Genomic DNA, 72,089 nt, shown 5'->3' on the forward strand with positions numbered 1-72,089 from the left:
CGAAGCAAGCGAGCGAAAATTTGAGCATATGTTTATTGTAAAAGTGTTATTTATCAACAAAATATACGAGATCAGATATTTAAAAAATTTAAATTCGCGCAGCTCGCTGCTCGATATGGGTAATTCTTAAATTTTCGGGGAAAGAAAGGCTGCAACCCCATCCCGCATTAACTGCAGGTGTTATGGGATAAAATTTGAATCCTTGTGGAGTAAGTATAGAACGAGCTCGTGCTATAACCATGATTGCAATGAAAACTTCCATTTATTTTTAATTCCTGAACAATTAAACTCCTGTGGTATTATGTTTCATGACCGTCAGATTATATTAAACACTTTATATATATATTCATGAATTACTTTATCACTCTCGTTCGCTTAAAAACTACCAACGTGCTGAGTTATTTCCTACAACCATGATTGCAATGAAAACGTCTATGTATTTGGAAATCCAGAACAAATAAACTCCTGTGGTACTATATTGTGTTTCATGACTGTCATACTATATTAAAGACTTTCTTTATATCTTTACATATTTATATCCATGAATGACTTTATCACTCACGCACGCTTACAAAATACCAACATGATCATACCACTCCGAATTCTATATGAACACAATATAAGTATAAGTTTCCTTTTTTACAAACCACTATAAGAAGCAAATCCGTCGATTGGGTTGTTATTGTTGGGGATGAATTATCTTAGTTAAAAACGCTTCACATAGGATACACAGCCTGGATATTATCACAGGCTACTGCGCAAGTACTATTCTGACTGAGGCCCTATATTCAAACAATCATGTGAGAGCACACAATTATGTTTGTAGAAATGAAAAGAAAAATACAGGATCTATTAAGCTTACCACAGTACACTTTCACTTCGAAGTATCTGTGTGTAAATATTACGTAGGAATCTGAAAGAAATACAAACATCTATTTCAATTACCTCCCAGTTGTCTTATAATAGACGATATACTAGTAAATACTGAAGATTGCTCGGCTGAAAGCTATTCGTGATGACACGTAAAATACGTATATAGATCTTAAACCAAATCCTTCTCAGTGACCGTTTGTATTTGCTTTTACTGAAACAAACTAGGCAATTCGGGAAAGGGGTTGCAAGTATACTACAAAGTCATATTGGGCGAGGGAGCGTAGCGACCAAGCGAGACTTTGCAATTGTGAATGCTAAAATTATGCATTCTAGAAAACCCCAAAGCCAATTATGTAGTTCTTCCCGTCATATTTCTAAATTCCCAGTGGGACGCATCACCCATTCGGACCCAGGATCGTTGCCCATGTCCATGATTACTACCAACATGAGTTCAAATACAAGCGGAGGTGAGTTGGCACGAGCTGATGTCAAATGAAGGGAAAAATAAGAGTTGTGAAGCGGCCCCTCCATCGTTTACTTAAAATTTGACTGTTGACTATTATAGCTTCTAAAGGCATCGAAAATAATGCGCCCTTTTCAAATTTCTCACCAAAGAGTGATGGCCTTTGTAGCGCAGGGGCTTTTTTTAATATTTAACTTCGAATCCGCTTGGTATGTTATGTGGCCTGCCCCCTCTATTCAATACCCCCACCCCCCCCCCCACCCCCTATTCCAGGGTCGGAGCGACTGCTTTTGTGTTCCTAAAATCTCCGGAGAAGGGATACTTTTCAAGTAACAAAGTCCGGCCCGTAATACACAAAAATCCGGCCCGTATCGACTTAACACACCGGAGATGGGGGGGGGGGGGGGGGGGGGGGGGGGTTCAAGTTTCAAGTTTGAATATGAATTTGCATACGCGTACCCTAAATAACACTGTGGGGGGGGGGGAGGGGTGGCGCCGGGCGGGTAAACAACGTCTCCCAAGCCTTCTGGAATGACCGCCGATCTCCCGATTACAATTCTTGTTTGTAGGGGCCGGGCGCGGCTTCATCATGACTGTTTTTACATGAATCTCTTACATGAACATCTTATGCTGGATTTCGACGCGGATTGCACAAACTGATCATCCCCAATATACGCTTGCAGTTCAAATGTGCGCCCCTTCCTCTTTTTCCCCTTATCCACCGTTACCGTCACTGACATTTACATATGGCCGGCCCCTTCTTCAATAACAGCTCCCACGCCTTCGGGAATGACCCCCAAAAATGTCTTGATTACCATTCTGCCGCCCTTTGAAAGGGTCGGCGCGGCCTTTTTTTTAGAAGTGTTTTTACAATAATCTTTTCAAGCACTACGGCTTAACATAAACAAGCATGCTTGAAAATAAGCTGAATTCTGTATCAGTTTTGCACATCCTAAAAATTAAATTTAGTCAGTCACCCCCGGTTTTCCCTTACTCGTCGTTTCTGTCTTAACGCCCGGTCACACAAAGGGGACGCATGGGGGACGCGCGGCCAGCGCACTGGAAATTTGCAATTTGGGCCAGTGCGTTGTCGTTCGCTAGGCGTGCGTCATCATGCGTTACTCGTTCGTCGAGCGCGCTGGGCCAACGCTGGACCAGCGCTATGCATTCGTCGTCATTCGCTGTGTGCGTCGGTTTTTTTTTAACATGCTCAAAAGTGTGCGCGGAGCTCGACGCATGAATGTACACGCCAGAGGCACGCCAGACATGCGTGGAGCGCGCTAGACCAGCGCCAGACATACGCGGAGCACACGCCCTGTATACGCAGAGCGCGCTAGCTACACGCTGTGTATTTTGTGTCAGCTCGCTAGCTTTTCCAGAATCATGACAAAAGTTAGGCACACAGCCAGGCCAGGCGCGTAGCCAGGGGGGGGGGCGGTGGGGGCGGTCGCCCCCCCCCCAAAACGCCGGCCAAAAAAAAAAGAGAGAGAAAGAGAAGAAAAAAAAGAAAGAGGACGTAGGAAGAAAAAGGGAAAAGGAGTCGAGAACGGTACAATGAATCGTCAAAGCTTCCGCGCTTCGCGCGGGAAGGGGGAAACTGAAATATGAGTCGGGAAAGGTACAACGAATCGTCTTCTTTCTCTAATGATTTAATGAAACGTCAAAGCTTCGCGCGAGAGGGGGGAACAGAATTCAGACAAGGATTAAGAGTCGAGAAAGGTACAACGAATCGTCTTCTTTCTCTAATAATTTAATGAAACGTCAAAGCTTCGCGTGAGAGAGGGGAGGGACTGAATACAGATAAGGATTAAGAGTCGAGAGAGGTACAACGAATCGTCTTCTTTCTCTAATAATTTAATGAAACGTCAAAGCTTCGCGCGAGAGAGGGGAGGGACTGAATTCAGACAAGGATTATGAGTCGAGAAAGGTACAACGAATCGTCTTCTTTCTCTAATAATTTAATGAAACGTCAAAGCTTCGCGTGAGAGAGGGGAGGGACTGAATACAGATAAGGATTAAGAGTCGAGAGAGGTACAACGAATCGTCTTCTTTCTCTAATAATTTAATGAAACGTCAAAGCTTCGCGCGAGAGAGGGGAGGGACTGAATTCAGACAAGGATTATGAGTCGAGAAAGGTACAACGAATCGTCTTCTTTCAAAGCTCTTTCAAAGGGGAAACTCCCCCCTCCCTGCACCCACCCCCCTAGGGGGCGCGCTTCGCGCGCTCTTTAAGTGATTCGCACGCTTCGCGTGCTCACTACCGCCCCCCCTAAAATGAAATCCTGGCTACGCGCTTGCACACAGCCTTTTCCGATTTCCAATGCGCGGGCCGTACGTCGTAGAACGCGGTGCATGCGTTGACCATTCGTCCAGCGCGCTAGCAACACGTTGCGCATTCGTGGAATTTGTTATCGTGTGCGCTCTGTGTACGGTCTGTATGCGCACTGTATGCGCCCAGTATGCGCCCAGTATGCGCTCAGCGCGCTAGCAACACGCTATGCATTTGGTGTCAGCTCGCTGTAGCTACGACAAAAGTTGGGCGCACGACAACGCACTGGCCAAAATTGCAAATTTCCAATGCGCTGGCCGTGCGTTCCCCATGCGTCCCCTCTGTATGACCGGGCCTTTAGTGCCACTGCCTTGTCTTTCTTCATTTCTCGCCAGGCTTCTCTCTTCCTTTTCCTTTCTTTTTTTTATAGGAAAGAAAGGCCGTAAAACGGACCAGAAACGAACAAATTGGCGCCTTGACGGTCGCGCATGAGTAATTTTGGAAAACGAAGAATGTAGTGACTTTGCTGGGATGCTAAAGACAATGCCTACGAGATTTGAAAGGAATAGGGCAAGATGAAAGGACCTAGATAGGAATAACAATTAAGCACTACGTGCAAAAACGAATGTGATTTCCTGACAAAAAAAAAGAAGAAGACGAAGAATGTCATAGCAGAATGTGAACGAAAACAAAGCAATGACGAAGATCGTCATTGCAAAAATAATATAAGGATAGGAATTTTGAATCTTCCATATTATGATACAAAATCGCATAATATATTGAAATGTGAAATATGCCATATAGGACAACTTGTTAATTTAACATGTAAACCTATGGGGTAACCATGGAGACTGACCTATTTTCCCAATAACCATATGGTTATTGAGATTTTGAACTGTTTTTTAACCATGGTTACCGGGAATTTTCGGGAACAGTTAAAGTTTATGAATGCAATTTTGACCAATCAGATTGCTGGATTACTTAAGTGAGGGATATAATATAATATATCATAACGTAATATTATACAAATATACAATGACACTCGAGGATCTAGCTGAAACTGTTCGCATCGAAGGAACATCAACTAGTACTATTCTCCCGAGGGCCATCGGCCCGAGGGAGAAAAGTACTAATGATGTTCCTGAGTGCGAATAGTTTTAGCTTGTTCCGAGAATGAGTCATTTTATATTTGTTTTATATCCCTTCCATCTGTATTATTCCTTGTACACTTCTGTAATAACATGAACCTTATACTCACATTCACATCTACATTCAGATCGAAAAGAAATAAAAGAAAATTGCACGGCTCAAATGAAACATTGAAGGATGTAAAAAAAAATTGTAAAAAATGTTTAGCTGGCGCAAGTGTAGTGCAGTTATCACACACTGTAAATTGCATATGGCTTGAGCTAGCGCCGTGACACCGCGGGGGTTGACCGCGCAGAGGCATTTGAAATCATGAACGCGCTAGCTTGGAAAACGCATAGTTCAAGAATATGCGTTTTTGTATTGTGACGTCACGCATAGTACCTTTTTTCCCTAGAGAAAAAAAGGTACTATGCGTGACGTCATCAATAAAAATGTACTATTTCGATCTAGTCGGCAGGAAACGTCTTTTACAGTCAAACTATTCTTTTTTCTTGTTGTGTACACACCTAATGCAACAATCTTACGATAAGGGATATAAAATAGAATATATTATAGGCTTTCCTGGCAAATTTTGCAGTTTCTTAAAGAGAAAATTCATTGATTTAAAAAACTAACTTTAATGTCATTATTGCAAAGGTGACACTTTGATTGGCCAAGGTTATCAAAAGCCAATGCTAAGACAACATTCAAAGTAATGATTATTAACAATTACAAAACGCTTAGATACAGCCCCGACATAGCACCTGAAAAGCTCTCCGGTCGCTGCTGAGATATGACGTCACATGTTGAACATGATATGCACAAGCAGACGATGTCCTATGACATCTCACACAATTTCACTGCCTGTTTTGTCATCTTTTCTTCAGTTATTTCTCTTACTTCAATACCCTCAGGCGAAATGTTTAATCTATTGCCTCACTCTAAACCCCGTGCATGATATTATTTGGATGAAAAATGCAAGGAAAAAAGAAGAAAAAGGAATCTGTCGCTTGTAAACAAAATAGGACGCCATTGTATTTTCAGCTGCATAAACCGCGGCATGTTCGGCGTTTCAAGAGGGAACAAATGACGTCCATGCTATCATTCCGGAGGTTTTTTAATTTGAAAGTGTGGTTTCTTTGATTGTTCATTAACCCCTATCCTGTGTATTTACAAACAAAAGAATTTAATTTTCAGAATGGGGGTCATATCCCTTTTTGAATGGTGTAAAATTCCATCACATTTATATACACTAAACTCATTATAATTTGAGAAATAAAAGCATTGCAATTACGTTCATTCTTTATGGGGTGTCGTCTGCTTGGGCAGGGTTGGTTCATATTGTGACGGCATTAAAACATCGTTATTTTTCCGGCGAATCTCTCGCATATCCCAGATGCTATAGAGGTTGTTTTATTTGTATTTTTATAAATCACCCGATATGTAGTTGAACTAAAACTTGCATGATGGCCATCTGTTAGCTTACCAGTTTCTAGTAATACGCTATTTGCCATATTTGTGATTTTCTATGAACCCGCACTTTAAGCCATTTTAGAAAAACGTTCACTCAATTTAATAGCGCAAACACCCCCTGCTCGGCGCAGCCTGTCATCCAAAATTGTACTTTGGTCATTATTTTGGTGTATCGGACGTTCAAATCTATTCCGTTTAGCGCATGCACCACGATCCATTCAAATTCAGCGGCACTTGCGGAAAGATGATCTAGGGTATTCAAATTCCTAAATGGGCAGTCAAGTTCGTTCTTTTTTCATTTAAATTAACATTCTTGTTGTGTATGTCCTGTTTTTCTTTGAAACTCGTTACAAATGTAATGATTTCAATTTATTCAATTTTCATTGGCCATCGGATGCGCTTCTAACCTGGTAGGCTACTTCAAGACCTTGTAAATATTTGTAATATATTTCCATTATTGTCTTCTCGTCTATTATACCTAGAGCAGATGTCTCAAAATTGCATATAATCAGAAATTAAGACTTTTGTGGGGGAGGAGGTAGGGGTGGAGTATCATAGTAGACGGCATTTCTTGGAAACAGAAAAGGGTATGAAATGTATCCCCATTTCTTGACGCACTCCACGACACAAGCTTTTAGCGATGTTTCCTTTCAAAATGTCAAAAATGAAGAGATATCGTTTTAATCGTTTTCATGTCGCTCATGCAATTTTTTGGGAAGGTATGTACATTTTTCCCCAAAAAATACAAATGATATACATGTATATAATATGTTTTACTCCTTTAAACTTTAACCTACCTCCTTCCTATGCACTTACCGATACATATCATTTGATTTGTTCATGTTTAATGCTCAGCAAATTTGTATAAACCCTTGTTGTATTCTTCATTATACGAATACATTATTGTTCTCAAGTATTTGTTCTTTGTAAACGGAATGATAATTGTTGCTTTAGTTACTACACAAATTGGGGCTGTATGTTTTCACCCAATCAACCCCTGAAGTATATTTACGCTGGCCATGGGTGTCGATCCTTACGTAATACCTATTCATCAGGGGGGATGAATGAATAGATCATCCCCCCTGGTGAATAGGTATCAGTTACGGATCGACACCCATGACGCTGGCTATAGAACGCTTATTTGAATATTTTAGTCCTCCAAAGTACAGCCGCTATATCCATACCTTTATAGTTTCTAAAATATGGCAAACGAAATGTCAAAAGTATTTTCCAAGCTATGTATCAATTTCAATTACCCCTGACGTACCTTACCTATAATCTATAAATTGTGAGTCTTGAAAATCACTTCAGAACCTATAATCCGCTATAGTCTTCATTCATTATTCCCTTTTTGTTCCTCCAAACAACCCATCCCCACCCCCACCCCGCCCCACAAAAAAGAAGAAATCTGGAGCACTGGGAATGTGTTTCCCAGTGCCAGAAAGAGACTTTCCTGTTTGCATTAATTCACATAATTTCTCTCAGTTTTGAAAGAAATTGTTATTGTATATAAAGCCTGGTATGGGTACGAAAAGGGTTTCCATCCTCTCGTTTTGTTTGTTTGTTTATTTATTTTATGTTAGCACGGTGGCATACTTTTACAAAGAAACATACATTATAGATTAACATGATTTACATACAAAGTTAAATAAAACATACACATATATATATATATAAACAAATAGGTTAGAAGGCGAGAAATCCAAACAAGCCCTAATTTAGAAAAAGAATACGAATAGAAAACAATATATAAAAGAATATATTTACTAAAAAAATAAAATTTAAAAAAAACATAGAAGAAAAACAAATCGGTTGTGTTTTTTTTGCTAGTAAACACGATATTAAAAATATTATTAACTGCTTTCAAAAGTATAGTAAGTTGGTTTATATTTAGTTTCTACCGGCATATCATTCCATAGTTTTGCACCATAATAACTCAAACTTTTCTTTTTGAAGCAGGTTTTAATTCTTGATAAAGTAAATATGCGAGGAGCATTTCTTAAGCTATAGGAAGTGTATTTAAAATTTTATTTACTTAAAAGATAATCCGGGGTTGATTGGTCTGCAATTTTATACATTATACATAGAACATGGTTGTTATGTCTCTCAACTAGGGTATCCAAACACAAATTCTCATACAAAAGTCTAGTTGAGTATCTATTTTCCACTCTTATTACTGTTTTAAGTAATCTATTTTGTAAAATTTGTAGTGTTTGAATATTTTGTTTCTTCATATTATTCCAAAAAACCTCACAATAATCTAAAATACTTTGAGTAATTGACTTATAAAAAGTAATACCGTTTTTTGCCAGATGCAATGTCTTACTCTTTTTTACAAATACAAATTCTTCACAGTACTTTTACACAAATGTTTCACATATTTATCCCAATCTAACGAGTTATCAATATATACCCCAAGGTATTTACACACAGTAATCTGGTTCAGTTTTTTGTTATCAATAGAGAAACGTGTACATTTTTCCACGAATTCTTTTTTAATATACAATTAGCATTGTTTCACATTTCTTTGTATTTAGTGCCAACCGATTACATGAAAGCCAATCAGAAATATTCCGTAAGTCTTGATTCAAATGATTTTTAATATCTAGCATCTATTACTAGCATAATAAATGCAGGTATATATTATAATGAAACAGCACAATTTTAAAGACAGTTTGGTATTAAAGTCGTTAATAAAGATCAAAAATAATAATGGCCCTAAATTCGACCCTTGTGGTACTCCACATGTAATTATATGTGGAGATGACTGAACACCATTTACGACAGTGAATTGTGCTCGATTGCTCAAGTAATTAAGAAACCATTTACATGCATGCTGATCTAATCCATTAAGATGCATTTTATTTAACAATACCGAGTGGTTTACGGTATCGAAAGATTCTGTAAGTCAATTGTTACCATTCCAATCACCTTTCATTTGAAAGTATTGTACATGTTGTCTATACCTTTATAGTTTTTCTTTAAGGGCAACCCCCCCCCCCCCCCCACCCACCCAATCAGCACTCTAGTGGCCACAGTAACAAAACTAGTGTATCCTTTCATTTGTGACATTTGGCAATCTTTCTCTACATAATATCGACCGAATTCTGTGAGTTCTCGTTTGAATAAAATTGCTCACCTCAACTGAGCATGCTCCAGAGGCTAGCTCTTTGTAAAATTGATTATGTGATGTATGTTCATCTAATATATTCATCAACTTCAGTGAGAATCGTTCAACCTATTATGGTGATAAACATATGTGAAACTTTTTTTTTTCTTCTTTTCAACAACTCTCATACTCACAAAATATAAATAGGCATAGGAATTCCAATTGAAATGCAAAAGTAATTAGCATTAACAATAACAAATAATCTTCAAAATGGATATCATCATAACTGGAAAATTAATAAATTATGCTTACTATTCCATTTCGTGAAGAGTACGAATTTTCCAGAAAGGTTCAGAGCGAGTCGAACATCAACAACTAAAGTTACTGCACTTTTTCATAGTCACCTTATTTGTCTAAGGCAGATAATAAATGAGACAGATATTGTAAAGCTTTGACCAACCAAGACATTGTAGACATTGTCGCAGTTGGTATCTATGTTTTTTTCGAGGAAAGATGTCTTGCACCCCTCCCCCTCCTATTCAGATAATCCTCAGTCCGCCCCACTTTGCCTCACTTTGTGGGCATTCTCCATACCTTTGACGTCTTGACTTTGCCCTCCAGGGTGCCATAGAAGTCGTCATGGAACATCCCGCCGCTGAATTCCAATGATGTTAATGCTGTTGATGAGCAGATGACGTCTGCTAGGTCACGGGAAACAGTTGGACCATATGATATTCTATTCAATATCAGAGTTTCCTATGAATAAAACAAAATTTGATAGTATTACCTGTGTGCAACTAATTGCTATGCAATAGTTTGTTGGAGAAAAGAATTCCCAAATTCATTAAACTAAAGAATGACAAAATCATATTCACTTTGTTCTCATTCATTAATTTCTTCCATGAAAGAGAAATAATGTTATACCCAACGATTAAAGGGGGTCCGTTGCATTTTTTTTTTTTTTATAGATCCCGATCAACATTTCTAAAACATATACAACCAAAATAAGTTGTTTATGGCAAAATTATTTTACAAAAATCCCTGAAAATATATCATTTATCTAATAAGATGTGATGTTTTATCATTTCATGAAACATAAGTTTTGTTTAAGTTGTTTTTTTTTTAGCATATATTCTACTACTCTCACCATTTGTATCTCTTTCATGATGAAAAGATATCCAGACACCGTATGCGCTGACATGTTGTCGTCTATGTTTAGTGTCTTTTGTTTTCCAAAGAGTTGCTGTCCGACCAATTTAGCCGCGTCTTCATCATACGCCTCGAAGGCGATATCCACTATAATGTGTTCATCTATGCTAATTCGTGTCGTGTTGATTAGCCTCTTGGTGACATCAATAGCGACGTTCTTCGTTTGAGATGCAGTAAAGTATAGAATGTCGTGGAACTCTCGTGGCCTCTGAATCACAACACTAATCGCCTCTTCATACTGCTCATAATCAGACGTAAAAAGAGAGGCAAGATACATACCGCCAAGGTATTCCTGGAACAACTTGTGAGGGAAGAAGACGCTCCAGGTCACGGGATCTGTGTCACTCAGACGCCTGTACGGTCTTGGCACTATAAGAATTTCTCGACTCAGTACTCCTATTCTACAACATGCCTCCATTGCTTCATCGTATCCGCTGAAATCTTTTTCGGTATACGTTAACCTTTTCTTTAAAACTCCATAGTAAGCAAATTTTCCAATTTGTATTAGGTAATTATTTATCTCTTTGCTTGTAAGAATTTTAACATTAGGGTTCTGGTGCTGTTTTGTCAAGCAGTGGTCTTTGAGGAAAATTATCATCGCAGTGAACAGCTGGGAGAAGGTTTTAAGTTTCCGAATTATATTTCGTTTGTCGGCATCAGAATTCCGCCACAAGATACAAAGCATTGCTATGTAAAGTGGAAATGGAGCCATATTTTCTTGAATCAGGTCGTTGCTTTCTATATACTTTATCAATTCATATCCTGCCGGCGGCTCATCCTCAAAATATTTAGTAATATAGGTCGAAATGTTTTTTTTATCAAACCCGGCTACAGCCAAAAAAGCAAACGTTCGCATCATACGTTCGTGGGATTTGAAAGGAACTGCTCTCCACGGGCGTGTTGTCACCAGGACTCTACATTCCACAAACTTCTCTGACCGAATAATCTTAGCGAAATCTGAACTCTCTGTGAGGATATCACCTTCATACTCGTCTAGTCCGTCAAATATGATAAACACTTTCAAAGGGGCAGACAGTATGTATTTATCGATCTGGTGCGATTGAACCGTGTTGCTATCTGACAGATATGTCTTTGCTATATCCCCTACAGTCTGACCTTCCTTGGTGTTTCGGAAAGGAACAACCAGAACCCAGTCGAATTCTTCAAACTCTTTAGTTCCATTCGCCCAGTCCCATGCTATCTTGGAGCAGAATGTTGTCTTACCTGCTCCTCCTTCGCCTTCCACCATGAGACGTTTTGGAAATTCTTTATTGACTTTTGTTGTAAGCAGTTCGGTGTAGTCTAAGGGTGTCTTCCTAGTGGTTCCCATTTCCTTTCTTAGCAGGACTAAATTCGTGTAAATCCTTTCGAACTCTAAAATGGAATTGAAGTCACTTGGATCCGTCTTGATCTTGCATAACTGTGTTCGGTAGAAAGTTCTGAAGTCCTGAGCACATTGAGTTACCTGTTCTTTGGTTAGTGGTTTTGTTTCTTCTCCTACTGCTGATTCTGAGTAAATAATTTACACAGATAAAAACAAATATTGTATTCTAGCAAACTTATCTATCATCCTTCAAACATATTATTATTCCTTTTCCGTTTGAATTATTTCAAATACTAAAACTGAGCTGAAGTCAAGTGGGTCTGTTTTGATCTTGCAAAGCCGTGTTCGGGGGGAAATTTGGGAGTCACCACGACAACGGATAATCTGAAAAATTTCCGATTTCAAAATTAACCCGAAGATTAATATAATTTCTGTGAAATAGGATAATCGTATAAGGTGCAAAAAAAAATTAAAAAACGACACTACTTATTACCATATTGCTCTAAAAGCTCTATATGAAATAATTATAACTTGTTAATACACAGCTACAATTTTGTTCTCATTATCATCTTTTTATACAGTGCGTCCCAGAAAAAATGAAACCGAGAATTATCGATGTTTTATCATAACTTAGTCACATTTATAATTAATAAATGACACATATTTGGAAATCTTAGACCCTCCTCTTTCATTTGATGCAACTCATATGATGCATATTTCACGCATGAGGGATTAAAAGCAATTTGAAGAGAGGAAACCGAAAAGTCATTTGGCGGGCGGTATCTGAATTTCAAAGGGAAAATCACATTTCTAGAAAGTTTAGTTTTTGCCCTTTCATATGACACCTCAATCAGGAAAAAATCAGCAAGTAATGACAGAGTTCTGTTTATTTAAAGTAGCCCTTACATTTTCATAATTTTAGCAAACGAATTCGATTTCACTGGCTGCCTGCCGTAGCAAAAAGCAGAATTGACAAAAGACGCAACTCCGTTTCGTTGACAATCACCCATACATGAAGTCTTTCGTCTACGGTTGATTGTCAACGACACGGAAATGCAAGCACTACTTTAAACAAACAGAACTTTGTTATTCCTAGCTCATTTTTCCTGATTGAGGTGTCATATGAAAGGGCAGAAATTCAACTGTCTAGAAATGTGATTTTCTTTTTGAAATTCAGATATCGTCCGCCAAATGATTTTTTGTTTTCCTTTCTTCCAATTGATTGTAATCACTCATGCGTGAAAAGTGCATTATATGAGTTGCTTCAAATGAAAGAGGAGGATCTAAGCTTTCCAAATATGTGTCATTTATTGATCATAATTGTGTTAAAGTTCTGATAAAACGTCGATAATTCTCGGTTTCGTTTTTTCTGGGACGCACTGTATATAATAGTCTAATCGGTTAATATGTTATGATGGTTTAAGTATTTAGTGGTAATTTGAACAAAAACGGGAAATTAGAAATTCCAACTCTCTGAGTGAACTCTCATTTTTCGCTATTTCACCTGATACGGGATTACATAAATAGACACCTGTATATTCAGCTATTAAAGAGAATTTTGAGTACTAGGAAGAGGTGAACAATAATATGTAAGCGTTATCATTGTTATTATGCAAGTGTGGAAGACCATCAGATTAAAAATGTTCCCTGAGGGGCATGGCTCCTCAAAATACCTTAATATTATAAATATGGCATGTAACAGCATAAAAATCGAGACTGGTTTTTATGCCACATGTTCGTGTAGTCCCATATACATCTTTCTGTGTACAGTGCTTGTAACTTTACCAAGGCTTGGGCCCAATTTCTTATCATTTTGATGATTCCACAACCTTGCAGTACACACCAATACTTTTATGCTAGATGTTCAACCTTTTCTGGTGGATTCCACACTGTTTTTGCTCAATGCAATCGCATGACTGGAACTCAACTACACCGGTCCAATCCTCCCCCTTCTTCTGAGAAACAAAAGAAGTTCATCATGAAAATAAATATCACTGATCTGAGACAAATTTTAGTGGAGCAAGCTATATTTACCAAGATATGAAATTGATATAACCCAACATGTTTGACTTATTACATATTGAAACTGACATTTGCATTACTTAAACAAAGTAATACTTGCTTACCAGTTGGAGCTGCTTCTTGCGGGAGATAGCAACCTGTTAGAAAAAAAATTGGTACAATCGTGTGATATATTTTCCTCAAATGAACTATTTGTTGTATGCTGATGTCCATGAACAACTTTCATAATAAATCAGTGAATACTTTTTTTCACCGTATATTTTAAGAAAATATATGTAATGGGAACGGAATTTTATTCTAGATCATTTGACTAGTGGTTATACAAAATTGCTCCGTAAACATAATACGTACAGCAATGTTTTTATATTTCACTATTACAAGGAAGCCATACACCTTGGGTATTTTCGGGCGTAAATGTTACTGTTATATATGTTATCCCATTTTCGTTTTTACCTAAAACATGATTTGGTTCTTTCTTTTTTTACCAAGATTCAAAATGAATGTTTTGTTCAATATCAGTAAAAGAGTTTTTGTTTTGGAATTTTAAGAAAGCATAAACAAGTACAATTTTAATCTTGTTGTTTCCGGGAAGTTATTTATAATTTGTTTTCATAGATTCAATAAGTTTAAGTATATATCTTCTTCTTTTTCCAGCCTACAAACAAAAAGCTCGATTATGAAGCCCCAGAAAAACATTTCCTTGACCTTTATCTAAAGCACCAATTGGTTAATCGTATGATTCACGGAAAATATTTTATGATGAATAGGAATTTAAAGAACGAAGTGAACTCATGGGTAAATGTGCCTGTCTTAGGCCTTTGAATTTTCCACTTTTCTTTAGGATTCGTAGAAAAAGACACCTGCAGTGTCCAATTCTTGTATTTCGGCTTTACAACAGTTATCTTTCAAATTTGTCAGCTTATTTATTATGCCCGCGCCCTCAAGGAAATGACAATAATGCGTGCATAATGAACATAAAATAATGTTATGACATGGAATAATATTAGATGCCAAGAAAATATCTTTAAAGTGCATTTGAAATAAACAATAACTTTACCTCCAGACAATTTGTCACCGAGTGCGTCAAGGTGAACACCACGAAGCGCCGCAGCAATTACGTGACGACAACCTGTGCTATCCCTCTGTCTGTTCTTCCATTCACAGAATACCGCAATCAGTGATCTCGTAACATCTAACAGATGTTTTTGAAGAATAGTTTGGCTCTGATTGTACGATACATCAAGTTCAATGCACAACTCTGTGTATTTTGATGAAGGCACATCGTACGCCAGGTTTACAAGTTCTTTTTCATGAATATTCGCTGATCTGTGTTAATAAGAAATCGGGAAAATAACATACATTAAATGATTTGTTCTTGTATGTCTACTGATCTGTTTAAACAAGAAACTGAAACACGTAGAAGAATCAATCATGAGGCAGTATATTCACCAGCGAGTAGTAAGAGGCTTAAGTAGTCAGGGGCGGATCTAGGGGATTCGGCAGTTTAACCCCCCCCCCCCCCTTGGGCGGCCAAGTGAAAAAGAGGGAGGGGGAGAAGGGGGAAAGAAGAAAAAAGAAGGGAAAAAGTAAAAGAGTAAAACGGCGCGATAATTGGAAAATCCTGGATCCGCCACTGGGTCACCCCCCCCCCCCTTGGCAAAAAGCTAGATCCGCCTCTGGTAGTGTTAGCCGATAGTTTCACTCTGCTATCAATAGTTACTTTGATATAGAGGTAGGGAAGATATCTCGAAACGAGTTCAACGAGAACAAGTACCCATTTGGGTCTTTTAGGGCCGATATTTTCTTCCTTTTAGTATTCCATTCTTAACATATTTTCAGTTTATACGGCAATTTGGCATGGTTGAAAGACGGAATAATGGACCTGTCAAATGTATTTAAGGACAATAATAATAATAATTTTAATAATAACGATGTATTTCTATAGAGCAGTTACTATGTACATGTTCAATTGCTTTACAATTATGTTATTTATAGAAGCAATGAGCTTTGATACATGTTTTAAAAGCATTGAGAGATACCTCTTTTTCCTTTCCTTTTTCATCGATGAACTTTTGTTTGACGTTATGTTTTAATTGGATCTAGTTGATTGTAAAGAATCCATGTTTTAATTGGATCTAGTTGAATGTAAAGAATCCATGTTTTAATTGGAACTAGTTGAATGTAAAGAATCCATTTTCATACGATGAGATGTAAACAAATTGGTATTCCACAGTGGATGGACGTGTGTGGGTAAAATAATCCTTCGTTGGATTGTGGTAAATCACCAAGAGAAATGGTAACATAAAAATAATTAAATGTCTTGAGTACTGCCCCTCCCCCTAAAAAAGGAAGAAAAAAGGGAAGAGCAAGATGTCTACCTATCAAATGGTCCTGGATTTTGCTCTACATCTCCAGCCTTTACCAGGAGCATCTCAGGGAGGCAGGTGCTCTCTTGCATGGCGGGGTCATCAGTGGTTCCTTTTAGGCTGCTTTGAATCTGACTCGAAATACCGTGTTTCCCGTCTGATAGTAACTATACAAATTTGTGGAAAGGCTGAATGAATTTACAATGAACATGTGCACATACGTCAATCGTAAGTGAAAAAAAACTGAATATGAATATAGAAAACGAAATATCATCGATATTTTGAAGTAGAAAATGAAAGTTTGTAAAATCTGATACAATTTCTCACTCAGTACTAGAGAATAAAGTGTAAAAGTTGATAATTGTTTACATGCACTTCTATATAATTATATCTAATTATTTATTTGCCTGCATACATGTATATGGCGTGGCATTGGATGATACGGACGTTTTCGTTATTTAAATAAAAATTGTACACCTATCTCGAGACTTTGAAGGAAATCCGATTAGAAGAATAATACCTCGTGAAAATGGATACGTACCTTTTGGTTTCTGGATCGTACTGGATATTCTGCCTGCGCGATGTTCACTTTCACGGGTTGATTGATGTTCTCTTCAGTAGGGGTTCTAGATGGAGTGTGGTTCTCTTTAATAGCAGGTTCATTAGTAGTGCTGCTGCATTCGATAGTAGATTCACTTGTTGAGTTGTTGCCTTTTATTGGACATTCAGTTGAAGTGTTTTTCTCTTTAAAGTTACAATGAATTGTAGAGGTGTTGTCTTTGATGCTAGGTTCAATGCGAGTGTTGTGGTATTTGATGGTAGGTTCAATTGGAAGATTGGTATCTTTGATGGTAGGTTCACTTGAACGGTTGTACTCTTTGATGGTAGCTTCAGTAGCGGAGTTTCTGTCTTTGGTGGTTGATTCCGTTGTAGTGTCGTTACAGTTGATGGTTCGTTCAGCTGTAGTTCTTTCGACTTTGATGGTAGATTCAGATGTAGCGTTGTTCTCTTTAATGGTACATTTAGTTGTAGAGTTGCTGATTTTGATGGTACATTCAGTTGTAGAATTGCCGCCTTTATTGGCAGATTTAGCTGTAGAGTTGTTCTTTTTGATGGTACATTCAGTTGGAGAGTTCTTGTCTTTGATAGCAAATTCAGTTGATGTGCTGTTGTATTCGATCGCAGATTCAGTTGAGGAGCTTTTTTCTTCGATGCTGGATCCAGTTGTAGTGGTGTTCTCTTCTAAGTGAGATTCAGTTGCGATGTTTTTGTCTTTGGCGGTTTTTCTCCTTAATATTTTTCTCTTTGATGACTTTTCTTTGATTGTAGAGGGAATGTTGCTGTCTTTGATGGTAGATTCAGTTTTAGTGTTGTTGTCTTTGATGGCAGATCCATTTGATGTGTTGTTGTCTTTGGTTATATATTCAGTTGGAGAGTTATTCTCTTTGATGGTAGATTTAGGTTGGGCGTTGTTATCTTTTTTAATGTTCAATTTAGTTGGAGAGTTGTTTGCCTTGATGGAAGTTTCAGTTATAGCATTGTTCGAGATGTAGGTAGATTCAGTTGCAGTCTTTTTCTCTTTGGTGATTTTTCTCCTTGATGTTTTTCTTTTTGACGGTTTCTCTGTTATGGTAGAGAGAGTGTCGATATGAAATTCTTTTGGAGCAATGCTGTTTTTGATTGGAGATTCAGGTAGAGTACTGTTCTCTCTTAATGTTAATTTAGTTGTAGTATTTTTTTCTTTTATAGTTTTTCTCTTTGATGTTTTTGTCTTTGACTGTTTACTTTCTGATGGTCTATCTGTGGTAGTGAACGGGGTGTTGTTCGCTTCAAAGGTAGTATTTGTTGGAAAGTTGTTGCATTCTTTGGTAGATTCATTTGTAGTGTTGTTTGCTTTGTTTGTAGATTCAGCAGGAGTTTTGTTCGCTTTAATGAAACATTCAACTTTTGCGTTCTTATCCCCGATTATCACCAGATTATTTTGCACATCCTCATTGGTAAGTATTACGTATGACGAAACAATGTAGGCCAAAGTGCTGCACACGATTATTCGAAGACATGTACTCCTCCAGGAAGATTCACCACTCCACTTCAGCAAAGACTTGTAACTCTCTAGTAGATTTAAACAATCAACGACAAAGAAAAATATCAAAGAGAACAATAAAGAGAAGAACGACAGCAACAGGGTGAAGAAGAAAGGAAATATAGAGTCATCTCCATTGCTTTTATGTTTTGTGGTCGATTCCGTTTGAGTCTTGTTGTCTTCAATTGTAGAATCATTTCTACTGCAGCTGTCCTCTTTGTAAGAATCAATCAGCGTGTCGTTATTAATGATACTAGATTCATGTGGGGCATTGTCCATTTTAGCACTCAGGTCGTCTTGCTCGGACGTGCATTTATCTTCAGATTCTTCCTTCTTTTCAAGGAGCCTCTTATTCAATATTTTGAGTCGCCGGATTCTCTCCGTCATTACCTTTACTTTTTGCTCTCTTATGTCGTTTTCTCTGACCCAATGTATGAACCTTCCTATCCGCACCCGCCATTCACCAAGTGCAACAGGCATGGTGGATTCGTCTGGAAATCAAGCTTCGACTGAAGTGGTATTTCGTAACCTGATGACAAGAAAAGAGATATAAAATACGAGTCAAGATAAAGTTGAGTTCTGGTTATGCGATTGCATTGTGAGAGAAACGGTGTGGAATCGATCAGAAAAAGTTGATCATGGAGCATTATAAATATTGTTGTGTACTGCAAGTTTCTGGAATCATGAACATTATAAGAAATTTGGCCCACTGTTGTTAACAGTAACAAGCATGTAAACAGAAAGATTTATATGGGACTACAAAAACATGTGGCATAAAACTGAGGGCCTCACTTTTTAACCTGTTACATTTTATATTTATGGATCCTGCTGAGTATTGTCATAGAAGTAGAAGAAGTTTAAAATATGAAGGCATATGAAGAACCATGCTTGTCAGGGAACATTTTCTCTCTGATGTTCTCCCGCATTTGCATAATAACAATGAAAACGATTACAAATACATCATCCTAGAACTCAACTATTTCTTTAAGCGTATCAAACAAATTTAATGAAGGAAAGAACAGTGCAGGGCCTATTTCTCACGTTAATTACCGACCAATCATGTATCAAATTGATAGCCCAACTAGAGCTTGAAACAGATAAGACTTAAAATAAAATGATATATGTATTATTCGACTTCCATTTATGGTGTTATATATATGCTTCATATATATGGATACATAATATAAAATTCAAAATGAAATGCGAGAATAATGGCATCCGTAGATTTTAGTTGGAGAATTTTTGTGTACCTTTACAAATATTTACAAAAAGGAAGACAGTAATTGGGAACTTTGATTTTAAGTACGTAACTATTATTCCCTCGTCTCCTTTTGCATTTCATTTATTTCCACGAGAGTTGCCAAAGCTGTTGTTTAGTTTATATCTTAACAATAATGTAAACTTACATTTTGGGTGTTTTTAGTGTACTGCAATGTGTACCATTATCTTTTATCTATGTTAAGTTAATGATTAACATTTATTTCCTCAGAAATAGGCCCAATCTATTTACAGCAGGGGCCACGTTTAAATTTATATGGGGTTATCTAATAATATTATAATTTGGTGTTTAAGATCTTGACTGCGGCGATGAATTCAAAGTTCACTAAAAGCATATTTACATTACATGATTCACAGTCTCGATCCCAATTCCTGATTGGACTATGTGCAGTGGTGGCACCAGGATATGAAGTGGAGATTGAAATATGAATGTATTTATTGGAAGTCTCTTTACCAGGGATCCAAATCTAGCTGTGAAGAGGAGGTGAGGGCGATTACGGTGGGCGGAAAGAAAAAAAGGTTCATACCTTAAAATATGCAGTTTTCTATAAACTGTCTAAAAATTGGCGTCGGTATTGGAATGGAGAGGGGGGGGGGGGAATAATTCAACTCAATTTTCGTGTTTTTTTTTCCTTTTCGTCTTCAATATATAGTGTACATCCTTTAGTATTTTTCTAACCACCTAAATAAATGTAGATATATATTTTGCGCACTTCTCTGATCTTGCTCTCTAATTTAAAAATATGTTTAGTTTTTATCTAATATGTGAAGGAAGCACTAGGACTGGAACATCTACTTTTAAACAATGCCGCAGGCCAGACACAAATCCAGGTGAGAATAGTTTTCATGGTCTGTGAAAGAAAATCACACATTAGCAGCATATAGAGAGTTATGATTAATCATGACCGGTCTGTATAATGCCATCCATTGATTTGCGCTCATTACCGAACTTGCGATCGATAAAATGAAATACACTGCTATTATATATGATGGCTACATAATCACTTAAATATTAATAGGGAAATATAGATATGAAACAAGTAATGCACTTAGCAGACATAGTACAAAGCTGGACAGGAACGTGTTTCTAATTTTGGCGAAGGCTATATGTATGTACATGACCATTGGTTTATAATATTTTCAGCTAATGAACCAAATTGGAATATTAATTTTGTGGTAAGTTGAGTTCTGGTCATGCGATTGCATTGTGAAAGAAACGGTGTGGAATCGATCAGAAAAAGTTGATCGTGGAGCATTATAAGTAGTACTGTAAGGTTATGGAATCATGAACATATAAGAAATTTGGCCCAGTCTTGGTAAAAGTAACAGGCATGCACACAGAAAGAACAATAACTTGTATTATATCCTTTATCGTAAGATTGTTGCATTGGGAGTGTACAAAACAAGATAAAGAATAGATTTACTATAAAAAGACGTTTCCTGCCGACTACATCGGAATAGTTCATTTTTTTTATTGCTGACGTCACGCATAGTACCTTTTTTCCCTAGGGAAAAAAAGGTACTATGTCAGAAAAAAGTGAACTATGCGCGCGCGTACATCCCCCCTCCCCCCCCCCCCCCTCATTTCAAATGCCTGCGCACGGCCAACTCCCTCTCTTTCATGGCGCTCAAGCCATGCAATTCAAGCTGTGCGATAAATGCCCTACAATGCAGTACCTGTATAGGCGGCTTAGCACTAGCTAAACATATTTTATAAAATGGCTCTAGTATGTTAAGCATCGTGATTGGTCAATACGCGTCACATGAAATGTACAAATTTTTGATGCAAGCACGATTTTGCACAAAAAAAGCGCAAAAAGTTATATTACACGTTACCATGGATATCCAGCGCGCGCGCGTACGTGTAGTATAGCTGCGCCTACGCTCCCTCGATCTGCAAAAAAAACATAAATATTCTTCCTGACAAGATTGATGCAGCTGCGTATCAAAAAGGTATAGATGTTTATCTCAGGCTTTTTACATTACTGTATGCAGACGATACAATAGTTCTTGCAAAAACTGAAAGTGAACTTCAGCTTGCTCTTGATGCAGTATCTGATTACTGTAAAAAAATGGTTTCTTCAAGTTAACACAGCTAAAACCAAAGTTGTTGTATTTTCTCGTGGTAAAGTTCAAAAAATTCCTATATTTAAATTTGATCATGATATTGTAGAAGTTGTTGATGAATACGTCTATCTTGGAACTACTTTTAACTACAACAACAAATTTCGTAAAGCTCAAATTAAGCAACTTAATCAAGCTAGACGAGCAATGTATAGTCTATTATCTAAAACTTATCAACTGCACTTACCTATTGATATCCTCTTGGAATTATTTGATCAACTTGTGTTGCCCATTCTGCTCTATGGAAGTGAGATATGGGGATTTGAAGTGCTACATGATCTTGAAATTTTCCACATGAAATTTTGTAAGCAAGCCCTTTCTGTCAACAAAACAACTGCAAATTGTATGGTACTTGGTGAATTGGGGAGGCTTAAACTTGAGAAATATATCGAAAGCAGAATGATAAACTTCTGGTGTAGGATTGTACATAGTGGACAGGATAAATTTTCTGGTATTAAGGTGTATATTATCTTAAAATTACTCTTTGAGAAGAATATATATCAGGCACCTTGGTTAAAAAAAAATCAAGCTGACTCTGGACAATATGGGGATGTCTTATTTATGGGAAATTTGTGAAGATACTAGCTATGAGTGGGTCAAACAAACTGTGGAACGTCGATTGAGAGATTCTCATGCTCAGTATTGGTCTGCTTGTATGTACGATAATTCGCATTGTGTTAACTATCGAATCTTCAAACATTCTTTATGTTTAGAAAGATACTTAATCGATCTCATTAAAAGAGATCGGACAATATTAAGTCGTTTTCGCTGTGGCAATCATTACCTGCCGATTGTAGCTGGTAGATATTCAAATACTCCAAGAGAAATGAGGCTATGTACGCTGTGCAATTTGCAATCGCTTGGGGATGAGTTTCATTACTTGTTTGTATGCCCTACCTTTCGTTCAGAAAGAAAATTGTTCATCGATAAATATTTTATTGAAAGACCAAATACACTGAAAATGGATCAGCTTTTTAACTCCAATAATGTACAAACACGTTTAAACTTAGTAAAATTCTGTCGAAAAATAATGCTTCGTTTTCATTAATTTAAGTATGTGCAAAAACATGTTATGAGTTCAATATTAACTTTATGTTTCTCTTTTTTTGTCTCATATCAATTTATTAAATTGATATCAAGAATATTTTCAGTAATTCATTAATTCAGATATCAATTTACTGGTGCCAGTAAATTTCTTTTTCAATTGCTTCCATTAATTTCGTCATTAATTATCGTTTTAATTAATATTATCGTTTTGTTTTTGATTATTATTATTATTATCATCATCAATATTGTTATTGTGACGGAATAGGGGGGGGTGGTTAATAGATAATACAATAGAGGAAGGAAGAAGGGGGATATGGGAGGAAGAAGGGGGGTAAAGAGGAAGAGGGGTGGTGGTGTTGTAATTCCCCAGTGAGAGAGAAAGGGGGGTGCTTGCATCGCTTGCCACCAAAATCAAGTCAACATTCACAACACAGTAAGCTGCCACCATCTAGTCTTTATTAAGAGCGCTAGATTCTCTTCTCTTTACAACTTGATGTTGTAAAGAGATTAATACCAGACCTGTTGGATCACACAATAAACGATATTTAAATGACTTAATTATTCACAAATCACAGCCTTCTCATTGGCTCATTTCGCACCTCTTGAATTCAACACAACGCACTAATGGTCAACCTTTGACCTGAACCCTGGGCTCTCGTAAACATTCGCGCTAGATTCAACTCGTGCCACGAGCAGCCTGGCTCATCTCCACACTGTTCCACACTTCAAGTAGCTTGTATTTCTTCATTTAGGTGAGTTAAAGCATCATCATAAGATCTGAATAATTCTGTCAGTACTCTGTAAGCATGATTTAATCCTAATATTTGTATCAGACTTGTACAGCTCAGATTCTCTAACGTTCTGCACAACACACTGCAAACATGTGACAGGGCACACTGGGTGTCCTGTACACGCAGTTAAAACACACACATTATTCGCACTCGTAACTTGGGGCACTTTCTCTCACGTCCTCTATCCCAATCCTCCCATAAGGTAGCGAGCAATCTAAAGGCACAATGACATGGATAAGTGTCTGAATAGAACCAGACAATGATTTCGTTCTTCAAGTTCTCAATCGCGCTATCTAAAGAAGATGTAAAAATACCAATCACCATTCACACTTAACTAACTACTGTAACTAATGTGTAACCAGACATGTATTACTGTAACTTGTAAGAATGAATCTGTCAGCCTAATTGTTCAGGTGAACAAATAACAAGTAACACTTTATTAATGGATTTCAATTAACAGTGAGGCTTTCATGCCTAATTCAACGTTGACGTAATTCAACTCGAAAATGTATGCAATGCAATTACTAAGTATAAGAGTTCAAATGTACATTATATATAGATGTGTTGTCACTTTTGTCAGACAACCAATCATTTACCTAAGTGATACTAACTTAATTGTATAGACTATAATAGTAGATGCAGTATTATGTTAAAGAGTTCTATAGGGACAGGTTTAAGATGTTACAATAATAGATCATTAGCAACTGAATTCTATTCCAAAGTGTACCTTTTCTTTCCTACTAAAACATGAGAAAGTAATTCTATTCCGGGCATAACATAGCCACTTCATCTTACGGTCAATCTAGGCTGACCAGCAGCCATCCAATAATTACTTCATTCCAAGTTCAAGTACAAATACTTAACTGCCTTCCTTCTTATTGCCTAGGCATAATCAACTTATGGTATTCGGATTCACCGCTCAACGGGTATTTTACTTACTGGTCTATCCACCCCTAATCTCGTCATGGCAGCTCACTCTGTCGGCATAACCATGCGATCTTTAATCCTTAGGTCTTTACAATAGGTTATAGCCTCAAATTTCCAATTCCTATCCTATTGCTAACTTCCAGAATTACTAATCAGTTCTAAACGTACTTCAATCTTAAGACAACCGGTTTGTCTAGGGATTCGTTCCTTGCTCTCTGTAATTCAGTGCTTATTAAGGGATCATTATCAATAAGTGTTACTAAGATAAAATATACATGTAAGTTACAGCTCCATAAATACATAAGCTACTTATATTAATTTGTACATCATTAATTGTTGAATTGTGAATCTATTTACAAGTGACTAAATCTTATGCAAGTAATAGCATCAGATCGTATTTACTTTGTTCATAAATATGACGAATATATTTAAAGTACAACTATATAGAATACAATTATTAAATATACAAATGTTCAATATATATAAGTTACAACTGCTTTACATGTAGATAGATATATTCTTAAACTACTAGGTACAGGTGACAGACTAATACTGAGGCCCTCAGCCTCGTCCTCCAGAAATTCATATTACTAGTAATGTATTAGGTCACACAGCAGATATGGTCTATAGTCTAGAGTAAAAATCGATAATAAAAGAGAAAATGTTCCAATGACCAATTAAATAATCAGTCCTCCATTGAATAATAAGCAGTAGCACTAATATTCAATATCTCACAAATAGATAAAAGTTTGTACATGTATAAACATTCTTAGAACTACTTGTCACAGAAACCAGATTGGAATTGGTTAGACCTTTAGGTATACCCGCAAAGGATCAGTTAGTCAAACTATCCAGCGACCTGAAGTACACCTAATTTCAGCGTAGCTAATGATTTATTAGCTACAAAGAGTAAAATCTCTCAACCAAAAGTAATAAATAAAGGGAATATGTTCACCACTAGGCCAAGAGCATTAGGTCAAAATAGGCTTAAACCTGGAAATTTTTGGTAACAAGCTGATTTTTTCAGGATAGCTCCAGGAATATGTCTAGAATAACATACTAAAAGTCCTCGTATATCCTCCTTGAGCGTTTTCCGTAATCCAAGATGGCGTCCAAAATGGCCGCCATTTCCTCATTTTCTCATAACTTTGCAACTAGATAACCCAAATACAAAATTTAAATGTCTAAATATATGTTTTTTAACATAAGGAACTCAATAAAATACTTGTTGATAAATTTTGAAACACACAAGTAGCTATAAACCACCTTAGCCCTTCCCGAAATCCAAAATGGCGCCCAAAATTGCTGCCATTTCCTGACTTTCTTATAACTGTGCAACTAGATAACCCAAATACAAAATTTAAATGTCTAAATATATGTTTTTTAGCATAAGCAACTCAACCAAATACTTATCAATAAATTTTGAAACACACAAGTGGCAGTAAAACCACTTGAGCCTTTTCCGAAATCCAAAATGGCGTCCAAAATGGCCATTATTTCAAATTTATCTCACTGTATTAAAGTAGGTGCGTTATGAATACAATCAAATGTCTATACTAGAAAAACACTATTTCAATACATATCAGTACAAATAAACCTTTCATTAAACAATTAAATATTTCTTATACATAACGTATACACACCTACCCACCCACCCACACACATGCACACATATGGCTGCTTCCACCAGACTGACAGTGTGCAAACCGTGAAGAGTACTCAACGTTAGATGGAACTGAAAATGGAGACACATTAGTACCAATTACTGTCGCAAAGGCAAAAGTCAAACTGGAAATATACCTCAATAGCACATGCCATGTCATCTCTGCTAGTAGACCAGGTCATTTCTGTCGCCAATATTGTTGGAATGGCTTCGTATAAACACCGGAAGTGTGGCTCACGTGAACAGATATACATCTTGAGCTGAGCAACATGAGCTTTGTCCTTCATGGATTGGTTTCATGAAAGTGGCCATGCAGAGTGACCAGTACGAGAATTGAAACTCTGCCCTTCATAAATTTAGACCCCTCCAATCCGAGTACCATCTACACGCGGCACAATACTTTGCACAGTCACAATGTGAAAAACATATAACTTAAGAATATGTGCAGTAACATTTAACCAGCCCTCGTACATCAAGGTAGCAGAGATTGTAGCTTCTTCTCAAGACCTAGGAAAAGTAATCGTCCGTTTTGGTGGATTTCACCTCCTCATGTCATATCTCGGCAGCATATAGTCCACGTCCTTGGCAGAAGTATGCTTGTAGAGCTATGGGAGACAATGTACGCCAAAGGGTCTGTCATACAAGTTATGCAATCTGGTCATGCATTTTCCCCTTCTCTTCGTGCTCACATTCTTACTTTAGCTACCCTCATTGGCGTGTTGATGGGTAAACCTGGCGTCTTAGACAGCATAGATAAGGACCACTTAGCGAATCTGTATGGTGCACTCCTCAACCAGGACAAGAAGGTGACTGCTGTACCTGAGAAGAGTGTGTCAAACAGTTAAAGTCAGATCATTTCACAACTCATTGAATGGGCAGCAGGACACAGTAGGACAGGGAAACTTTGGTTGCAGTAAATCCGACATTTATGTGTCTCTTCTGCAATGTTTCATTCCAGCTGAAAGGACAGGGGACTGGAAGCTCCATCTCAGCTGTGTGAGGGAAATGATACAACATTTCCATGCTCCAGGACATCTTCCCTAGCTCAAATATGACAGGTTGTTTTTGCAACAGATGGAAGCTCTAGAGCAAACCATGCCAGGAAATGAATATACACAATTCGCAGAAATGGGATACTTCATGATCCGCCGTGTGGATTCATTCTGGGATGGAAACTTCTCTGATCAGACCATTGAAAAGTTCCTGATGCGGCAGCTGAAAACATCTAGAGAAATGACTTGTGGAAGTGGAATCACAGACAGTACATTGGCTATTAAAGTGGGTTCATGCACTTCCTCACTGTGTTCCTACCTGTGATGAACTAGAACAGTTCACCGGAGTACACATTGGTACACCAGAGCAGCATAAAGACATACAGCAAAGTACCAGGTCAAGAGACAAAAAAGAAAGATGTATCTTTGTTGGATGGCTGCAGGCACATCACCATTTGCTTGATACGAAACTAATTGCCTGGTCTCCTTGTCAACTGGCATCGTCGCTGGCTTATCTGTTAATTGTGATTAACCTGTACAAATCGGCCAAGTAGCGGCATCCAAAACGAATGCATGGTAGGAAGTTTACAGAATTCAAGCTACGTACATCGTAAGGACGAGGTGAAGACCATTGGTGCCAAGAGTAAGAGAGTGAAAATCAGGGGACAAAGCACATAAGTCAACCCAACACTACTGTTCAACAGAATAACATGTGTCCTGAATAACAACACTGCTTATGAACATATTCCCACACACTTTCCCTTTCAAAGGTGGGTTGATGCGGAAGCCAACAAAGAGTTCTCTGGGTCTCCTGCTGAATTCGTTTTCCAAGCAATCCAACGTGCCAGAAATGGTCTCTTTGTTTAAGATGGTGGTGGCCTACTGCACCCTTAAGCATTATGGAGCTCATTTGACGGTGGTGTTCGATGGATATGGAAGTGCAACTTCGACAAAGGTAGCTGAGCAGAGACGAATAGCCCAAAGATGTACCTTTTTATTTGATGATAATATATTATATGCCAACAAGCACAACCCAACACAGCTTTCATTGCCAACAGCAACAATAAGATGAGGCTTTAACAAACTCTATGTAACAAAATACATTCCGGTATCAAACAGACAGAAGCGGATGCCACTAACCTGATTGTCTCTACAGCACAAGCAGTAGCAGAGTAGGTGCCCGTTGTTGTCGTTGGTATTAAAGGACACATATTTACTGGTCATGCTAGTTGCTCCGGCAACCACTTCTACAGATATGCACACGCTGAGCCGCAGAATCCTGTCACGGTCTTCAACATTCATGAAATTCAGCATGCCATAGGGGACACTAGAAATTGCCTGATGTTTCTTTAAGCTATGACAGGGTGTGATACGGTCTCTGCAATCTACCGTCAGGGCAGTCGTAAAACTTTCAATATGGTCCACAAGAAACTTGACTATGGCTTGCTTGATACATTCGCAGTGGAAGCACCCATGACGGGGTAAAAAAAGAGCCGGGAAAGCCTTTATGGGGCCAGCAGTTCTTGATGACTACCGTCACACTGCATACAATTAAATGGGCAATTGGTCGCAGTTCTCCGAGTTCATCCTTTCAGTTAAAAAGTCTACTTCCAACTAGTGCTGCAACAAAGCAACATCCATACCGCACCTTTTACAGTCATTATGTATAAAAAGCTTTAGCGACCTTGGTACTAATGTGTCTACATTTTCAGTTCCATCTAATGTTGAGTACTCTTCACGGTTGCACACTGTCAGTCCGATATCGTTGAGGATGATGGAAGCAGCCATATGTGTATGTCGGTGTGTGTGTGTGTGTACTTTATGCATAAGAAGTATTTTTCAATTAAAAGATTGTTGTATTGATAAGTATTTTAACGGTGCTTTTCTAGTCTAGACATTTGATTATATTCATTACGTATCTACTTACAATGAGATAAATTTGGATATAATGGCCATTTTGGGTGCCATTTTGGATTTCGGGAAAGGCTTAAGTGGTTATACTGCTACTTGTGTGTTTCAAAATTTTGTAATAACTATTTGGTTGAGTTCCTCATGCTGAAAAACATATATTTAGACATTTAAATTTGGTATTTGGGTTATCTAGTTGCAAAGTTAGAAGAAATACAGGAAATGGCGGCAATTTTGGGCGCCATTTTGGATTTCGAAAAGGGCTAAAAGTGGTTTATAGCTACTTGTGTGTTTAAGAATTTATCAACATGTATTTTATTGAGTTCCTTATGCTAAAAAACATATATTTAGACATTTAATTTTTTTATTTGGGTTATCTAGTTGCAAATCTATAAGAAATTCAGGACATGGCGGCCATTTTGGACGCCATCTTGGATTGCGGAAAACGCTCAAGGAGGATTTATGAGGACTTTTAGTATGTTAATCTAGACATATTCCTGGACCTATCCTGAAAAAATCAGCTTGTTACCAAAAATTTCCATGTTAAAACTAATGCTCTTGGCCTACACTTCCAATGCTCATTTCTTAACAGTGACTGTGATATCTGAACTGACATCTCTGTAATGCAATATAATTGTAAAGACATTTTATTAAGTGTTGCATTATTCAATAAATAATTACTGGCACAGTAATATAAAATCCAAGAATTCATGTCCATTTTTGTGTATTCTGTTTCAGTTCCAAGCATACATATTGATAACTATTATCTGATAAATGAATACCAATATAACAAGCATCCATATACACAGCAGTCATACTAATCATATGCACAATACCAATTTGGCTAGTTTTGGGCCATCCCATTTTGGCTAGTTTTGGGCCATCCCATTTTGGCTAGATTTTGGCCAATCTGCTTCTGGCCTGTATTCGATTCGGCCTTAAAAACCATGAAAATACACATTTAACTCTAAAATAAACATTAAAACATCAATTTTGGTACAAAGTCCAATAGATTGATCAACATTTGTTGTTGGTGCAATGCAAATCAGCTAATCTGCATATGAATAGCAATGGGCGGAAACGAAAGGAATAATTACCGTAAATCTCGGTTCAACAAGGTTCACAGACAGGTCAGTTTCACAGCGCATCTAATGCCAAAGTGTACAGCCTAGCCACATCGATCAAACTCGGCTATCACATATCAGCGCACTACCATGCGCTATGCGCGTATGCTTAAACCACGCGAATATGTACGCACATGAATATTCATAAATCTTCGCAATAACTATTTCAAAGTAAGTGCGATTACATCAAATAATTTGTAACCTTTATACAAAGAGAAATATATTGATCAAAATAAAGTAAGAGCCTTATTCCGAGAGTACAGACATTTAGAATAATGGTAAGTCAGCCTGACAGTATAACTCAGCAATTTAACAAGTGAAATAGACAAAAATATATGAAAAGATCGAAAAATCAGTCCCACATATATATTTTGGTGTTTCAAGTCAGTTTTATAAAAATGAACAAGTTAGATTTTACGCTGACCGTCACATTATTATCATTATCATCATAATTTTTCTCACTATTGTCATCACTAGTGTTATTTTGTATGGATTAACATTAATTCTATTTGTATTGTATATTTCACAGTGTTTAATTGACAAACTCAAACTGATTGTAAACTTCTCCAATACCCCAATGTGGGTGACATGAGAATAAATTGTCATTGTCATTGTCATTTTCGCATGGTGTAGGCTACGCGTAGCTAATATTGTACGCCCCACCATGATCCCCAGCGCAGCGTACGCGTAGCTTAGCTCTAGCTAGCTAGCTAGAGCGCTAGCGGGGTATTATTGTAGAAAGCAAATTTTTATTTTACTTTTGCCTTGGATTTAGGCCCGTTTTGACTTTTGGATTTCATAATGAAGCCAGGAATTTCAGCTGTCTGATGAAGACTCGTCTCTAGACCCCCTGTGGATTTTATTTTTAATCAGGGCAATGAATCCCGTGGACCCTGTTGTGCGAAACGTAAATGCAGTGTACGCTCGGTTTCTTCAGATGGTTCGCACTGTAAACTCGCCGCGGCTCGTTGCACAGAGCGGCACCAATCTAAAGAAACCTCGCGCGTACTGCATTCACCGCTATTGCACTCTGGGCCGTGCGTTATTTGTATAAACATCCTTCAACGTTTTTTATTGAGCTGTGCAATTTTCTTTTATTTCTTTTCTGAATGTGAGAATGTGAGGCAAAATTCTGACATATCGAACAATGAGGGAGAGGACCAAAATAAGAGTATTGAATTGTTACATCTACCCAGTACTTATGTATGGTAGTGAAACGTGGACATTAAATTAGCCTCTTATACTAAAAAGCGTTTGGAAGTTGCGAAATGTGGTTTTTAAGAAGAATGATGAAAATCCCCTGGACTGACAAAGTTAGTAATAAGGAAGTTCTTACACGAGCTGGAGTGCAAAGGAAAATGATACGTGAGATGTTGATTAGGCAATTGAAGTTCATGGGTCACATTACACGTAAAGAAGGCCTAGAGAATCTTGCTTTGACAGGAAAATTGTGGGAAGAAGGAGTAGGGGAAGAAGGAGGATACTATGGATGGATAGTCTGCAGAAATTGTTGAAAGAGAGAGGAGTGAAAGAACTGGGAGTGGTACTAATACAGAAGGCTAGGAGCCGAGGGTTGTGGAACAGCATGATCGCCAAAGTCATATGTCACTTAGAGAGAAAGAGAGAGAGAGAGAGAGAGAAAATGTGAGATGTGAATGTGAGTATACGGTACATGTTACAGAAGTGTACAAGGAATGAACATATGGAAGGGATATAAAACAAATATAAAATGACTCATTCTCGGAACAAGCTAAACTATTCGCACATAGGAGCATCACTAGTACTCAGGGGCGTAAATCCGTACCGAGGAGTGGGGGGGGGGGGGGGGGATGATCGGCGATAGCCATCACATACTAGCAGTAGCACACGCCCACACTAATTTACGCAAGCGCGCGCGATCGCGCGCGCACAAACACACAACACACACACACACACACACACTCACATGCTCGCTCATTAGGGGTGTGTGGGTGATAGGCCTACCGCGCGTAGCGCGGAAGCTTAGACGTTTCCTTAAATTATTAGTAAAACAAGGCGATTTATTGTACCGTTCTCTACTGTTAACCCTTGTCTGAATAAATCCCCCCCCCCTCCCGCGCGAAGCGCGAAACCTTTGGCGTTTCATTAAATTATTATAGAAAGGGGACGATTTGCTGTACCGTTCTCGACTGTAAATCCTTATCTGAATTCAGTTCCCCCCTCCCCCCCCCCCCCCTCCCGGGCGGAAGTTTTGGCGTTTAATTAAATTATAAGAGAAAGTAGACGATTTGTTAAACCGTGCTCGACTCTTAATCTTTGTCTGAATTCGGTTTACCCCTCCCGCGCAAAGCGCGGAAGTTTTGCCGTTTCATTAAATTATTAGAGAAGGCAGACGATTCGTTGTACCGTTTTCGACTCTTAATAAGCCATAGTTATCTGAATTCAGTTTCCCCCTCTCGCGCGGAGCGCGGAAGCCTTGACGTTTCCTTAAACTATTAGAGAAATCAGACGATTGGGTGTACTGTTCTCAACTCTTAATTCTCGTCTGAATTCAGTTTCCCCTTCCCGCGCGAAGCGCGAAAAGCTTAGACGTTTGATTTAATTATTATAGGAAGAAGACGATTCGTTGCACCGTTTTCGGATCTTAATAAACCCTATTTATCTGAATTCAGTTCCCCCCTCTCGCGCGAAGAGCGAAGGCCTTGACGTTTCCTTAAACTATTAGAGAATGCAGACGATTGAGTTTACTGTTTTCGACTCTTAATTCTCGTCTGAATTCAGTTTCGCCTTCCCGCGCGAAGCGTGAAAAGCTTAGACGTTTGATTTAATTATTAAAGGAAGAAGACGATTCGTTGCACCGTTTTCGGATCTTAATAAGCCCTATTTATCTGAATTCAGTTTCCCCCTGTCGCGCGAAGCGCGAAGGCCTTGACGTTTCCTTAAACTATTAGAGAATGCAGACGATTGAATGTACTGTTTCGACTCTTAATTCTCGTCTGAATTCAGTTTCCCCTTCCCGCGCGAAGCGTGAAAAGCTTAGACGTTTGATTTAATTATTATAGAAAGAAGACGATTCGTTGCACCGTTTTCGACTCTTAATAAGCCCTATTTATCTGAATTCAGTTTCCCCCGCTCGCGCGAAGCGCAGAAGCCTTGACGTTTCCTTATTGTGACATACTGTATACGTGTAGGCTATACATAAACAAAATAACTCATTTCTCATGCATTATGCTGCAATTGAAACAATCACATTTTTTCTTCTTCTTCTTCATCCTTTTTTTCCTCTCTTTTTTTCCTCTCTTTTTTTTGGGTAAAATCAGGGGGGGATGATTGTACAGGCCACCCCCCCTACTTCAAACCAGGGGGGATGCAGCCCCCCCCCCCCGGGATTTACGCCCCTGCTAGTACTATTCTCCCTCGGGCCGATTGCCCTCGGGTAAATAGCACTAGTTGATGTTCCTTCGATGCGAATAGTTTCAGCTAGATCCTCGAGTGTCATTGTATATTTGTATGCTGAAACTATTTCTTTTATTCTACAAAATTCGATTGGATACAGGGACCAACATGCTGGTTAGATGGGTTCTTGATAATTCACTGAACACAGAGCTGCAGATGTGACTTGGCATGGTGACCTCAAAGTGGGAGCGGTGTGGAATTGTTGAAGCAATTCACTGAATACATTCAGAGCTGCAGATGTGACTTGGCATGGTGATATCAAAGTAGTTCAGATGGCTTCGATGGCGATTCTGATGATGAACCACTGTCTATGCTTGTGAACAAGTCAAAATTTATCTTCTTCCCTTCTTGATCATTTCCAAATAGTTGAAATTTGAGATATTCCTAATTAATTGTTTTTAATGTTTAGGTTTTGGGAATGAGTGGTCCTATCGAGATTAGCGTCTAAGTTTTTTTGTAATCCTCAACAAAAATTGCTTATACTAAGGTTATACCAATTAAAGTATCTAATTTAAGAGCCTCTCTAAAAGTTGGAACCAAAACTACACAAAATAATTTCACCTAATCATAAATATAATGCACTGTAAAGTTCCCTTTCGTAATTGACATTCTGATAATGATTTTCTATTGAATTTGACTTGAATTTGTTTTATTATGATTTTTCTTTCTCCTATTTCCTTTTGCTTTCAAGCAGTTTTTTGCTTTCAGCAGATCAAGAATCTTCGCTGCTTCAACCACTATCGCTTGGATGACATACGTGTGAAGAAACTTGAAGAACTTTTGTTGAAGAGCATGCTTAAGAAACTAGAATCAATCATATTGATCGTTGTGGCAATGCTTCAATGTTTCAATACCTCAATCTCTCTTTTATACTGTTTAATTGTAAACGTTTTAAATATCATATAGAAAACTCCACTCATAATTATTTTTGAGTGTAGAATTCAGTAATCGCAATGAAATGTATCGATTATATAATCAATGAATTGATTTAAAGTGAACTGGTAACATTGTCCATGATTTCTGAAACAATGAACTGAATGGTTGTACCTGTGTCAGTTTTCTGTTACAGTACTGTAATGAAATCCTGCAAACATAAATCTTTGATGCTGCTTGTAACGTCGAGCCACTCATCCTCTCCAAGCGCTATAGTTCTCCTGAGAACTATATGCTAAGAAAGATAACAGACAGTCCTTTTTCAGGACTACACTCCTCCAAGAAAGATTACCGAGTCAGGGTCCTTTTTAGGACTCCTCAAACCTCTCTCTCTCTCACACACATGGTGCACCCGCAAACCTACTGTATAAATCTTTGATATTCAAATGTTTAGCTCAGAACAGCTATTTATCAGGTAATACTTACCTCATTTTAGAAATCAGTAATGCATATTAGAGTTTTGGATTTCAGTTCCATGAATTCTCATATCGTATCTTTGTATTGAAAATGTGTTTATTTCTGTTAAATGTTTCTATTTACAGGGGTTGATGCCTTTATTAGAACATGAATATAACTTACATTTCCACACAAAAAAATTCTGTCAAAACACAATGTATACTAGTTCACATTTAATGGTTTTATTTTTACTTCTCAATTTATTCTCATCATAATTGTATTTGGTACTTTAAACTATCCTACAATCATACAATATAATGTTGCTTTTTTTAATTTATTTGTATGATGAGAAATTATTTTTTTTAGTCAAAATGATATTTCCATGTTTATCATGCATTGTTCAGCTGATAATATTTGTTTAATCAAAGATTACGTGTTCGCTTGGATGAAGATAACCTTTTAGCATTGGTAAACTTTGTAGCGTTTGAGACTGTGTACTAAATTTTATTGAAATACCCTACAAAGACATTGTGTTATTAAACTGACTTGCTTCTGATACTCTAGTCACAAACATTTATGAAAAACAGTGATGAACAAAAAAGTAACGTTGATGATTATATTAGTCATATTTCCCATTGAAAAACTCCACCATCTTCTTTTTTCAAGAACTGCCTTGTTTCGTTACGATCAACATATAAACATTTCAGCTAGAACATGATGACCATGGCGTGCAAGAAAGAGACTATACCACGCAGTACTGTTTTGAATACCTCTTTTGTCTTCAGTTAAACAATCTATGCAGATGATGAGGATGATGATGCAAAAGATAAAGACATTTTAGCATATTTACAAGTACTGTATAATGTTTGAAATAACCTTCGTATTCCGTGGATGCATACCTGATGAGTCTTTTCCACAAAACCCTAAATGTACGTTTCAAAATGCAATACAGCATTGATGATATTTAATGATGATATGTTTGGTGTGAATTATTTGATATTTTAAATTTATGTTTACCTCTTGCTTATTGTTGAAAAGAACTTATTGGCATGCACCAGTATATTTTCATTATGTGTTTGATCAGGCGCGTACGCAGGATTTTTTCAAGGGGGGGGTTTTAACATTTTTAAATCGGGTCGAAAATTTCGCATCGACTCAGCCAGCCGCTGAATAAGCGGGGGGGGGGGGGGTTAAGAGGACGCTTTTTTTTTTTGGTCTCGAAATTTGAAAAATTGACATTTTACTCCGTTGGGGGGAGGGGGTAAGGTCGCCTATGACGGGCGGATCGCGCCATAAAGATGACAACTATACAACTATACATCCATCGAATGGATGTAAGGTTTTAACCAATCAGAACGCAGGAAACTACAACTATACGACTATGCAACCATACAGCTATAGAACGTATGTAAGGTTGTTACGTTTGCGGGCCGAAATGCCATAATTGCGAACAACCATACATCCATTCAGCTTTATGGTTGTACGGTTTTAACCAATCACAATGCAGGAAACTATACAGCCATGGCGGCGAGAATGTCTGTATAGTTTTATGCCTGTACGGTTTTAACCAATCATAATGCAGGAAACTATACAGCCATGGCGGCGAGAATGTCTGTATAGTTTTATGGCTGTACGGTTTTAACCAATCACAATGCAGGAAACTATACAGCCATGGCGGCGAGAATGTCTGTATAGTTTTATGGCTGTACGGTTTTATCCAATCACAATGCAGGAAACTATACAGCCATGGCGGCGGAAATGTCTGTATAGTTTTATGGCTGTACGGTTTTAACCAATCATAATGCAGGAAACTATACAGCCATGGCGGTGAGAATGTCTGAATTTAGCCGACACTTATGCCTCTAAAGCCATTGAATGCTGAACATAGCAAAGCAATGATGGAATAAATAAAAATAAAAATTGATCTTATAGGCCTACTAGTACTAAATAATATTGGATCTAGTGGTAGATTTACTAGTAGTCGACCAGAACTAGATCTAGACTAGGTGATAGCTAGGTCTAGTACTAGTACTAGTACTAGGCCTAGATCTAGTGCTTAATTAGTACTGCTACTACTAGGTCTAGCCTAGTACTATTCTATTTAGTTTAGTGGACTATTACTATAAATAGACCTAGACCTACTAGTAAATAGTAGATCTAGACTATTATTACTAGATCTATAGACTAGACCTAGATCTACTCTAGTAGACTAGATCTAGGTCTATTATAGAAATATTAGTAGACTATAGGCCTAGATTTACTCCAATTTAGATCTACTAATACTAGACTAGGTCCAGATCTAGATCTAATTTCCTAAATCGGCAACTGTAGATCTAGACCTAGGTCTATTTAGATCTAGTCTAGGGTATATAGGGTCTAGATCTCTCTCTAAGCAACAGACCCATCGGCAAATGTATATATAGACTACAACATGATTATTCCTAATGACGTGGAGGACCTACATTGTTATCAACTGCACGAATAAATTAAATTAATTAATTTGTACCTTTCCTAACCGAACATTAAACTTTGGTGGACATTTGCAGTTGGACCTGGATGAATTTATATGAATGGGACTGAAATGCATGCACTGGTGCAATTCGCCCATCTTTTTCCAAGTTGGGGAGTAATATTTGTATGTTTATTTAGAATATCGTTCGGTTAAACAACAAATTCTTTGCCTTATTGCATAAGTTTAGCGATGCATGGCTAGTCTATATAATTTCCTGCATTGTGATCAAAACCGTATAGCCATAAAACTATACAGACATTCCCGCCGCCATGGCTGTATAGTTTCCTGCATTGTGATTGGTTAAAACCGTACAAGCAAAAAACTATACAGACATTCTCGCCGCCATGGCTGTATAGTTTCCTGCATTGTGATGGGATAAAACCGTACAGCCATAAAACTATACAGACATTCTCGCCGCCATGGCTGTATAGTTTCCTGCATTATGATTGGTTAAAACCGTACAGGCATAAAACTATACAGACATTCTCGCCGCCATGGCTGTATAGTTTCCTGCATTATGATTGGTTAAAACCGTACAACCATAAAGCTGAATGGATGTATGGTTGTTTGCATTTATGGCATTTCGGCCCGCAAACGTAACAACCTTACATACGTTCTATAGCTGTATGGTTGCATAGTCGTATAGTTGTATAGTTGTATAGTTGTACAGTTTCCTGCGTTCTGATTGGTTAAAACCCTACATCCATTCGATGGATGTATAGTTGTATAGTTGCCATCTTTATGGCGCGATCCGCCCGTCATAGTCGCCTCTTTTAGGTCAGCCATGGGAATAATTTTTGTTTGTTTTTTGTTTTTTGTTTTTTGTTATTAAAAAATAAAACAAAAAACAAAAACAAAGGGGGGGGGGGGGTTTTGGTTTTTTTTTTAGGGGGTTTATACACATAAAAATACCAAAGGGGGGAGTTTAACCCCCCAAACACCCCCCCCCCCCCCCCCCCCTGCGTACGCGCCTGTGTTTGATTTTTGTATTGAAAATAAGATCAAACACATCATCATAATCTACAGAGTGCAACCAAAGATTTCTTACCAACAATTGCATTTTTTTCAGGAAGCCTAACAATAAAAGCTGTTCTTTTATTTCAAGCGTATCGTAGAGATGATGAACAAATAAGAATAATAATACAACGTCGTTAAGCGTGAGACCGTTCACTAATATCTTTCCCCGCCAAATAATCCGATCAAAAGAATCAACCAAGGGTAGTCAACTGTTAAACGAATTTATCATGAGTCCTTGAAAAATTAATTAATACTGCTTGTCAAGTATTATTGAAGAGCAGCAAAGGCAAATGCGATTGTCGCTACAATTCAGAAATCGTTGCTTCGATTGCTTTTCTCTCAAAATTACCATGATATATCAAGCTACATAGAACTATGATCGACAAAAAAGATATTGACTTGAAAACAGTCAGAAACATTGGAACTTGAATGCATAAAACATAATGGCAAATGAATAAGACTAGAATAAATAGGACACAAGTTCATTTTTAACATCAAATCATCTAGTACCAAATACCTAAGCAAAATTCGAGCCAGATGCATTTAATGGTAAGCTTAAAGACAATGATTCATGACAAACTGTCAATTGTCATTCCTTTGAGTTTATCGTCTAGACATTATTGCAAGGATAACCGGGATAATAAGGATCATAATGATACATATACTACTAGGCCTACTTCTATACTACAATACTGCTATTGTATAGATTATGCTGATATTACAGATGATAATAATGATATGATAATAATTATAATAATACTATATATATTAATCGTCATCATAATCATCTTGTTTATATTCATCATAATTATAACAATAATAATAATAATAATAATAATAATAATAATAATAATGACAATAATAATAATATTAACAATAAGAATCATGATAAGGATAATAATTCCATGTACAATAACAATTAAAATAATTACAAAAATAGCATTAGTAACACCATAATAATAGTTATGTTAATAATTGTTGTCATTATTATTGTGATACTGCTGCTAATACTACCCTTACTACATGTACTAGGAAGAAGGAGGGGATGAGGAAGAATCTTTTTGTTTATTTTCTGTATTATCGAGGTATACAAATGCACAGGGAAGTAAGAGAGGGAAAAGTAAGGCGATAGAGAAGGAGAGGGGGGATAGAGAGAGAGAAAAGGGGGGGTTAGCCTATGGCCCGGGTTGTTAGACCCAGTACTGATGATCATAATTTTATCTACCATGTGATTGCCATGTGTATGCCACACCGAATAACTATTCACATTTGTTTATTGTTGTAAAGGACTTATTATCATGCACCCAGTAGATTTTCATCATATGTTTGATCTTGTTCTTGAAAACAAGATCAAACACATCATCATAATCTACAGAGTGCAAACAAAAATTTCTTACCAACAATTGAAATTTCTTTCAGGAAGCCTAACAATAAAAGCTGTTTTTGATTCAAAGGGCATCGAAGAGACGATGAACAAATAAGGATAATAATACAACGTCGTTAAGCGTGAGACCGTTCACCAATATCTCTCCCCGCCAAATAATCCGAACAAAAGAATCAACAGAGTGTAATCAACTGTTAAACGAATTTATCATGAGTCCTTGAAAAATTAATTAATACTGCTTGTCAAGTATTATTGAAGAGAAGAAAAGGCAAACGCGATTGTCGCTACAATTCAGAAATCGTTGCTTCGATTGCTTTTCTCTCAAAATTACCATGAGATATCAAGCTACATAGACCTATGATCGACAAAAAAAGATATTGTCTTGAAAACAGTCAGAAACATTGGAACTTGAATGCATAAAACATAATGGCAAATGAATAAGACAAGAATAAATAGGACACAAGTTCATTTTTAACATCAAATCATCTAGTACCAAATACCTGAGCAAAATTCGAGCCAGATGCATTTAATGGTAAGCTTAAAGACGATGATTCATGACAAACTGTCAATTGTCATTCCTTTCAGTTTATCGTCTAGACATTATTGCAAAAGATAATCAGGATAATAAGGATCAGAATGATACCTCTACTACTAGGCCTACTTTTACATGCATTATACTACACTACTGCCATTGTTGAGTATCATGAAATTGTTTCACACAATAAAAATCCAATATGTTTTATACGCGTGCGGCTACGAGCCGTCACTACGTGAAAACAAAATCAAAGCGTTCTATGTAATTTTAGTTTTCACGAAATGACGGTTGTGTTAAAAGTTCAGACAGAGGAATAAAATAGCAGCCACAGAAAGAGGAAGATCCTCTTAAAAAAACAGGCATCATAGGTAACATATGAGAGAAACACTAAAATTGAGATCCATACCGGAAGATGTAAATGTGATGTTCAATAAGCCATCCCAATCTTGTTACAATATTAATAATATTAATACTCTTGTTCTGTACAGTAACCACACAGAAATGCCCGGGCGAGCGCGTTGTAGGGGGGGGGGGGTAGAGAAATCATACAAAATGTTCTGAATCTTCATTCAAATTTCACCAAGGCTGTTGTATTGAAACCATGATAATTTATTTTATTTCAAAATATTGTTATCATTTTCTCTCAAATCAAATACATATTGTACAAATCATTTATAATTGTACATATTCTTCATAACAAAATTGGATGCAATGTACATTGATATTTTGCAGTAATGAAAGGAAATCAAAAGTGCATTTTCATAAACTGTTTAGAAAACATTTTCATATCAGGGAGGTGAGACTTTAAGAATAGTATACTTTCGAGAAAAATGTTGTCTATTCTCCCACCCTCCTCCCATTTTTGAGGTTGTAATGAAACTAAAATCACACAAACATATGCACCCCGTTACACATACTCCCACACACCCTCATCTACACACCCAAGCACACACATATATACATACATACAAACCCCCATAGGCGCCGGAAGTGGGGGGGCAGGGGGGGGGCAGTTGCCCCCCCAGTCAAAAAAGTGGGGGGGCAAAACGCATTTTTGCCCCCCCTAAACGCCCCCCCCCCCTTAAAAAAAAAAAAAAACAGTAAAGGAGTAAACATGGTTTGTATTTTTAATCAAAAAGAACGTAACAATAATAAAAACCTGAATTAAATCACATATACAATTCCATTCAAAGAAAAAGGAAAGTTAACAGGAATTAAATTTCATAAACATTGCGCATGCCACCTATACGGGATTTATCAATGGAGGTCTCTATATAATAGCGATACGCGCATATCGTGGACATATTGTGCGAGAATGGGAAAGCGTGTCCGTTTTTTTGTTATAAAAGATGAGAAGACATGAGCCCCTGAACGCTGGCGTACTGATGGGGGGGGGGGGGGGTGATGTATTTTTTATTCGAAACAAGTGATTTGCAAATGTTGATGTTGTGACATGATTTTCCGGGAATTTTTCTCCATTTTTTTTGTAATTCATACCTTTTTATGCGTTTGTTGGAAAAAAAGAAATTCCCAAATTACAGTCAGGCGAAATACGCTTATTTAGAAGCCTTTAGGTCTTGGTCTGCAAAGTGGCTGGGCTCGAGCCCCCCTCCCCCCCCCCCCCTCCTTTTTGAAAAAGTATGTTAAAGAGAAAAAGAAAGAAAGACGAAGAAAAAAATAAGTGACCTGCCAATGTCACAAATAAGGTATAAAATATGCTCATCTGACCGTAATTAAATGCTTAAAACCCCAGAGCTTACAGGGGCTCCGCCCCCGAACCCCACCAAGGGCCCTAAGGCGGGCCCCTGGATGCTCAACTGACCGTAATTAAATACCTAAAACCACTGCGCTCCCGGGGGCTCTGCCCCCAGGACCCCACCAAGGGCCCTAAGGCGGGCCCTGGATGCTCATCTGACCGTATTTAAATACCTAAAACCCCTGCGCTTCCGGGGGCTGTGCCCCCTGGACCCCACCAAGGGCCCTAAGGCGGGTCCCTTGATGCTCATCTGACCGTAATTAAATGCCTAAAACCCCCTGGACCCCACCAAGGGCCCTAAGGCGGGCCCCTGGATGCTCATATGACCGTAATTAAATACCTAAAACCCCTGAGCTTCCGGGGGCTCTGCCCCCTGGACCACACCAAGGGCACTAAGACGGCCCCTGGATGCTCATCTGACCGTAATTAAATACCTAAAACCCCTGAGCTTCCGGGGGCTCTCCCCCCCCCCCCTTGGAACACGTCAATTGCCTTACAGAGGGCCCCTGGATGATCATCTAACCGTAATTAAATAGGGTTAACCCTAACCCTGCCGAGGCTCATGCTCTGGACCCCACGCCAATTTACCCTCTACCTGATCGATAATACTCCACTTTGAAAAACGTTCCGCGGGACCTGCATGTAACGTGTAAGACTGGTGGTGATGCAGATTTTTCGTCTGCCCCCCCCCCCCCCTTCCGAACTTTATTTTTCTCATTACGTCACTGCCCCTGGAATGTGAGCCCCCTGGAATGTTTGCCCCCCCAATCCCAAACTGCTTCCGGCGCGCCTGCAAACCCCTACATACTGACATACAAACAAATCGTCAAATTTACGATTTAGATCGCTATCGTAGGCTATTAAAGCGAATCAAGAAAGTATTAAATGAGATCATTATGGGAGATCAGGTGGGCTACATGAAAGGGAGGAATATTGGTGAGGCCATTTGCATTATAGATGATATTATTTTTCATACATCCCGTTACAATTTATCTGGTTTTTGGTTAGCTGTAGACTTCGAAAAAGCTTTTGATTCAATTTCACATCAATTTCTTCAAAAAGTTCTGTCGTCATTTGGTTTCGGTCCATCCTTTCAAAAGTGGGTTAAAGTTTTATACACGAACACTCTAAGTTGTGTATTAAATGAAGGAGGGTCCACTGGTTATTTCAAAGTAGGAAGGGGAGTAAGACAGGGGGACCCTCTTTCTCCGTACCTCTTTATCTTGTGTATTGAAGTAATGGCACACAAATTACGAATAGATAAATTGGTGGACGGAATTAATTTTGGAGATAAGGAAACTAAACTATTACTTTATGCGGATGATATGACAATTTCTGTTCGCAATAAAAAATCAATTAATAGGTTAAAATTATTATTTGCAGATTTCGAAAAAATTTCTGGACTGAAAATAAACAACGACAAGACTAAAATATTAAGGTTAGGTTTATGTCAACGTTTAGATTGTGATTTTGCTTTTGGCGAAATAGTTGACTTTCTTAAGGTTTTAGGGATTTTCTTTTCCCTCGATGAACACAAGAAAGAAGATCTAAATTATAAAGAAATCTTAAGTAAAATAAAAACACTTTTAAATTTTTGGAAGCAAAGGGATTTAACACTTATGGGTAAGATTCAACTATTGAAGGTGCACATTTATTCTAAAGTTCTTTATCGGGCGTCACTTACTCCTGTTCCAAAATGGGTTTATGATTCACTGGATGAATTAACTTTTGATTTCATATGGAAAGGAAAAACAGATAAAATCAATAGAAACACCATGTTCTTAGACTATAAGCAAGGGGGGTTAAAGATGTTAAATTTTTCGGCACAAGTTAAATCGCAGCGAATTATGTGGATTCAAAAACTTCTAAACAAAGATGAAGACATGAAATGGAAACAATATTTTAACTTTGTCACTGAACACGTGGGTGGAGATTTGATATTTTCATGTGACTATATACCAAGTTTATTAAAAGTGACACTACAATTTTATATGGATTTATTAGAAGATTGGGTGAATACGAGACATAAGGAGTATAGACATAGACAATTTTTAATAATAAACTTATTCGATATAAAGAAAGTTGTATATACGATAAGAGGTTGTACGACAAAGGAATTTACAAATTAAAACATATTCTGGAAAACGATGGTAAACTAAAATGTGACAGGCATTTTATCGATTTAGGTGTTGAAGTAAATGAAATTGAAAAGATCAAGCACTTTTATGCCTGTTTACCAGTTTGTTGGAAAAATAATTTTAGAAAGGGAGAAGAAAAAAATAATTCTGGAACTGATTTCACTTTGGGGAAGAAAACAACTAATATAGCTGATCTAAAATCAAAACAAATTTATGTACAATTAATAAAGAAAGATGATTTTAAACCTTTGGTTTTTGAGAGAATTGGAAGGAACTATGGTTTTTCCTGTAAGGAAATAGAAAACATATTTTTAAGACTAATACAGTGTACACTTAACAGTCGATTAATAGAGTTTCAGTTCAAACTTATACATAATATATTATATACAAACCATCACCTCTTCCGTTTTGGTCTTGTCTCGACTAACTTATGCTCATTTTGCGAAAAAGATGAAGAAACATATAAACATTTATTCTATACTTGTGAATTTGCACAATCAGTGTGGGGAATGTGCACGAGATTTTTAGACTTTGAAATACATAACTGTAGTTTGGAGGAAATTCTGTATGGGAAAGAGGAGAGAAATAAAGGGAAATATCAATTAATGAATCATGTTTTAATTCTTGTTAAATATCTGATTTATAGAAATAGAGAACTTAAAAAACCACCCTCTTTTAATGAAATAAAGAATAGTATAATAGGGGATAAAGTAGAAGAAAGGAAATTGGCAGCAATGAGGGGAACTCTCACTATTCATTTTTCTAAATGGGAAAACCTGAGTATTATACAGACAATTTGAACCCAGAGCCAGTCGTCCACCGGTTAAGAGGGGGGGGGGGGGGGGGGGGGGGGGGGGGATAAGGGAGAGGTCGGGTAGGGTAGGGTTAACAAAAAGAGAAAACTTTTCTCTCAGGACAACAGTATAAAAGAAGTATAAGTTGCTACATTGTTAAAACAAAAATTTTGGATTATACAACTGCATATGTTTTCTTTGAAAACATGAATTTTTGTTTCAAATATGATGTATAGGAACTAACTTTGTAAGTTTCTTTTGAAGCCGTTTGTAAGACAAAAATGTATACTGATTTATAATGTCATCACATTTGCAGTGAGCGTTACATATGATGATTGTAATTTGTACTATGATTATAATTTGTTTCAAGAGAGAAAAGAATAAAAACTGACCATAAAAAAAATAAAAAAAAATTATGGAGGTTTAAACCATGGTCATTTGAGATGAAACTTTAAAAAGTGTACACCACTTTAAAGGACAGGCCATTTTTGTAACGAAATACACTTTGATGAACAAATTTTTTGATAAGCGGCTCGTTACAAATTATTCAATTCACTTTATTCTCACACAATTTTCAATCAATTGCATTGACTGTTTCCGTTTATACTCTACTCTCCCCCCCCCCCCCCCCCCCCCCTCTCTCTCTCTCTCTTTCCCTCTCTTCGATTATTTCCCTCTTTACCTTAATCTCTCTTTCAATATTTATTTTGTACATTCTTATACACTTTTGTTAAAATCACTTAGTATATTATGTTAAATAATTGGAGTCGTTAACTGACCCCTTTAGCCGGTGCTGCACTTTAATTTTTCTATACAAATGAATTAATGAATCAATCAATAAAAAAGTACTAAATATCATTATCATTCTTACTATTATTACTTTCAACTTATTAATACAATATAATTCGTTACACATTCCCCTTTTCCATGACTTTTAAAAAGAAATGATCATTTTTTTAAAATATGAAACAGTAAATGAACTACTCACGTTTTGTTTATATCAATAGGCCTTTAAATGCGGGTCAATGACGTCATTCGCTGCTTTCAGTTTAGATGAACGACGGGTAGTTTCTTTTCGATGCAATAATAATTGAGGAAGTATGAACTATAGACTGGTGGTTAACAAGTATAACGATGTAGTCCGTAATGGTAGTCCTTGTAGAAGGACCCCTGTTTAACACGACAGTACTTGCGGCTCAAAAGGATGTAAACTGGGAGAATGATGAGACTAAATACTTTAACATGAAACGATTCCAGTATTTTGACACTATCAAAGTCATATTTTGACAGTCCGGATTCGCCTGCGTTTGAATAATCTATTGTTCTCAATTAGCCTGCTTGATATAAGAGTAAACTCGAAAAGTTCTCTGAATGCGGTACACAGCTCCAAGCAGACCGCTTTATAGCAGTCCACGACGAAGAAATAACATGCAGCGTCTATGGCGCGCCATATGCCCAATAACCCCGAAAAACATTGTTTATCACCGATAAACAAGGTTTATAAACAAGGTTTATCGACGAAAAACAAGGTTTATCGAGCGAAAAACAAGGTTTATCGAGCGATAAACCTTGTTTATCGTGAGAAACTCTGTATATCATTTATCTCTCCTCTCTCTCCAACCATCTATCTCTACCCTATTTCTCATACCGGGGGAAATAGATAAAAGGGGAGGAGGCAGAGAGGGAGTGCAGAGAAAGAAAAAGGAAAGAGAAAGGGAAAGAGAGAATTAGAAGAAAGAGAGGGAAAGACAGAAGGGTTATATTGAGAGGGTAGGAGAAAGAGAGAGTGAGAGAGATAAGAGAAGGGGAAAACCTAGAAAGTTTGAAAGAGAGAGAGGGCTAGAGAGAGATATATAAACATAACATTTCAAAAATTGGGGAAAAAGCCTGGAATTAAGAATACTTCGCCATACCTCCACTCAGAAAATGTCGATCGTGGTCATGAGCGCGAGCAAAATAATGTTACGGTGTTGGTATATTCTACGGTGAAAAGCGCACGTGCGGAGCAGTGCTCTGAGCTGGGTGCAACTTTAAAAAGCGCCCTCTCCTGACGAAATACGAATAACCATGTTTTTCGATAAACCTTGTTTTTCGATAAACCTTGTTTATCGATAAACCTTGTTTATTGTCGATAAACCTTGTTTATCGAGGGAAACTGTGTTTAGCAGTCGATATACAGAGTTTCTCACGATAAACAAGGTTTATCGCTCGATAAACCTTGTTTTTCGCTCGATAAACCTTGTTTTTCGTCGATAAACCTTGTTTATCGGCGATAAACAATGTTTTTCGGGGTTATTGGGCATATGGCGCGCCATAAGCGTCTGCAGCGAGTCGAACCAAACGGGATCAAGTAGATATTTGTGACGGGTTTCACATATGAACAAATTTGACCCACATTCGGCCAAAAGATCAATGAGTCATTTTGTGTACCTCCCACACAGACGATCGACGTACGTTCGAGTGCACTAGAGCGTAACACCAAGGTACCGGACTCGTCGATTTTTATGAAATAGGGGTTTATCGTAGAAAACTGGTGAGAGTGTGAATGTCAACACCGCTGTGCGTGCGTGACTTGTCAACTCTCTCTGTCTCTCTCTCTCCCCTTTTCTTCTCCCGAAAAAAGAAAACAACTCAGGAAACTATATATGTATGTCTGGTAGATGCAGATGCACATCACAATACATAAGTCCATTAATCCCTTCGTCTAAGATGGGCGGGATCACCCTGCAATATGAATACGCGATTCCTTCATTAGCAGATCGACCATGAATATTTAGATCTGCTCATGTAGCGAGTTCAGAGTGCCATTAATTTGCTAAATTTCAGGAAAACTAAAGAATCTAGTGCCTCGTGAGATGTATAATATGATCTGGATCAATAGGGAACTCAGTTTACACCGTGCCAGATTGCCACTTGAAATCGTATATTTTATTGTATTCAAATCTGCAAAGATATAAATCAAAGGACTCATAAATATATGTATGTGTTATGTTACCAATAAATGAATTCACTCTCTAAAACATGTATAAGAGTTTTCCTTTCCTATTCTCATATGGGTTACAACTGAATTAAACTAAACTCTGTATTTCATAAAAATATAATATACTTTTGATTGTATCTAAATATTCTATCATGTCAATATCACATAACCAATTAATCTCCAAAGACTAAATCTAGTTTGAATGACCGTACGAAAAATACATGTATAACTAACAAAGAAATGACAAATATAGTCTTTTCTTTCATTTATATCACCAAATCCTCAAACTATAAACTTCACTTGCCCTCCTTGGTTCTTACAAGTAACAATTTTAAAGCCCTGTTCATCGCATTTTTTGATGAAACAATTGTATACATTACAATTCATCATATATTTAATATTTCTTTAAAGGTACTATGTCCCATTTGCAGGCCCCAAAAATGAAAAAGTTAAATTCCAACTGCATTTGAAAGATAATACTAATTTAGAACTTCCCTAGAAAAGGTGGGGCTTGAAAATGTCTTCAAGTGGGAAAATAACGACTATTAGTTGTCAAATCGACTTTAGGGCTATAGAGCCCAAAAGTAATAGTCTTGATTTTCAGACAATTGTACCAAATGGTCATACGTTTTATGCTGCGCAAAGATTCAATCAGTTTAATCTTGGCCATCACAAGCAGTGGGTTATTGATGTAGACAAAATGCTCATGTACCCTTTACAACTCTTTTCATGTACATGTATGTTATTACCAAAGAAGAAAAAAAAGCCAGTCAGTCAGTCAATACTGTCTGACAGTGAAGTCTAGCAAGTAAACAGGTTTCCTTGCATAATTTGAATATGAGGACACTGCTAACGTTTAAATTTCACAGATAGGACATAAATGACATATTCATAATTCCTGCAAAGTTCTACAGAATTTGAGGTTAGTTGCAAAAGGGACATAGTACCTTTAAGGATCGAAATAAGCGACCATATTTTATATACCACATTCTAAATTGCTCTAAATGCATGAACTGGATATCTTTCACTATTTCATAACCAAAATAGATAATTAATAATATCACTGGAACTTTCCACTTTCAAATTACGAGCCACGTCTACAATTCGTAAAACGCCACCTACGTTCAAACCAAATACCTTTACACGTATGCAATAAACTCAAATATCTGCACAAGTACCAGAGCCAAATGTACATTTCAATACCAGCTTATTCTTTTGCTTGAGCTCTGAAAATTATACATTTCTCATACTTCTTTCACACATAAATGAAATTACTGAATGTTCAATGTCAACTATTACAAAAACTCACTTCTTAGGCGACAATCTGGCGTCACAAGTAAATAAATATGTCTCTCGACAACTGCTGACGTCTTGCTCTGTATTCTGTCAAGTAGCTTCTTCTTATTCTTCTTCCTCCGCTCTATCGGAGATCAGCAGCTACCAGGGTACTGCAGTTTGTCATAGCAGGCAGGATTGTCATGTCAGGTAGAAAGTGTATTAGCGATTGCAATAGCACGAGCAGAGTGGATATTGTATAAAAATGACAGTAAGAAGGTTCTTTTGGTTAGGGCAGACAGTTAGAACATTCGGAAGTAGGACTGCCCGCGTGAAGGTCTCAGGGTCATCTGGACTGAATAGAGCGAGTGTCGACTGCTGTACGCCCCTGTGGTGGAGATTGTCGACCAGCTTCTGGTGATGATTCCTGAGTGGTTTGCACTTGGCTATGAAGTGTGTGATGTCCTCCTCTTCCGCTTTGCACACTTGGCAGAATCGGATCGTACCCTTCTTGATTTTACACAGCCGGGATTGAGTTAGGTACGTCTGAGAGAGAAGTTGTGAGCGTACAATGATGTCTTGACGTAGAAAACTTGAGGAGATGGACTTCGGGTAAAGGTCATGGGGGGAGCTAGTGTTATTCTTGAAGAAGGCGAGAGATGATTTTGCATTGATGGCCTCACGGATTTTCTTCTGCATAGCCGAGTCAATTGCAGACCTAGCGACTGACTTCCATGTAATGCAGGGAACGGGCTTGGAGAGGAGGGAGTGAAGGTTGGAGAGCTCATAACTTCTCAGAGTTCTTTCCCAGGTCCTCGCCAAGGGGGTGAAGTTGGTGATAGCATGATGTAGTGTGCGTACCTCATACCTTGAGTGTGGCAGATTGATGAGTTGACCTATGACGAGGAGAGTTTCTTGGTCAACTCGCATGCTCAGGGGAAAGAGGCCTGTGAGAAGATAGACAGCATCATCGGCAGCACTGTTGGGGAGCCCGAGGATCTTCTTGAAGAGCTAGTATTGGGATCTGTCCAGTTTATTTAGCCTTGTCTGGTTGAGCTTCATGATGGCCACTCCATACAGCATACGTGGGGGGATGCAGTATGTTTTCCAGAGTCGTGCACAGTGGTGTGGTAGAAGACCTCCTGTGTATGCACCCGCTCCAGTGAGGGCATAGAAGGTTTTTGTGCCTCTGGAGATCATTAGGTCGGTTGGATCATGTTTGGAGAAGGATTTTATGATTCCTAGATGCGGGTGTTGGGTCACTGATTCGATTGGCATCTGTCCAAGGATCCACATGGGTTGGGCCGTTGACTTGTGAACAATCTTTCTTTAATTTCTGCGGGTTGATGCGATATCTCCAAGTTTCTGCATATTTACATGTAACATTCAGCATCTCTTGAAGCTCTGTTGGAGATGAGCTGACTAGCGCTACATCATCGGCCAGGACGATCACACCAGCATGCTGGCTCAGCAACTGGCAACCTAGCCTCTTGTCTCTCAGCTCCTTGATAAGACCGTCAACAAAAACAGTGTACAGCAGGGGGGAGAGTACCCCCACCTTGCCTGACACCCTGGAGTATCGGTATGGCTCCACTTGTCTTGTCAGACCACAGAACTCGGCTTTCCATGGCATACAGAGATCTGAGGAGGGCTGTGTATGCAGGGTCAATATTGGTTTGATCCACTTTGTAGAAGAGACCGTCATGCCAGACCTTGTCGAATGCCTTCTCTGCATCAAGGAGAGCAACATAGGTAGGCTGTTTCTGGCAGGTATTGATCTTATGAATTCCATAGTGCATGAAGTCAGCATGCAGGAGTGGTTTTTCTGGAACCCGAATTGTAGCTCATCTGGTATACCATTGCCTTGAAGGGTCTTCTCTAGCCTTGGTTTGAGGATAAGCTCAAGGAGCTTGGAGAAGGATGAAGACAAGGTAATCCCTCGATAGTTCCTAGGATCGCGGGGATCCTTTCCTTTGCCCTTGTGGAAGGGAAGAATCAATCCATCTTTCATCTTCTGCAAAGTATGAGCGGTTGAGAGGTAGTAGTTGTAGATGAGCATAATCAAGTGCATGGTGGCTTTTCCTATGTATATGAGGTGCTCTGGGCTGATGTTGTCTGGACCACTGGCTTTGCCCTTCTTCAGTTTAGTAGTAGCTTCCTTGATGTCATGAGATGTTATGGTGAGGGCATACATGGGTGCTGAGAACGTGGGCTTTTCAGGGATGTCGAAGGCAGAGCTGCTAGAGGCATCTCCTGTATGGTCTGGTAGGGAGAGGTCAGTAAAATATAGCTCCTAGCCCTCAATGACTTCGCCGTCCCATTGATATGTTCTACCATCGTACTCTAGTGACTCTGCACCATACCCCGAGCTGTCTTTGGAGCGTTGCATGGTTCTTGACAAGTTTGTGGAAGAGTTGCTGGTTTGTCTCGCAGGCGTTCTCGATACAGTTCAGGAGTTTTCTGTTGTTGTGAGCTCGAGATTGGTGGAGCTGACTTCGAAACTTCTTTCTGCATAGGAGGAAGTCTGTGAAGAGTGTACCACTGCGAGGCTTAGCAGCTGTTTTCCATCTCTTCCAGACTTCAAGGGCGGCGTTGTATGAGTCTTCGACTTTCGCGGTCCATTCTGGTTTGCCGTGTTTACCTGTAGAAGGATAGCTATGTGGGAGGCTGAGTGAGGTCTCAATCATGGCCGTGGTAAGCTTATGAAGCAAGTCGTCCACAGATGTGTTGTCCAGCACTCTCTTGTGGATTGTAGTAAACAACTGCCTTGCTGTAATTTCAAGGGGATCAGTATATTGAGCCGCTATCTGATCTTTGGATGCTTCTGTCCATTTGATTTTCAATCTTTGCAGTTTCTGGGCTGGCTGAGTGGTTGTTGCATGCTTTGGACGATCTGTATGTCCTGGTAGCACTATAGACCATTTGATCCTTACCAGCAGGTGATTCGAAGTGTTCAGAGGTGTGTCAGGGCCAATGGTGAGATCAGCAAACAGATGGAGTGATGAACTAAGCGTAAGGAAGCCATCGATAAACGATGTCTTTGCACCATCATCCGATCTATAGGTGAAATTTCCTTGGCTTCCAAGTTCTTCTGTTATGCTGATTAGGCCAGCATCTTCCAGAAAGGCTCGAAGGTATCCTAGGGATCTTTTGTTATTAGGGTTGACTGTGTCAGCATTGAAGTCACCTGAAATGACAATGGCGTCGTCAGTGTGGGTGGATAGGATGTTGGATATGATGGCAAGGCTCTCCTGGTATTCTACAAGATCAGTTTGGTTGACGCCAGATGGTAGGTAGCAGTTTATGGCCAGGATGCACTGTTTTGACTGTTGAATGTGTATTCGAACTACGTTGATCCTGGTAGAGTGGCAGGGGATTTCGCTGTAGCTGGCAAACCAGCGTTTTACGAAGTAGTGTTGCTACCCCTCCTTTTCCTCGTCCTGCTCGTATGGCATTAGTATAGCTGATGCAATCTGCTGTTTTAGCTGCTACGAAGTGTTGGCTACTAATGTCATTTAGCAACTGTAGTCTGTTTGCATAAAGCCAGTGTTCTTGAATAAAGAGGATATCAGTCTTGCTGGCAACTTGATGGGCATATCTCAGATTGGACTGTATTCCACGTACATTCAGTGTTCCTAATGAAATATTTGTTGTTTTTATGCGGTTGTTAGAAGGACGAGGCTTGATTGAACAAGGTCTATGATGTGGTGGTAGTTGGTTGTTACCATTCTGTTTATGTTGAGATTGCTTTTCGCTTCTGGTGCTGAGAGGAGCTGGGGTGTGTACATGAGTGAATGGTATGCTGCATCGAGAAGGGATATGTGAGCAGTTGTTGAGGCTCGGCCTCCATGAAAAAACCGGCACGGGAGACTGAGGATTGGCGGTGTGCTGAGCTCCTTTTGCTGGAGTACATGTATCGTGCAGTCTTGTTGGTGAATGGCTTGGTAGTGGATTGAGTGGCTGCGACTTTTTCTGTTGGTTAATGACTGGGGTCTCGTTTGTGATGATCTGATGCTAAGGAAGCATGGGTGGCGAGATGTGAGTCCTTTTGTCATCTTGGCCCCGAGGAGATTTATTGTGATCTTGCTGTGTTGGCGATTGGTGTCCCCTGTATCTTGGCAGATTTGTTCTGATATGAGAGGGCGGCTGCTTCTGTGGTTGGGTCCAGCCCATCTCCCCTGCACTTTGGCCTTGTCTGGTAAAAGTGGAAGTATAGATTCTAGTAGGGTTCTCTACTCTGTCTTTGGGTTTGTTTTCGTGCACATTGTGAGAAATTTTGTTAGGCCTTCTTTTTGGCGAATGCGCGTTCGTGACTTGGTGGTGATGCTTGATTGGAGTAGGATAACTGCGAACGGGTGTCTTTTTGCTCTGTCCTGATGGGCGGTTACCTCGTGGAGGGCTGCATTTTGTTGTCGAGTTCCACGTGTGCGAGGGGATATTTTTGCCGCCAGGTGGAGCATCATTGGTCTCCGAGAGCACAGAAAACCGGTTTTGTGTTGGTATGCTGTAGTGTTGGGATGTTTCACTGTTCTGACTGCTCTGACGGTGCGCTTCCCTTGGGTTGTTACAATCCTTGCTGGTATAGCGTTTTGGGAGATTGGTTACCGGCTCTGATTGGCTGATATTGATCCCATGCTTTAGGCAGACTCCGTACCGAAAGTCATTGTGGGCTACTATACAGTTGAAATCCAGCTCATGTTGAGTCTTCAAGAAGTTTGCATGTGCTAGGTCACTCTGCTTTTGTTCCAGAATGTTCCTTGTCTTTTGGTTTTGTTCCTCAGCTAGCTGAGTCTCTCTTCTAGCTTGGTTGAGTTCCAGTGCTAGTTTTTCATTTTCTATTAGAAGAGTGGCTACAGAAGCAGACTTAGAGTTTATTTCGTCTTTCAGTTTACTTATTTGTTTCACATGATCTTTATATGTCTTGCAGTTAGCTTTGGAGATCTGCGTAGTTGAGGGTTGGCGGTCATTTTCCTCAATATTTACTTGTACACCTCCAGCTGCTGTGAGGTCAAGTAGTGTGCAGGAGGAGCAGATGTAGCTGTCTTTTTGGATAGATGAGAATTCCGATGTGGTAATGCCAGCACATATTATTGATACCAGCTTTTGCAGGCAAGACATTCGACTGAGTCGCTTGTGGCTTCAGTACGACAGATTGGGCAGATGGAGCAGTCCTCTTCTGAGCCAGTTATTATTTTGTCATCAGAGATAGGAGTCGAAGTATCCCTTTGTGGTATACTGGGTATTGGTGATGTTTTTGCATGTAGTGCAGAGGAATTCCGCAGTTGAGTTTTTCAATAGTGTTTCCAGTTCGATATCTGACAGTCCAGTGCAAGCGAAATGGAACCACTTGCAGCATACAGAGCATCTAGTCGTATCTAGACAGGCATGATTTGAGCATCTTGGACACATAGTGGTTTTGTCTTGTTCTTCACAACTGCAGTCTTGTTTAGGGTATTTGATGTGAGGGTCTACATCATATGTTGGTGAGGCCTCATGTTTGCCCTCTGGTGGCGGGGCGCTGTGTACTGCCGTGACAAGTGCTGTAGTTTCCGTTGGTTCCGTGACCCTGTGTGGTTGCAATATTTCACTCTTGTCCATATGCTGTTGTATTTGTCTGCTCAGCGACGTGCATGGTGGGCAGGTGTAAGCAAGGGAGATGTTGTTGACATACTTGTGGATGTCTTCCTTGAGGTTCACACATGTGTAGTGATACAAGTTATTACATTGATCGCATTCAATGGTTTCCATACATGAGTGAGTGTTACACTGTGGGCAGAGGAGTTTCTTGTCGCTGACTGTGCATTCACAGATATCTGTAGCTGTGGATGGCTCAGCTGCAGTGTTCATTCCTGTAATACACCTCTTGAGCGCTGTGGTTGCCGATCCCTTTATCAGGAGTGATAGCTTTTCGGATATTTTTTTTTTCTCAGCAATGGCGACTAGCCCACTTCTCCCGGTCATTCAGAGAACCTCAGGAAGATGATCTTTAATTAGCAGGTTCAGGCACGTGCCATTTGCCAGGATTCGATTGTTTGTATTATACATATTTAAAACAAACTTTGTTCGCAGACCAGGGTTTCCAGTATATTTAAGCCTATTGGCAACCCTTATCACATGTTCTACAATGTGACCATCTGCATCCGCTACATTGTGTAATTCAACTGCCATGGAATTCATTTTTTCATTGATCCCCTTGAAGTATTGGATGATGTTTCTTCTGAGAGACTCATAGTACGCTGTACTGCAGGAGATCACCATCTGTCGACCATTATCCTTCATTTCTATTTCTGTGTTTGCTTGGCATTTCACAAGTTTCTTCTGTAATGCTTTCGTTCTATTTAGGGAATACAGTCTTGTACAGTCAGTGTATGGTTGTTGGGTCTTCCAAATCGACTGTGTTGATTGAAGTGAGAGCCTTAGTATCTGTGCTGGTCGTTTGACTCTTCTCATCAATATTTACTGCCGCCATGCTTTTTTTTCTTTGAATGGCGAGGATGGGCGGGGTGCCAGGAAGGGAGACTAACAGATAACACCAGTAAAGCTACGTAGAGAAAGCCGGGCGCAGCGAAGAGGTAGAGCGAGAGTCCAATATTATGAAATTCACGAAGCAAAGTAACCAAGATTTTAGAAGGAAGCGAGGGGCGTGGCTCTAGCAGAGTCTTGTACTTGTAGAGCTCAAATTACGTAGACTCTAGTAAAATATGGTTCTAGCGAGAGAGCACTAGCGGTGAAGAGTTAGAGTACACAGCAATACACGGCCAATAGCAGGTGTATGTCAGATGGTCGACTAGTACTATCAAGCAGTAGCATTACAGTAGGAACATATCATGCAAACAGGGGCGTACGCAGGGGGGGTTCAAACCCTCCCCCCCCCCCCCCTCGGTATTTCTATGTGTGTAAACCCCCCTAAAAAAAACTAAACCCACCCCCCTCCCCTGTTTTTGTTTTTCGAGACCAAAAAAAAAAAAAAAAAAATTGTCCGCATTTTCCCTCAAATTTGTTAAAATTCAATTACTTTTCAAATGCATTTCCACAAACTTGAATGAAAGACTTTTTCAGTGAAATTGTTCTTTTGTATGATGTTGTATGATATACCAATTATGTGTTTGTGTTCCTCTCTCTCTCTCTCTCTCTCTCTTTCTCCCTATCACGCCCTTTCTCACTCCTTCTCTACTTGTCCCCCCCCCCCCCTCTCTCTCTCTCTTTCACAGCTTCATATATTTTTCATATCCACATCCTTTCTAGCTAAGTCATCATTCACACCTTCTTGTTCCCCATAAATAATGCATTTCCTATTGAAATCCATATCCAGTATTGGCAAGCCTCTTAATCACTTTGTCCAATTTTCATCAATTTCTTAGAGAGAAGGTCGAGCTCTGGGAAGAGGTGAAAATAATTAGTGAGCGCTATCATTGTTATTATGCAAGTACGGAAGAGCATCAGATAAAAAGTGTTTCCTGAAAAGCATGGCTCTTCAAATGCCTTAATATTCTAATATGCATGTAACATCATAAAAATGTTTGTGTAGTCACAATTACATCTTTCTGTGAGTGTGTACAGTGCTTTTAACTTTACCAAGACTGGGCCAAATTTCTTATCATTTTGATGATTCCAGAACCTTGCAGTACACACCAATACTTATATGCTAGATGGTCAACCTTTTCTGATCGATTCCACAAAGTTTCTTTCACAATGCAATCGCCAGCATGACCAGAACTCAACTTTATCTTTAAATGGATGAAGTTATGCTAGCACAGGTGAGATGGAAAAATAATTAAAAAAATTTTATTGCAAATTTAAATTTTCATTTTTTCTCTCGAGCTCCTTTCATAGCTTTGGAAAAGGAATTCAAATGAAATAAATTTGTCAAAAGTTTTATCTTTCCAAAAGACAACTTGAAATACACTCCCATTCCTTCTTGTGACTCTTGCAATTACTGTACATGGATGAATTAATACCTACAGTACAATACTAGCACAGAAATACATGTAAATAAGGAAAATGTGTAACTTTCATAAAACTTTATTACAAAACAATCTAATATTTACAGGTGTGGCCCATCTGGGTACAGAAAACAAAAGGCTAGCTTTTGATAATGTATCGTTCATGATTTAGACACCATAATTGCAATGTTTGAAAAGTGCAAGACTTAAATAGAGTTAAATGGTAAAGTCACCAAGGCTGAAAGTCAAAACTAAATAGGTGATTTCTCATGAAGGCCTAGGATTTACAAGAACACAACTGAACTCCATATCGGCAGAGATGGGATGACATGGCACAAGAGCTGATGAAGAATAATGTCATCTGACCGAATGACTGACCGGTGACTCTTTCATCTGAATTTTCCTCTTGTTTTGCTGTTCCTGCATGATTCAAGGGAAGAAAAAATACGACCCAGGGTTGGGAAAATTTATAAGATGAATTAATCTCATTCTACTGCTGGCACACAATGTTGATGTGTACAAAAGAACTCCCGAGTTGAAGTACATCTAAAGAGGCTCCTAATCATATGTTTAATTAATTAATTTTTTGAATTTCATGATAGGATACTGTGTAGATGTACATGTAGGTTAAAAAGCTGCTTTCATTCCATTGAATACACAGTTTAAATTCAGATCCACTTGTCTTTTAATTTGATTCAAGCCCTAGACTGCTAAGCATGCACTATTACGTCCATGCAGATGTGACACTCTGCGCTAAGCACATACTACTATGTGCTACGTCCTCTCCACATTCAAATTGTTAGCATGGCGCCATACCTACCCCATACTATACTATATATATATAACTTTAGAATACGAACAGTAGATGGCGCTCTTTCACAACAAGAAAATCAGAGATGTGGGTTGTATGTTCAGATTTCTGTGTGTCTCAAAATGCCTTAGCACAGAGTGGTACAGTGTTGAAAAAGCCTTCAGCGGTCAAGTGGTTAATTCCAAAGCTAACAAGACAATAACATTATATAAATAACAAATATACTATGATTAATTATATTTGAATATAATTTTATGACAGGAAACTGTAGATCTACGTTAAAAAGCTGCTTTCATTACAATAAATATAAAGTTAAAATTCAGATCCACTTGTTTTTTTTCAATTTGCATTTGATTTCATTCAAATACAATACAATACAATTTAATTATATCAATAACAAATATACTATGGTAGTATGATTGATTATATAGGAACATAATTTCATGACAGGAAACTGTGTAGATGAACGTTAAAATGCTGCTTTCATTCCATTAAATATACAGTTAAAATTCATATTAACTTATTTTTCAATTTGCTTTTGATATCATTCCAAAACAATACAAGACAATCTCCTAAAATACACCCAACATATTGAATGGGTGATTGCTGAGTTCATTCTGCATTGACAAAATGTATGGGAGAAAGGTTAAAATATACAATGGGTACTGTTCAGCTAATCTGGGGTGTTTCACAAAGACGAAGATCGACTTTAAGTTCATGCCATTGATTGCTCTCACCATCATAATCTTTAGACAATATTTTTCCCTTCAGTAATGTAAATTCTGTAGATTTGTGACCATGATTTGTACTTCCCTTGAGAGAACAATGCCAGTAAATGGTGAGAGCAAACAGTAGCATGAACAGCCTGCCATAGTTAAGTCCGACTTAAAGTCAATCTTAGTCTTTGTGAAACACTCCCTTGGCCTAATGATTGTTTTCCATGAATCTAAACATTACAAGTATCAAATTAAAAAAAATTAAAACAATGTGTGAGGCCTCTTTTATAGTACCATATAGAGTCAAACCACCCTCAGATTCCTTCAAATTTGCGACTCTTTCTGAGTTTGATATGGAGCAAGAAAGAGATCACTTTACCTTTTTACTCTTTCTACCCTCTGGTTTAGCGCTGGGTGATTTTTGAAATTTCTTAAGATCGGCACTGAATAGGACCTAGAGGAAAAATCAGAAGTAAAGAAATGAAAATGAACATACACCGATACTCTCTGTCAGCCATTGTAGCTATCACATTCCTAAAAGGATAAATATAAAATGCAATCTAATATGACATTTCATTTCATTTAATTGAATTGACAAAATTTATTGACAAGAATTCAAAGTCACAGTTCAAAGCTGATACATCGTGAATTTACACCCAAAAAAGCAATATATAAAAAAATGTGAAAGAGATCAATACAAAATTTTTAAAAAATATGTTACATAGATTACTTACTTACAGGGGAATTCGATTGTGACTCGGTAACATCGTTGAAGGTTGATGAAAAAACTACATACATTTTGTATGAAATGTTACTTATTATACCTACTACTGTACTAACCCTGCAAAAAATCCTCACACAATTCTCAAACCACAAAGATATTCATGGTTTTCTTTGAAGGCATCACTGTGCGACACCCTCTTACAGTAAATTCTCCAAGCCATTTTTGAAATTTCCCAACTGTTTTTCCATGAAAAAAAAAGTTCAACACTTAAAACTCTGGAATGGTATATAGAGCCAATACACTGCTTTGTGACGATTAACATTCATCTAAAATGTAATTACAAATTGTAATAATATAGTTGGGAGAATTAAGGAATTGATCAGATCAGTTTTTCCCAATTGTTATCATTAATAATGGTCTGTTACTCTGTTTAATCGGGAGCGCCAGGAGGGTCAAATCTGACTGACATGAGCGCTATACAAGAACCCACTATTATTATAATTATTATTTTCACTCAAACTTTCAGATTATCTTAAATTTTGTATCTAGCATTGAAGTCACAACCTTAGCACCATATTCTCTCATCTGAACAATGTTATCAGGTCCATTTAAAAGAGTTGTTCCGAATTGCTGACCATTTCACTATGAATAGGAAGCTTCAAATATTCTTCAAACTCACCGAGTGTGCCCAGCCGGCATATTCACCAAACAGCTCTCTGAAGAAGTCTCCGATCTGACGATAGGTGCGGTCCGTCAGGGTCTTGGTCTTCTGCAGTGTGTGTATGTAATCCCTGGACGCTATCTGCCAGACATGGGTGTCTACCGGTATAGCCCCTCTCTTGTCCAAGGACATCAAACAAACGCAATCTGCAACCTGGAAAGACGAGACGGCATGGAACGATTTTAAATATATATCAATGTATGGTTAACTTCAAAAGAGCTCAGGTAAATAACTAATTATACCAGGTATATAAAAATAGCTACAAGAAAATCTCAGTCTTCCGAAAATAAATCCTACAAGCGATCTCATGACATCAGAAAACACATTATGTAACCTGGAACGAGGAGACGGCATGAAACAATGTTATATATGGTGAACTTCAAAAGAGCTCTGGTAATATTAACTAATTATACCAGGTATATGAAAATAGCTACAAGAGAGTCTCAGTCTTCTAAAGGTAAATTCCATAAGAGATCTCGTGTCCAAGGAAGGGCTTACCTGCAGAATACCTCGACAACAAATGCATCAGTACTGTGTATTAAGGCTAGGGCAAGTGTCATGATGAGGGGTTAGGATTATGGCTAGGATTGGGGTTAGGGTCACAGATAGGCCCTATGGTGGGGTATGCTGTAGATGTTCCCCAGAAAGTCTGTAAATCTCTGTGTTTTTCCCGCCAAAAAAAAATTTGAAAGTCGGGGGTGTGTCTTATACCCCTCCACCTAGCAATGTCTCCTAGCTCAGTCATACACGATGTGTTGACTCACCACTCATGAACTAGAACAACACTACAGTACCTGTATGGCCAAATTTCTGTTTGGACTTAGAGGAAATTTGTCTGTCATCTTTAGTTTTAAAACAACATTGTTACTATTATTTGTGACAAGTTCAAGTTGTGTTCAAGTTCACAACTTCAACTGCACCTCGCAGTAATATAAAGGTCCTTCCCCACGTGAACACGGACATGGCTTGCTGCCTATGGAGTCTGCAACAACAAAAAATCCCCCCCCCCCCCAAAAATAGGGGTGATTATTATACACAGGTACTGTACGCCTTATACACAGAGATTTACGGTAATTTTTCTCACTAACGTAGTACATGCACCTCACCTTTGCCCCAACACCAGGAAGTTTCATCAGTTCAGGGTGAGCCTCTTGGTAGGGTTGGTCTCTTAGACCTCTCAACCATGCTTCACCTCCAAAGTCCTCGGTCACCATCCGAGCCGACTGACTGATGAACTTTGCTCTGTATCCAAACCCCATCTTCCTCAGTGATTCCTCGACACCTTTGGCACTCAGAGCCACCAGGGAAGGGAAAGAGTGCCACGAAACGCCATCTAATACTGCCACCTATATATTAATAAATACAGGTGTATATTGAAGGACTTATACATGTAAAGAGATGCATTGGACAGTACTGGACATTATTACCCGTATCAGACATCTGAGCTGGTCATTAACAAAACCGTATTGCCCTAGTTTTCACTAGCAGTAGCAGTGGGAACGGAGGGGTATATTCTTTGTATTTTCCTTGGTCTCCCTGCGCGTATTGACTTTGTGTGTAGAGACGAGTGAAAATATACCTTGGTATTTTCCACGGTCTCGCATCTGGGCATCTTGTATTGACCGCGTCGCATTTTTTGCGCATCTATTATGCGTACGAGAACCTGCGCACTTTGCGCGCACTCTATTGTGACGTAATAATCACACCAAATACACACTGTTTGCAGTGTATCGAAAATTTTGTCAAGCACTGGATGCACAGTGTTGGTTTGACAAAGTTTGTTCAGTTCTTGAGATTGCTCTAGATGTCTGATTTGGATAACAATAAAAATATTGACTGGCTTTACTTTCGGGGGATATCAGAAATATTGACCGCGCTAAGACCATATTGCCCTCGTCTTTCGACTCGGGGCAATATGATCTGAGCTTGGTCAATATTTCTGATATACCCCTCAAGGCCAGTCAATATTATATAAGTATTTCATGATAAAAGGGACAGGAGGGTGTTTCATAAAGAGTTCGTAAAGTTACGCATGACTTTACCAACGACTTGTATATGAAAAGTCAAATGGGATGCTCAATCATTATTAAATATATCAAAACAAATTGAACTGTGCAGATGTAGATTAACATTCTTATGATAACAAACATTTTCATTGCAAAGTATATATTTTGCCATAATTCAATTGAGGTTATTGAAAATATCAGAAAAAATTTTGGGCATCCTATCTAGCACTTCATATACAAGTCGTTCATAAAGTCATGCGTAACTTTACGAACAGCTTTATGAAACACCCCCCAGGAATTACAAAGTAATAGAACGTTCAAATGCAAAATTCTGAATGCATTAAAAAGAAACTATTCATGAAGTCTTTGTTTTTAAACAATTGAAATTTATAATTATATTTATTGAATTTAGAAAAAAAATCCAAAAAACAATTTCATGGTAACTAAGTTAATTAGCAAAATTGCAAATTTAAAGAATTATTTGGAGGTTAAATTTGAAGTAATAAATGTAAAGTCATTACTACAAAGTGCAGATAAAATTCATTTTATTTAATAAAAATGTACAAATATGAGAGGAAGAGAGAGAGAGGGGGAAAGGCGAGAGAAGAGGAAAAGGATAGGAAGATATGGAGAAAGCCAGAGTTCATATGAAGATATTGAGATAATAGGCAGAAAGAGAGATGGAGAGTAGGTGAAAAGAATGAGAGAAGGTGAAGAGAATGAGAGACTTCTATAAAGAGAGACACAGACAGAGAGAGAGAGAGATTGACATAGAAAGACTAGCAGAGAGAAAGAGTTTTTAAGAAAGAGAGAGAGAAAGAGAGAGAGAGAGAGAGTGAGTAAATATCCTCACCTCGTCTCCATATTGCTGGCATAACTTTTCCACCATTCCAGTGATCCTTGCTATGTTGTTATTAGATGAGCAGATGAAGGACACCAGGTTCTCCACAGGGTCCTGTCTCAGGATACGAACTCCGGGGAAACTCTCAGACACCTTGGAGAAGTTCTTGTCTGCTTTCTGCCACTGGGTGTAGAGCTCTCCGAGGTTCACATCAAGCTGGAGGTAATCCCGCAAAATGGCGCTAGAGAATTTTTCATCATCCTCTGCCCCTTTGACAACACCACACTCGTTTCCTCCACCACTCAATGTCATTTTTTGCCTCTTCTTGCTCTTGCAGTCTTGATTCGGAGCAGCTCCTCGCTGCTTCTTCTTGTGGGACTGGACCCGGAGCTCATCACCACTCTTACCACATGTCTTTACCTCTGGATGTGTGCTTGGATTGTGAATTTGGTATGAGATGTGAGTATCAGTCTGCCTCAGAGTCCAGATGCTACCTGCCAGAACACTCCTCCACGTTCCTGGTTCGATCTCCTTCCATCTTGTAACAACAACAAAAGAAAAATATGATAACAATCCACTCATGTAAAAAAGCACTCCAATACTATTAACTTTACAATCACAAATCACACATATATACTAGATCCGATTGTTAAATCTTCGTATACTCAAAAATAGCAAAACGGTGTGAGAAATATGTGCATGCATGATACCCACAATATACAAGAAGTTTGCATAACTTTTTATTGATAATAGCTTCAGTTTGAGGTGCAGAGCTATAGCCTAGAGACGGTACTGAGCGACGACGTCGACATCGGAGCCTTTCCGATGTCGGATGTGATCCAAATTCAGGTGGAAAATGCAATATATGATTATGATTAAAATTGGGCTGAAATTCCTTTGCCAAGAATGGGGGTAGAGTTCCACCCCCCACTAAAATTGGGGAAAAAATATAGATAGATCATAGGACTCAGTCAGACTCAGTCAGAGTAATAGAGAGCATAGAGAGTCATAGACCGAAAACTTCAGTCTCTCTAATCGTCGGTTGTTCCACAGAGACTACGTCTGGCTCCACTAGACCTCCGATAATAGAGACTGAAGTACGGCCTATGGGGACCGTGAGGGTAGAGTGACCGAACAGAGATGAACGAAATGCTCCAAGGTTTTTCTCTTTTTACGTCTTCATCAAATCTAATTTTGCTGCCATTCTACAGCCCCCGTTATCTATACAATAACGAAAACTTAAATATATACTTTGACTTTCGATGGCTTGCTTATTCAGCTCCAAAATTAATGATTAGAGTCTAATCCGAGAAAGTCTCGTAGTCGTTGTCAGCCATCTTGGTTTTAGTTGACGAATATTCATTTTTTTTCTTTGTGAACATCCAATAGCTACCGTAGCTACGTACATGTACAAGTCAGCCCGGCTTGACCCACGAAACGAGTGCTCTGATTGGCCATTGGCTATGTTTTGGTAGGTTGACCCGGAAATGTATCGGTCGCTGGGTCATATAGCTCTATGTTCGAGTGCACGAACGTACGGTTTCACAGTTCTGAGACGAAAATGGGACAATTTGTATAAGTAAGTCTATAATTTTCATATTTGTATAAGATTTATATTAAAAATATGTAGTGTAAATAGGAGAATACTACTTATACCTATTTTACATCTGATTTAGAAATCAGAAAATTAGATCTAAATAAAGAAAATCGGGGGAGAAATGTCGGGAACGAAAAGATGTTCCGCTGTGCCCTCGATTACCCCCACGGTACGAGATTTCTGGGTTAATGTCAACAAATGTCAGTTTTATTAAAGAAATGACCCAAATCAGACGGTTATTTCTGTCTAAGAGAGTCAATGCTAATGCGTATTGACCTCTAGCACTGCATGCTTGCTGTGAGGCAGGTATTGTTTCAGTGAAAATGTCATTTTTTCATTTGTGATTTGTCTAGTAAGAATTTAGACGATTTTTCATGTATTAAGAAGTTTTCTTATTTTCCTTTGAGAAGATCACATGTGTTTCTTTGAGGACACCTTAGAATATCTGGGACCGGTACGTGGCAAAAGTAAGTCACGGCTAAGTTCAGAGCCACATCATCAAGTCAGAGAACGGACGTGTTTGTCCACCATTTTTGATGTAACAGTTTTGTCACAAATGTCTCCGCGAGGGGTAATTTGTGTTCCACGGTTTCGAGTAGATCCTGCCAAAGATGTACGTATTAATTATCAATTGGTTCAGAGGCAATTAAGCAAACATATAATGTAGAAATGTAGAGTTAAATGAAATGTAACTAACGAGCGTGGAATGTACGCAACTTGTATGGCCAGGTTTGGCGAGAGTATTTTCGGTCAGTTAGGTTAATACCATATTTGTCTAAATATGTGTGTTGATGTGTTTGTATAAATAATGCATCAAATAATAGAGTTATTTGGTGGCATTAACAGTAACATTTGAGAAGTTTTTATTCTGGTTTTTGTTGTAAGAAACACTTCAATTTAGAAAGTGGGTAAATGAAACAGATGTTGGTTTTGTATCAATTTTACATTGATAGATGTTACAGTGTGAGAATATTTGGACTGAAGAGGTCATGATTGTATTTCTTTGATTGTAGTCGAAATATATAAGGACAGGTTTTTTGGAACAAATTAATAAACAGGCATTACTCAAGTTGAGATTAGAATGGATATTCAATCTTTATTGCAAATATTCATTTAACATTTAAAGTGAATTATAAGAAGTACATTTACATGAGGGCTAGGTATGTTTACAATTGGTAAATACAAGAAGAGGATTTTGATGCCAAGTGGTAAACTAAGGATATACCTGTTTCACAAAGTCAATATTTAATGGTTTAACAGAACGATGTATTGGTGATTAGCAATCGCAAGGCAATGATGCTAAGGATTTCTTCATCTTTTATTTTTCATACAGATTGAATAAACACTCGATTTATCGAGGACTATCCGATTCAACAGGACAAACTCGACTGAGCATTCCTTCTTTCCGTGATCCATCAATTCAATATCTCTAAAGCTGACCAGGGAACGGGAGAAGATGTCTGAGAAAGTAAAGAGGAGGACCGCCAAGGCCAAGCTCACAAGAAAGGAAAAGGCAGTCCGCCTCCAGATAGATGAGAATCGTCCTTCATCAGAGGTGAGCGACATGTTTGTAGAGTACCAACAGGCGTACCACGAGCTTACAGGCATCCATGAAGTGTATGCAGCAACTATAGAAGACGATGCAACATTTGAGCAAGAAGAACAGTGGATGGAGAAATGTCAGAAAGATTTCTTAATGTTCCAGATGGATGTTAAGGACTATGTCCGTAAGGAGTCCCCAACTCCAGTGGTTGAAGTTCAGGACAGAAACAACCAAGCAGATCCAAACCCCCTACCTGATGACATTCATACATCCAGTGAAGTCAATCAGGCAAGCCCTCCTACGTCACATGTTAGACAGGTCAGTAGTTTCCAGCTGGAGAGACCCAAGCTACCTAAGTTCAATGGGGATGTGAGAGAGTATGGCATATTTAAATCAGATTTCAAACATCTGGTCGAGAGCAGGTACGGGAACAGGGATGCCATTTCGATTCTACGTACTTGTCTACAAGGACGTCCACTTGATCTGATTAGAGGTATTGGGGCTGATTATGAAGCAGCATGGGAGCATCTTGATTGCATATATGGAGATCCAAGGTTTGTGGCTGACGCAATAATGAACGATCTCCACAAATTCAAGCCTCTTAAAGAGAACGAAGATGGTCGTTTTTGTGATCTGGTACATATGGTGAGAAGAAGTTACAACACGTTAAAGGAAATAGGCCGAGAGAATGATATGAACAACAGTAACATGTTGGCCATGATTGAACGGAAGATGAACCCAGATGACAGAAGAGTATGGTTCCGCTATCAAGAGATAGACAAAGATGAACAGCAATCAGCTGTTTCCCTGGAGATGCTGCTAAAGTGGATGAGCGGAGAGATGAAGGCCAGAATGAGAGCAAATGCTCCCCTAAGAAGTGACAGTCGTCATGCAGTAGGGCACATGTCACAGACACCTCAGAGACAGCAATCAGAAGAAACTCTGCAACACCGTTGCTGGATATGCAAGACAGGAGACCATTGGGTGGACCAATGCAAAAAGTTCACATCAAAGACCGCACGAGAAAGGCTCCAGTTTGTTAAGGATCAACATGCATGTTTTAGCTGTTTGAAAAAAGCAGGGAGGAACCACTCAATGGCAACGTGTCGGAGGAGGCAGCAATGTCCGGAGATGAGAGATGGAAAGAGATGTAACTATTTCCATCATCCATTGTTGCATTTTGATTCTGAGGGTGCGACTGGAAGAAGCACAGTTGGTGTTGCTGCAGTGGACAGTGGAGAAGCCATGCTGCCCTTGGTTACTGCAGATGTTGGGCACAGAGGGAACATTTTAAGGGGAAATGTTCTCCTGGACTCAGGTGCGCAAATAAGTTTAATAAGAGATGAGTTTGCTGCTGAGCTGGGACTGGAGGGGATCTCGGCTACCATCACGGTAACCAAGATAGGCAGAGATGAGGAAACATTGACAACGAAGAAGTATAAAGTGCCCATTAGAGAGGTAAATAAAAGTAAAACAATAATGGTTACTGCATTAGGAATAGACTGCATAAGTGATGACGTAGCTGCGGTGAACCTGCCGGAGTTGGCCCAGAAGTTTCAACTGAGAGAAGAGGACTTGCAAAGAGGTAGTGGACCAGTTGATCTTCTAGTTGGAATAGACCATGCTAGACTGCATGCCGGAGAAGTTAGAGTAGTTGGCGGCTGTGCTGCTAGGAAGTCCGCTGTTGGATGGGTTGTATTTGGCACAACTCAGAGGGAAGCAGAGAACAGAACAAGAGTTCTTCATGTTAAGTTAGCAAGCCCAGTTGACTTAACAGATTTTTGGAAGATAGAGTCAGAGGGTGTTAATCCTACCTCCTGCCAGTGCACACAGAGTGGGCTTACCAAACAGGAAGCTGAGGAAGAGAGGATTATCAGGGCGTCATCACGCAAAGTAGGAAGACAGTGGGAGATATCATATCCATGGGATAAAGATCCTGATCTCTTACCCAATAACAAGTTCTTAGCAGAGAAGATGCTCTTTGCTGCAGAAAGAAAACTCAGAAAGAATCCAGAGCATACAGAAGCCTACAAATCTAAGATACAAGAGATGACTGAGATGGGATTTGCTAAGAAGCTAGAGAAAGATGAAATGACAACGTACAAAGGACCGGTACATTACATCAGTCACCACGCAGTAATCAGGCCAGACAACAAAAGCACACCTCTGAGAATTGTATTCAATTCATCTGCAATCTACAAAGGTCACTGCTTGAATGAGTACTGGAAGAAAGGGCCTGACTTACTGAACAACCTATTTGGAGTCCTCCTCAGGTTCAGAGAACACCCAGTGGCAATATGTGCAGATATTAGCAAGATGTATCACCGTATATTGATTCCCGAAAGAGATCAGCATGTACACAGATTTCTGTGGAGAGACATGAACCAGGAGAAAGAACCAGATGTGTATATGATGAAGGTGGTGACGTTTGGAGACAAACCAGCGGCAGCAATGGCGCAGATAGGTGTAAGACTGACGGCTGAAGAAGGTGAAGCCAAGTACCCAGAAGCAGCTGCAATCCTGAAAAGAAACATCTACATGGATGACATCTGCGATTCAGTAGAGACCGAAGATACAGCAAAGAAACGTATCGCAGAGGTAGATGAACTGTTGGAGGCAGGAGGTTTCAAGGTTAAAGGTTGGCAATCAAACAAGCCACTTGATGGAGGCAACAAGCAGGAAAATATGAAACTCTTAGAGGAGATTGCTGAAGAGAAGGTGCTTGGTGTAGTATGGGAGAGACATAATGATACCTTCTCATACAAGGTCAAGCTACAAGAAACGGATAAAGAGACAGAAAAGCTGACTAAGAGAAAGATCTTGGGAAAAGTAGCAAGAATCTATGATCCTATTGGTTTTGCTGCGCCAATTATCATCAAGGCAAAGACTGGCTTACAGAAGCTGTGGCAGAGTGGTTATGACTGGGATGAGGAGTTACCTGATGGAGATGAATGGAGAGGATTATTCAGAGAAATGAGTAAGCTCAATGACATCAGTCTTGAGAGATGTCTGAAACCACAGAATGCCCAGGGGAGACCAGTCTTATGTATTTTCTGTGACGCTTCTGAGATTGCATATGGTGCATGCGCTTATCTGAGGTGGAAGACAGATGATGACAAGTATGAAGTGCGCTTCGTATCAGCCAAGTCGAAGGTCGCACCTCTCAAAGCGCTCACTATTCCTCGACTTGAACTGCTGGCAGGGGTACTAGCAGCTAGAATGCACGAAGCAATCAGCAATGAGATGAGGCTACAGGTGGAAAAGGTTGTTTTCTTCACTGATAGTATGATTGTGCTCCAGTGGATAAAGTCATCTGCCAGAACATACAAGGCATTTGTATCAAGCAGAGTTGGTGAAATCCAGACACTAACAAACCCAGCAGACTGGAAACACATCCCTGGTGAAGTCAATATAGCTGATAAGGTGTCACGAGGTATAGCTGTAGAGAGGCTGTCAGAAGAGTGGAAGGATGGGCCCATTTTCCTGCTCTCTGACGAGTCAGACTGGCCTACAGACAAGGCAGCAGTGAATTGCAAAGGTGACATAAGTGAGGAAAAGACAAAGTCCCAGTCAGTCTTCATAACAACAGAGACAGCAGAAGTGATAAATTGTAAGAGAACTTTGAGTTGGAGAAAGCTCCTGAGAACGACCGCATATGTATTCAGATTTATCCAAATCCTGAAGGCCAAGATACAGAAGGGACCCAAACCAGATGACAAAGTTACTCTAAGCCCAACAGAGTTAGATAGTGCAGAGAAGTACTGGGTAAAGAGAGCACAGATCAGTCTACTGCCCAGACTAGAGAAAGGAGAATTCAAGGTGCTCACTCCTTTTGTTGACGATGATGGTGTGATCAGAGTAGGTGGTAGAGTGGAAAACCTTGTGACGTCATACGAGTCGAAGCATCCAGCTCTACTTCCTGCCAGCCATCACATATCACTGATGATAATACGTAGCGCACATGAACTGGGACATCATGGTGTAGCAGCGACTACGGCCAAGACACGGAGAAAGTTTTGGATACTCCAAGGTTACCGACTAGCTAAGACGGTGAAACATCGATGCGTGACGTGCAGAGCTGCAGAGTGTAGAAGGGAAACGCAGATTATGGCGAATCTGCCTAGCTGTCGATTGGCACCATTCACCCCGCCTTTCCATTATACGTCATGCGACTACTTTGGCCCATATTTAGTCAAGGTGGGTCGAAACAAGAAGGCCAAGCATTACGGCATCATCTTCACATGTTTGAATACCAGAGCCGTACATCTGGAGATGGCAACAGACTGTTCAACGATGGAGTTTCTCCAAGCATTACGTAGATTCATTGCAGTGAGAGGGCAGCCTGCACAGTTTCTGAGCGACAACGGGACGCAGTTTGTTGGAGCGGAACGCGAGCTTCGCGAGATGGTTAGAGGATGGAGCGAGAGAGAGCTCAAAGATTTTTGTGCCGAGAAACGTGTAGTGTGGAAGTTTGTTACTCCAGGAGCGCCTCATCAGAATGGTTGTGCGGAAGCCATGGTGAAAAGTTGCAAGTTTGCTTTGAAAAGGGCAATAGGTGAGCAAGTGCTCACACCATTAGAGTTGTATACATGTTTCTTAGAGGTCGCGAATCTTGTGAATGAACGACCAATAGGACGCGTTGGTAATGATCCAGATGATGGAGGTTACCTCTGTCCGAATGATTTGTTGTTGGGGAGATCTTCGAGCAAGGTGCCTCACGGTCCATTCCGTGAGACCAGGAATCCCAGACATAGAGTAGAGTTTGTGCAGCAAATTGTGAACTCGTTTTGGAAGAGTTGGAACAGAGACGTGTTTCCATTACTTGTACCACGAAGAAAATGGAACACTGAGCGTAGAAACGTCCGTGTTGGAGACATCGCGATGTTGGCAGACGCAAATGCAGTGCGAGGGAAGTGGACTATAGCGAGGGTAGTTCAAGTGTATCCTGGGGTAGATGGTACAGTTAGGAATGTCAAAGTTAAAACTGTCTCAGGAGAGTATCGCAGGCCAGTTACAAAAATAGCGATAATATATCCAGCTGAAGGGTATGATGGCTAAAGACTAGACATTTGAACGAAATAGAGAAGCGGATAATTAGGCATTTTATGTAATGGGGTTATTGCCCCATTGGGGGGGTGAATGTTTCAGTGAAAATGTCATTTTTTCATTTGTGATTTGTCTAGTAAGAATTTAGACGATTTTTCATGTATTAAGAAGTTTTCTTATTTTCCTTTGAGAAGATCACATGTGTTTCTTTGAGGACACCTTAGAATATCTGGGACCGGTACGTGGCAAAAGTAAGTCACGGCTAAGTTCAGAGCCACATCATCAAGTCAGAGAACGGACGTGTTTGTCCACCATTTTTGATGTAACAGTTTTGTCACAAATGTCTCCGCGAGGGGTAATTTGTGTTCCACGGTTTCGAGTAGATCCTGCCAAAGATGTACGTATTAATTATCAATTGGTTCAGAGGCAATTAAGCAAACATATAATGTAGAAATGTAGAGTTAAATGAAATGTAACTAACGAGCGTGGAATGTACGCAACTTGTATGGCCAGGTTTGGCGAGAGTATTTTCGGTCAGTTAGGTTAATACCATATTTGTCTAAATATGTGTGTTGATGTGTTTGTATAAATAATGCATCAAATAATAGAGTTATTTGGTGGCATTAACAGTAACATTTGAGAAGTTTTTATTCTGGTTTTTGTTGTAAGAAACACTTCAATTTAGAAAGTGGGTAAATGAAACAGATGTTGGTTTTGTATCAATTTTACATTGATAGATGTTACAGTGTGAGAATATTTGGACTGAAGAGGTCATGATTGTATTTCTTTGATTGTAGTCGAAATATATAAGGA

General features: G+C 38.8%; 3 protein-coding genes and 1 long non-coding RNA gene across 4 annotated transcripts in view; 1 reads left to right on the top strand and 3 right to left on the bottom strand.

Annotated features, from left to right (window-relative positions):
- Positions 1–16,244: 16,244 nt before the first annotated feature.
- On the bottom strand, positions 16,245–18,842 carry LOC105447641 (mucin-17-like). The gene is made up of 2 exons (XM_030984156.1): positions 16,778–18,842; positions 16,245–16,403 (listed from the first exon to the last, which is right to left on the bottom strand). The coding sequence occupies exons 1-2, from the start codon at positions 18,797–18,799 to the stop codon at positions 16,245–16,247; spliced, it is 2,181 nt and encodes a 726-aa protein (XP_030840016.1). The 5' UTR covers positions 18,800–18,842.
- Positions 18,843–24,728: 5,886 nt separating this feature from the next.
- On the bottom strand, positions 24,729–30,602 carry LOC115923514. Its single transcript, XR_004063941.1, has 2 exons — positions 30,147–30,602; positions 24,729–25,117 (listed from the first exon to the last, which is right to left on the bottom strand). It is a non-coding gene; the product is annotated as an uncharacterized LOC115923514 (long non-coding RNA).
- Positions 30,603–57,334: 26,732 nt separating this feature from the next.
- LOC105438678 (N-glycosylase/DNA lyase-like) overlaps positions 57,335–72,089 on the bottom strand; it is a 15,944-nt gene continuing 1,189 nt past the window's right edge. The window contains exons 2-6 of the mRNA XM_030984354.1: positions 63,103–63,628; positions 61,350–61,589; positions 60,202–60,396; positions 59,178–59,252; positions 57,335–57,691 (exon numbers count right to left, since the gene is read on the bottom strand). Coding sequence (XP_030840214.1) covers positions 57,629–57,691; positions 59,178–59,252; positions 60,202–60,396; positions 61,350–61,589; positions 63,103–63,628 — 1,099 coding nt within the window. The 3' untranslated portion in view covers positions 57,335–57,628. The remainder of the gene's footprint in view (positions 57,692–59,177; positions 59,253–60,201; positions 60,397–61,349; positions 61,590–63,102; positions 63,629–72,089) is intronic.
- Positions 65,123–71,481, top strand: LOC100889075. The gene is made up of 2 exons (XM_030984345.1): positions 65,123–65,300; positions 66,021–71,481. The coding sequence occupies exon 2, from the start codon at positions 66,144–66,146 to the stop codon at positions 71,286–71,288; it is 5,145 nt and encodes a 1,714-aa protein (XP_030840205.1). The 5' UTR covers positions 65,123–65,300; positions 66,021–66,143; the 3' UTR covers positions 71,289–71,481.

This window comes from Strongylocentrotus purpuratus, unplaced genomic scaffold (assembly GCF_000002235.5).
Source record: "Strongylocentrotus purpuratus isolate Spur 01 unplaced genomic scaffold, Spur_5.0 spur5_contig_833, whole genome shotgun sequence".
Lineage (NCBI taxonomy): Eukaryota > Metazoa > Echinodermata > Echinoidea > Camarodonta > Strongylocentrotidae > Strongylocentrotus > Strongylocentrotus purpuratus.

What these genes read in the sequence shown, in the direction of transcription:
- LOC105447641 (XM_030984156.1), bottom strand. Translation starts at nt 18,799, where the DNA reads ATGCCTGTTGCACTTGGTGAATGGCGGGTGCGGATAGGAAGGTTCATA. An exon ending in TACGATCCAGAAACCAAAAG is followed by an intron (nt 16,404 to 16,777) that starts GTACGTATCCAT and finishes AAATTTGTATAG; the next exon opens with TTACTATCAGACGGGAAACA.
- LOC100889075 (XM_030984345.1), top strand. Translation starts at nt 66,144, where the DNA reads ATGTCTGAGAAAGTAAAGAGGAGGACCGCCAAGGCCAAGCTCACAAGA.